Here is a 72,089-nt window from a genome sequence, read left to right as displayed (position 1 = left end):
ATGTTCTTTTATTGTTGATGAAAAGCCTAATATTAATCTGATTCTTCTTCCTTTGTAAATTATGTTTTTTCCTCTCTTTTTCATTGTTGGCTTTTGGAATTTTTTCTTCTTTAAAAAATTTACTTTGTAATAATTCTTCAAGTTACAGAGGTATTGTGGAAACAGTACAAGGAAGTTTCATAGCCCATTTACCCAGATTCTCCATTATTAATATTTATTTTCTATCTTTTGTTATCAAATATTCATTGTCATTATTTTGTCTATATAATTTGAAGCCACTTTACAGACATGATGTTCCATCACACCTAAATATTTAAATGTATATTTACCCAAAACAAATATACTCTTTTACATGATGATAATCCCATAATCCAAAGAAGAAATTGGCACAGAGATTACAGTCTACTGCACAGATTTCATTAAAATTTTGCCAAATGGCCCAACGATGTGTATATGTGTTTGCATTTTTTTTTCCTTTCTTGTCCAGGATTGAATGTATTTAGTTGTCATGTGACTGTAGTCACCTTCAATCTGGAGCAGTTCTTCATTTGTCCCTATCTTTTATCATCTTAAGAATTTTAAAGAATACAGGCCTTTTTGTTCATAGGATATTCTTCTTCATAGGATATTGCCTGACTTCTAGTTTTACTTTGATAAGTTCGTTTACATGTAGGCAATACCAGTTATATCACAGCTTACTCCCAAAGTTTCTTTGGACACAAAGTGTAAAAGAAAAGTATGATTTAGTTAAGGAAATAAGGTGTTTTGTTAAATAGCTAGTATAATGAGTTAGAGAATAGAAACAGAAAGGACATAATAGTCAGAGGGTTCAAAAGAAGCAATTAAATTGGCCTCTGGATTACACAGGTCTCCTCTGGTTGCATGGGAAAGGAACATTAACTTCAAATAGCTTAAGGAAAAGAATATATTGTCTCATGTAGCAGAACATCTAGGGTTTGGTACAGGACTCAAATAACATTTCTCCTTATTTTGCTATCTCCTGTGTTGGCTTCATTCTTAGGCAAGCACTAGGCCTGGCTTCTCCAAAGTTCAAGTACAGAGGAAAAGGGAGAAAGTGTCTTTCTGGCAGTTGCCACACAAATCCTCACAGCCACTGTAATAGGACTAACTTGGGTCATGTGGTTCCTGACCCATTCTCTTGGTTCTGTTGCTCTGACTTGGGCAGGAGCCAGGATGGTGTAAAACACACAGATTGAGAGTTAGGAGGCAGGTGTGGAAATAGTTTGTCAAGGAAAACTGTGCAATTTAATTGAAAAAAGCAGGAGATGAATATTGGGTAATCAAGAAGAACAACAAAATTTCTTACAGATATGGTTGGATATGGGAGACACAGAGAAAACAGGCTAAAAACTACCAAGTGCAGAGAATCTGGAGGTGGCCGTGAGTTTCCATTTGCTTACAGAATTGATCAAATTATAAAGGTTTGTAAAGGCCTCTCTAATTAGTATTCTGTCATCAATCTTACAGAGCATTTCTGTTCTTATGTATAGGCTAAAGAAAAGTTACTTGGGATCAAACTTTTCAAAAAGACATACATAGGAGTAAAATGGAAAAAGTAAATGCTTTCTTAACTGATCCAAGTGTGTGTGCGATTCTTTTTATGTATCTATGGTGACGGCCTGAAATACTTTAATCGCATTGCTCCGCTTGGTTCTGGAGAGTAGACAAACAGCAGTACAAAAAGTCTGTTTGCTAGCAATCTAGGGGTGAAACAAGCTATAGTGTGTGTTGTTCCGCCAAATCCCAGATACAGTGTGCTGCTTCAGGTCAGAACTCAATTATTCTTGTTTACTAACCCATCCAGTTGCAGAAATATATGTAAAATATGATTGTATTCTAGCCTCAAAGCTGATCTATTTCACCTTCCTCTGAGATCTTAACACAGATAAAAATAGAACAGCAGGAACATAAACAGCAACTCCATTTCTTCACCAACAGCCCTCTTCGCCTTTCCCTGTCACTGCCTCCCGCATCCACCCCAGGGAGACCAGATAGACACATGGAGCCGACTCGTCCTCCCCTCTGGTCATAAGATTGCAGTGACGCCCAAGTGTTATCTGGGTTTCGGCTTCACTGAGGCTTTTGCAATACTAAGTATGAGATGTGGTCTATCTACAGAATATTTGCATGATAAGAAGACATTCCTGGGGATTTGAAAGAGGCCCCAGTCGCAGTCACTGGAATTGTGGGAGGAGGGGTTCATTGTGGGTGATGCCCTACCCTCACCTTTTCGGTGGAGCAGCAAATACAAACCAGGTGTTTCTCTCGGTGTTTCTGCTTATAGATGTAACCTGCCCGCCTCACAGTGCACCCACTCCGGGCATGTGTGTGCGAGTGACCTAAAGATACTAGAAACTCTCCCTCTTCCAGTTCTTGAGAGAGGGAAGAAATAAAGACTTGGCAGCCATCTCCCCGAGGCTGCTGACACCTGCTCCGGACAAATCCCAGGGCAACGTGCTTTCCATCTTCATTGCATGTTCTGCACGAAGGACTAAACTTTGTTTATCCTCCACCCAGCAAAAGAGATTATATTTCATGGCCAGCTGGTTCCCTTTGAGGCAGAATTTGGCTCCTTAAATATAATACTTGTTTAGAAAAATGTTTAAGTTGTTTCACAAAGGTCATAAAATTACTTTATTTTGGTGTTCCCACCCTCCTCCCCCTTTCATTAGTCTAATAGGGATCATTCATGTTCGTTGGCATTTTTGTTGTTGTTTTGCTGTGTCCCCCAAGAACCATATGAAAAGACCAAGTATTGTATTACTGTAGAAGGAATTCTTTCTACCTTGTCATTATTCATCGCACTGTTTTCTTGAGGCTTGATATGATCACAATAGATCTTGGCTTTCAATTAATATTAATATTCTCAACTAATTTTCTGGAGAGGCTTTATTCTATTGGTGTATCTCCTTTTGGTATTATGTAGTACTTTCCATACTCACTATAACTTTATGTGCTTAGAATGAAAAACTCCAATCACAATGAAAAATCGTAAGAAGCATATCTAAAGATCCATTAACACTCCCCCAGCCCTGCAGTGAATACCAATAGTATGTATTGCCGTACTTTACACACAATATGTATTGTCTTGCTTGTTATTTGAGTGAATAAGATGTAAATAGTTTTGAATCTGTGCTGCTGTCCTCCAAATCAAAAATGGTTCGTAATGTCAACTCTTTCCCTACGTCTTCTATTATGGGTTATTTCGATGTTTATGCTGCTCATTTTTTACGGAGCCCTAACCTGCCAAGGTGGGCTGGATCCCTATGAATGCAGCGGACTCAGATGTGACAGAGCTTCAGACTGTTTCATTATGGCCAGTTTGCCTGGTTTCACATAAAAAGGAGAGCCTAGAAGTGTCAGTCCCTGAAGATTAGAAAGCAGCCATTATGAACTAAGCTAAATGAGACACCTCTGATTTTTCGGGCATGACTGAGAAACTGATGGTGCCACAGCTGTATAGGGAGAATGCATAGCAGAATGGAGTTGGGCTGTCTAGGTTCAAAATCAGAGCTTCCCAATGACTAACTTCGGAGAAGTTATTTCGTATCTCTAAGCCTCAGTTTCCTTGCATGTAAAAGGGAGATAAGAATAGTATCTAACTCATAGGGTTGATGTGAGGATTAAATGAGATCATGCTACTCAAGCAACATGGGACAGAGCCCGGCACCAAATAAACACAGTGAATGTAAGCTGTTAAGTCCTGTCTGCCACAACTTCTCCTTGACTCTGAACTATTAAAGCTCTTGGAATCTGCAGTGCTCGTACTGGCACACATTCCTGCATTAATTCATCCAGTGCCATCTACTGAGGTGGTTTTAATCCTCCCCGGATTGCTGAATATGGCTCACATAGTGTTCAAGGCAGCAGATTGCTTATTTTAGTGCTGTTCACATGAAACTGACCTCCAATAAATATTTACTCAAAGCTCCAGTTCAATACTAAAAACAGCTAAAGGACTGTTGTGTTCTGTTAATGGAGAAAAAGTGTCTAGCGTAGAGAAGCGATTTTATTTCTCATTGCTAGAATATTGGGCTTAATTATGTGCATCGACACCCTGAGAATGACGCTGATAAGAAGCAAGTGGAGGAGGGTCCAGAAACCTTGTGCTATATGAGAAATGGTTCAGAGGTCTGGGTGGTGCCGTGGATGAGAAGGTCTCTTCCTTTGGTGCTAGGTGCTGTTGGAGAAGTTTGCAGTTTTTATGTTTCTATTTATAGTCAAGCTCTACTAGTAATAGCAGTCCTTCAGCCTGAACCTGGGATACTCACCACTTTGGAAGCCCTTACTCTTGCAGCTGCTATGGCTTGTTTCTAAGTAAGCTTTCTTGTTCTTGCCATCTCTCTCTCTCTCTCTCTCTCTCTCTCTCTCTCTCTCTCTCTCTCTCTCTCTCTCCCCCAAATGGTTCTCCCTATAGCCTCCTCAATCTTTATGAGTTTCTTGAAGGAGTGCCTACCAGTTTCCAAAAAGCTCACAGCATTGTTGAATCCTGAATCAAACTCTCATTATGCCCTGATACCTCTGGCTCAGTAGGTTCTCAACCAGTGGAATAGGAGTAAGTCGGAAATTGGAACTAACCAACTGTAGATAGCCAAGGGTCCAGGGTTCATGGTCAGTAAGCGAGAACTGTGTTGGACAGTGTGGATTCGTAGCTTTCTCTGTCTCAGAGCATGCACTTGGTTTGAAGAAACTCCGCAACTTTGCTTCTATAAGCCCCTCCCCACCGCCCTCAGTTTTAGACTGCCCTATACTTTGAAGCTTTGTCCTCTCTCTCAAGGGATTTTGCTATTGAGTTCATTTAAAATTCCCAGTGCAAAAAGGTGTACGGTTTTTCTACAAAATAAAAAGAATTGCCATATATATAGTATCTTTGGTTGGAAGATACTATATAAATGTGTAGGCCAAAACTATCCATGAAGGCTCCCTGAACTGCTGTCATTCATGATCTGATGTTTGGGATTATTGAAAATTGCACTAGCTTGGCTGGTATGGCTCAGTGGTTGAGTGTCAACCTATGAACCAGGAGGTTATGGTTTGATTCCTCGTCAGGGCACATGCCTGGGTTTCAGGCTTGATCCACAGTAGGGGATGTGCAGGAGGCAGCTGGTCAATGATTCTCCCTCATCATTGATGCTTCTCTCTCTTTTTCCCTCTCCCTTCCTCTCTGACATCAATTAAAATATATATGTATATAAAAGAAAATTTGCACTTAAAAAGCTGTTCATTTTTGTTTCTAAAATTGGAGCTACGTGCAATTGCAGACTGTTATTTGCAAGTGGATTCTCCATGTGGATTCTTCTGCCCTTGAAAGCCTTCTGCTATTCTGACTGCCTGTCACTGTCATGGTGGCTCAGCTGTGTGTTTTGGATGTCTTGCTAACAATTCAAACTTCCCATTTTCCCATCACAATTATATTCTCCATTACTTTTTTGTTCAATGTTTTGTTTAGCAAAAAGTGTATGTCATGTAATTGTAGGACATTGGTTTGAGGTAAACTCAGTCCTACCTGGAAATATTTAAGACACTGTGTTGTTCTCTGGGAGCACATGAAGAATACTATTTTACCCCCTAGCTTTTCTGTTCACGGAGCTCACATTAAGCCAAGGTAATTTTGTTCCATGTCGTGAAATATTCTCACTTGCGATTATTCCTGCAGGTTTCTTGTTTTCTCTCTTCCTTCCTTTCTTTCTTTTAAATCACAGCAACCAAAAGGCAACAAACAGCTGCTGAGTTACGGTTGTCAGACATTTTAGGTCGTTTTCCTCTTTGTATGAACCGGGTCTGTTGAAAATACCAGGCTGTGTATATGTTGAGATTGCCACCCGCTGGTAAGATAGAGAATTTCCATGTTAATTAGTACTTAAAGAAAACATGCGTGTTTTCTATTTCCAGAGTATGAATTTATATGTTTAGTTTCAAAAATATATATATTTCTAACTTCCTTATAAGAATAAAGAATTCAATTATTATGAAATAGTAAAAGCTACACTGAAAAAAATTCTAAATCATTATTATGAAACCCTTGAAAAACCTTTACTCATAGCTCTCGCTGCTTCTATGAAGGGAAGAAGTGATTTTTAAAAAATCTTGAAGTTAAATATGCCAAAGTGTTCTCAGTGGTTGCTGTTGAGTACTAAGAGTTAAGAGGGATTAAAATGATTTTTGTTGCTTCTTTATTTTTCTATTTAGTTACATTTTTTTTTCTATTGAAAGCTTGTATTGCTTTAAAAGAAAACATAAGTCTGAAGAGGAACAATAACTACATGTGTGTATATACAATGAAATGTAAGTCTTCCATAACAGCATTTTATGGAGTGCTAAAAAAAAGCACCATCCCAAATCAATGCCATATTTAACTAAACAGACACAAAAGGAACAAAAGCCCGGAGATTGAACTGCAGCTTTCATCACTCCACTTGCACAAATTTTAAATTCAAATGCATACATAAGAATTTATTATGTGATAAAGATGCCATTTCAAATTCATGTGCAAGGATGCTTGGTTACCTCACATCATTTACCAAATAAAGTCCAGATGTGAAAAATTAAAAATACAAAGTGAAATGAATTAAAAATATATATGTGGATATTTAGGCTAAGCAAAAATGCAAAAGAAAAAGTATATTGAAAACTTCTGTATATGAATATCACCAAACAGCAAATGATAAGCTGGGAAAAATATTTATAGCACAAAGAACTGACAAAATAGATAAAACACTTTTTAAGGAAGTCTATAAGCATTTGAAAAACTAGAAAGGTTTAACCTATAGGTATAACCAAAGGATTATACATTTAAAAGAATGAAAAATTCAGCTATAAAGTTAGCCAAGATTCATAAAATTTTATTATATGCAATGTCAAAAATACTCCATATTATAGAACTATTCTGTTATTTGAAATTATTCCTTTAGAAGAACATGGAAAATGCTCATATCAAAGTTAGATTACAAATAGGATTTAACTAACAATATATTTTGTTTATATTTGTCACTCCAGAAGGATATTCTTCTAAAGGGTTAATCATGATTATCTGTGTAACTAGAATTATTGGTGATAAATTTCCCTCTGCATTCATTTCTGTATTGCTTAACTTTTAGAAAGCAGAAGCTTACAAAAATATAAAATACTCCTTAAAATATTTTAAAATGAGGGCATATAATAATTCATATAGTTGGATTATTATTTTACTATAAATAAAAGCATATGTGTATACACTTATCTATATTTATAATTTATATATGTAGCTTAAAATTATTTTAGAATTTTAATAGTGGTTTTATATGGTTATTTCTATGGTTAAAGGTATTTTCTTCCACATTCATTTTAAAATGATTTTACTAATGATAAGCAAAAATTTACATGATGTATATTAAAAGTATCTTTAGAAAGATAATGCTGTGGAAAATTATTTATGAAAACTAATTAAAAATAGGAAAATATGTGAAGTGCTATGCAGTTTGTTCACAATTTGATCAGAGTGAATGCATATATCTATTTTATTCACACATGATTTTAAAAATTTGGAAGGGCATGCTCAAAAGTTTTCATTGTGATTACCTGTATGGATACAGTTGATATTTTTCTTCTTTATTCATTTCGAAGTTTTTAACTAGAAACAGTGAAGTTCATATATATATATATATCAATCAAATATATTCATCAAGTATGCTTTAAATACAAGCAGCTTATTTTGTGTTGATTATTTCATCAATAAAGCTATTAAAATATCCTATATAATAAAACCCTAATATGCAAATCGACCGAACAGCAGGACGACCAGTCTCTATGACATGCACTGACCACCAAGGGGCATACGCTCAATGCAGGAGCTGCCCCCTGGTTGTCAGTGCACTTCCACCCAGGAAGTGCTGCTCAGCCAGAAGCCAGGCTCACGGCAAGCGCAGGGGCGGTGGCGGGAGCCTCTCCCGCCTCCAGCAGCACTAAGGACCCCTGGGGGATGTCCGCCTGCCGGCTTTTGCCACAGGTGGACATCCCCCGAGGGGTCCTGGACTGTGAGAGGGCCCAGGCTGGGCTGAGGGACCCCCCCTCCACCCCCAGTGCACAAATGTTGTGTACCGGGCCTCTAGTATAGTATAAAAGTGTGCTATCCAATAGACAAACAAAAACAAATCTCATCTTCTCTTTCTAAAAGGAAAAATAAATATTTAAACATGCAGTATGGCCCTGGCCAGTGTGGCTCAGTTGGTTGGGGTATCTTCCTGTGCACAAAAAGATGGCGGGTTTGAGCCTGGTCAGGATACATACCCAGGTTGCAGGTTCGGTTCCTGGTTGGGGTGGGTGCAAGAGGCAACCAATTAATGTTTTTCTCTCTCCCTTCCTCTCTCTAAAAATCAATTAAAAATGCAGTCTGAATTTTTTACTAGCTCAATATTATTTTATTCCATTTGTAGATATGTAGAAAACCCAAGACATTTAAAAATATTTCTTCACTGGCATTTGGCACAGTAATGAATCAGCACTTTAAACCAGTTTATACGAGTTTGGAGTAGGAAGGTGGAAGGAGTGGTGTAGACTATTTCTACTTATGAAGATATTTTAGTTCCTAAAAGGAAATTATCATCATGTACAGTGAGCCTACTTCTTTGTGAAAACATTCAGCTATTTTTTCATCAAAAAAAAAGATGATTTCTTATGATAACAAACATAAACAAACAAGCCAACACAATCCAACTTTTCAGAAGGAAACCGCTTACTCGGATAGTAGAGTCTCTCATTAACACATCCTTGGCTTCAGCAGTAATTTTATTGATCATGTGAACTGTTAAATAGTACATCTGCAATGCAAATGTAACTTTAAAATGAAAAAACCTGACAGCAATTTATTTTCCTCAAGCAACTTTAGAGCTAAATTAAATAAAACCCTTGATTTGAGGCAGCCAGCCTTTCCTGATAAAGCTCTTAAATACCCACTATGTTAAAAGTGTGTTGCTGGCTATGTGAATGATGGTAGCAGACAAAGAATGACACTGTCTTAATCATTTTTAATAAAGAGAAATATATTGTTCTCCTGTGTTGCTTCACATAGCCTGACTGGCAGGCAATGCTAATGCGTATCCAGAGATACGATGATGTATCTGCTAGTCTTGCTGAGCTGGATGTGTTGAGACCTTTTGTGCAAATGCTCCTGTGTGACAGCTGGCTGTGTAGTCTGTTCTGCCTTACTCGCAAGAGTGGCACTCTAAAACCCAAGCAGCTAATTTAAAAATAGTAATGCATGGCACAAGCCTAAAGAATGAATGAATATGCTCATCCCCGAGGCATGTCTTGAGTTGGTTATGATAAAATTTGCTTAATTATTTATTAATAGTTGCTTTATAAATTACTCTGGTTTTGCTGAAGGACATAAACTGTGGGATGGGAGAGAAGCGCTAGAGAGGTGAAATTGTCAGGGGACATTGTGGTTAAGGGTTTCATACACTACACAGATGCCATTCGACTTGATCCTGTCAGTGTTGTGGAAACAGAGATCTTGTAACAGGAGATTGAAAGGCCAGATTTGTATTTTCTCTGTGTGATGGAAGATGGGTTTGAGGGCAATGGGAAAAGAGGCAGAGAGTAGTTAAGGTGAAAGACTGTGAAAGCCCAAAGTGAAAAATTGCAGTAAAGGTGAAAAGGGGGGGGGGGAGGAAGCACAAAAGTATTTAAAAGGTAAAACAGATGTCCCCTTTTCCCCCCCATTGACCTCTTCTAGCCTCCCCACCCCAGGCCTTCACCACCCTATTGTCTGTGTCCATGGGTTATGCATATACCAGTATGCATACAAGTTCTTTGGTTGATCTCTTCCCATCCACCCACCCTCCCCTGCTTCCCTGGGTGTGCGGGGGGTGGGGGTGGGTGGGGAGGGGAAGGGACATATGTAATACTTTCAACTATACAGATTAAAAAATATATATTATTAAAATTCAAAAAAAATAAAATAAAAGGTAAAACACGTAGGAAAAACATCTGGAAGGATTTGATAGTTGAGTGGATTATGGGTGCCAGAGGTAAAGCAGAGGGAAGAGTTGAGTTCTCATTTTTATATAGCTGGGTAGATAGTAGCACCCTTAACTGATATTGAAGTCACAGGTGCTGATGGCCATTGGAAGGGGATACATAAGAGGCTGGTTGACCTACTTTCCTAATGGAGACATGCAGTTACTCAGAATTTTTAAAATTTTTTATTTAATTTATTGGGATGATATTATTAATAGAATTATATAGGTTTCAGGTGTATGTTTCTATAACACATCATCTATATATTGTATAGTATGCTCACCACCCCAAGTCATTTCCCCCCTTTATCCTTTTCTACCTCCCCCTACCCCCTTTCCCTCAGTAATTACCATACTGTTGTTTGTGGCTATGACTTTTGCTTTATTTTATTTATTTTTCTTAATTCCTTCACCTTTTTCACCCAGTTCCCCAACTGCCCCCCCACCAACCCCTCTGACAGCTGTCAGTCTGTTCTCTGTATCTATGAGTCTGTTTCTATTTTGTCATTCAGAAATTTTACAAGAGCAAATTATATGGACAGACACACAACAAACAATGACAAGAAAATTACAGACAAAAGCCCTCCATCTAAATCACAAAAGGCCAGAAAATCCAAGAACCTTTTTAGGAAGATGGAACAATTAGTTGCATTAATTGTATTTGTTATATTGCAATGGGAATGATTTTACTTGCCAAAATAATAAGCTCTGTTAATAATGGGCATTCACCTTGTATCTTACCTATTCATTTATTAGAATGAGGGTCTTTTTTTCCTTTTACAAAGTAACTACACAATAAGATCAAATAAATTTTGATGATTGCCAACAGATGGCGAGGGGCTCAACCTCAGACCATCTGATCTTTTGCTTTTCAGTTCTTTCCGGCTGTTCTTTCTACTTAATTACCTTCCCCTCACTTCCTAATCCCTTCCATGTAATTCTACCCCAAGATTGGGTCTAGCACTTTTTATTAATTTTCCACAGCCTACACTTCTTTCTGATAAGATAGTCTTTCTTTGTAGCTGTGTTGCTAATGGATCTAAACACTCTGGTTTTAGCAGAACCTTTCAGTCCTACTTGAACCATGTCTTTACTCAATTATTAATTCAGTTTAATGCTGAGAATTTAAAAGTTATTCTGACAGTTTTATCTCATATCACATCTGACATAATGGCTCAACCAACAGTAATTTTACATAATCAAAGAACTATTTTAACTGACCTGTCTTTTAAATCCTTCTCATATGAGACATTTCTTTCTTTTTTTTTCAATCACTAAAACAGACTTACTAGAGTGATATGTGTTTCAGTACGAAGTTACCTTTATTGCATGAATATGTCTATGCGTTTTTTTTATGAATGAAACGGAGAAGTATTGCCATAATAGGTGTTTTAATGATATTTTAGGGAAGTGCATACAGTGTAGGAATTCATGGAAGCTCAGAAGCCACCTTCTAAGGCAGTGGTTCTCAACCTTGGCTGCACAATTAGAATCACCTGGGGATCTTTTTAAAATCCTGATTTCTGGGCCTCATCCTCCGGAAATTCTGTTTCTTTGTTACTAATGTTGTGGCCCCACCCCACAACAAAGAAACAGAAATTCCGGAGGATGAGGCCCAGAAATCAGGATTTAAAAAAGATTTCCAGGTGATTCTAATTGTGCAGCCAAGGTTGAGAACCACTGCTATAGACTTAATACACATCTAGGTAGAACCTTATTTTTCCTTCTGACAAGTACTTTTTAATGTTCAGTTCAGTAGAATGAGGCTGTTTCCATGTTCCAGTCCCTAATAGCACTGCTTTAGCAAAGTAGAATAATGGATTATTTCTATGATGCAGGAAGTTGTTTGAAACTTCCTGCATTATAGATATGTTCTAATGTTTCTGTCTTGTTTACCAGTAGTTTAACCAAATACTTATTTTTTAATACAGAAATTGCATACCAAAACTATACATTGTAAGGCATTTGTCATCAAATAAGGCTTCATTTTAAAGATATCTTCTATTGGTATTGTGAATGCCATTTAAAAATAATTGATATTTTTTTCTGTTAATAAAAATAAAAACTTTCATTTAAAAATTTTGAAAAGCACAGAAAGATAAAAACAACAAACAAAGAAACACAACAATATCCATACTCTCATTAGAGATGATGGCTGTGAAAATTTTTGCATACATTCTTTCGGGATGTTTTTAAATGTGTCTTGCATAAAATGAAAAATGTTAAAGAAAATTGGATTTATATTGTATATATAATGGTTTATACAGAAAACCACCGCACACATTTAACCTATGTGAATTTATTCTCTGTGTGTGAGAGAGAGAGACAACAATTTAAATAGATTTTTAAAATTTCCCCTTTAATGTGTTCATGGGGATATAACTCTGTAATAAGCATGAGATGGGGTATAGGAATTTGCTGTTTCCTCAATCAGTCTCCGTTTTGCTCATCTCTTATAGTATCTACATCTTGTTGCAGGGACTATGATTCTAATGGTAAAAGTACATATTTTTCTTACAGCATGATCAAAAACTCAAGCCAATAGCTTTCCTGCTCAATCACACAAACAGCTGTCTATTCTAATACTAAAAAGAAAAACTGTTGAAGTTATGGTATTTGGTATCCAACGTGGAGATTGTCAAGGGTAATGTTAACTACCTGAGATTTTTTTTCATCATGTGCTGATTTTAAAACCTATTTCCTGCATCAGATGCAACCTCACTGAGTTCTACCCGTTTTAGTGTATAGCTTTTAATTTTTCCCATAGCAACTGTTCTTTGTTTTGTTATAAATAAGTCTATGAACAACTGTTGTGCCTGTATTATGATGTGATGGTCAGCCATTATTCTTGAGCATCTACTTACTGCTGTTGTAGTGTCTTTCCTTCAGGTGCTTTTTTTTTTTTTTTTCCTTTACCACTTCCATGCTGATAAGATAGAGGAGGGAGGAGAATTGGTCTGCACAATAACCAACTGAGGGCTGTCTTTAATGAAAGAGGAGGCAATAAAACATCCATTCTAAACACAACCTTTTGGAGTTTTGTGGAGACTTCTTGCCATGACACCTCCTATTCAGAGGGTTGGATCGACATTTATTCACGTGAGCCAGTTCAAAGGGTATATTTGCTGTGGGGTTTTTTGGGGGGAAGTGCACTGTTCTGGTTCTTTCTGTTGGCTTCATTCTGCAAGCAGACATGGCATTTTTCAGTTAGAAGACTTCTATAATTCATGTGCATGTCCTTCCGATCATCACATGCTGTTTCTCCAAGCTTAGGTTGCTCTGGACAGCTGCACTGGGGGATAGCTATGTGTCATTCTGATTTGGGCAGTGGAAAGAAAACCAGGGTTTCACAGCTTTATGAGACACTCCTTATAAAGACTCTCCTTGTTCAAAAGTCTTTAGAAAAACCAAGGATTCATTCCCTAGGATACCATGCTAGTATGGAATATTAAGCGGTCAACATTATAGACATTTTTAAGGTTTTGGTACATACTGATTAATTATTCTCCAGAAATTTTGTACCAACATATACTCAAGTCAACTGTATATGAGGTTGATCTTTTGGCAAAACCACTATTGTTGTTTTTTTAATATATTTTATTGATTTTTTACAGAGAGGAAGGGAGAGGGACAGAGAGTTAGAAACATCGATGAGAGAGAAACATCGATCAGCTGCCTCCTGTACACCTCCCACTGGGGATGTGCCCGCAACCAAGGTACATGCTCTTGACCGGAATCAAACCTGAGACTTTTCAGTCCCCAGGTCGACGCTCTATTCACTGAGCCAAACCAGTTAGGGCAAAACCACTATCGTTTTTAACAGAAGCATAGCCATAGACCAGGTGAGGTTTTACTTTGTATTTATTTAATAACTAGAGAAATCAAACATTATTTGCATGTTTAATGACCTCTTGTCTTTTATGTTTTTATTCATGTTCTTCATCCCCACCTCCCACCATTTTTTTTTGTGTAAGCATTTTTGTTTTAATTTATGTCTGAGAACTCTTTGTATTTTGTGTTCTTATCTAAAGACAAAATACTCAAACTATTTGTAATGAGATGCACATTTTTCAAGAGCAAGTAGGAATAGGGTGATTGTGAGAAGGATAGATAGGCAGCAGACATTCAGGTAAAGATGTTATTCATGGTCTTTCACACCCTTTCCCCCTTTCAAAATTGCCCTACTCATGGCTTGTGGTTTCTAGGTGGCCACCTGTTATACCACATGACTTTAATGATCACAGTTGATGGGATATCTACTCAAAGGTCACCAGTTAATAGCCTGCCAAGGGATTTATGAACTGCACCGGAATCTCTCCCTGAGGAATTAGAATAGTAAGTAGAAAAAAAATTGCCAATTAATATCAGATCTGAAAGGACAAAAATGCAGAATATGGATGAATCAGATTGGTGGTAGAACTATAGAGTGAAAAGCGTCCCAAATTCCTGCTCCTGAGAACTCTAAAACCACCTTCAAGAGGCACATTCCAGCTCCATTTCAGCAAGGCTGTTTACCTTTCCCACTCTTCTTCCTCTATGTATATCCCTGTTTCTTGAGCTCCCTTGAGTGTGTCTCTGTTGTTCACATTTAAAAAGAATGATTCTGAGGAAAAGTACCTATGATTCATATTTAAAACTATCTGAGTTACCACGACTCTATACATTTCCCAACAGTCATATTTATAGTTAATTCGTTCTTTTAGCAATTTCTTCAACATAAAATCATTGAGCGTACAGTCTATATTAGGAATTGGGCTAGGCGGTAAAGGAAATCGGTGATGAATCAGACAATCTCTGTCATCTAGACCCATATAGTTCAAACGCACTTTTCTACATAGCATGGTCTTTCATTACTGCAGATTGTCAGATCAATGGTGACCAACCAGTTGCTAGGCAACTTGAAAGACAAGAATACAGAACGGTTGCAGCTTCATTCTGATATGAATTCTTTGAAATGTTTGTCAAGGACTGTGAAGGGTCTGAAATTTTCTCTACTTTAAAGCTGTTAGCCTGTCAAAATTTAATAGATGCTGGCAGAAGACATGTGACTTCTGAGTCAGAGACAAAGGATTTTATTACTCACAACAAGGCAAGCAACATAAGTTTTATGTTTGCTTCTGGTACTCTTGCCCGTGGTGGCAATGCAGAGCACCCAGGTGGACATGTCACAACAAAGGAACACCAAGCAAAGGGAGCCCAGGTCTTTTACAGTGGGCTCAGGAAAACCTGCCTGACATTTGCCCTGCAGGGAACCTATCTTTATTATACTGGGCAGTAACCTGCCCTCCACTCTGCAGGGACACGTACACATACCCTCTCTCCCAAGGCTTCTCTTCACCATCACTATAAACATCCTCGAAAAGACAGTCCAAAACAAAGGCCTTTGCTTGCAAGACATTTTGCAGAAAGCCAAAGACCCATGGAGAATTGTGTCCCAAGAATATTCTTTCTCTGGATACTTTTTTTTTTTGAACCACTCAAACTTTTGGCTCTTATTTCTACTAACCCTAAGTATCTACTTATTCTAAGGTTTATCCATATTCCTTTATTTTTGCCATATCCTGTTTAAAGATTTATCGTTAAAACCTTTTGTGTGTGTGTGTGTGTGTGTGTGTGTGTGTGTGTGTGTGTGTAACAGAAACCAACTTTCTCTAACTTAAGCAAAAAAGAAAGTTAATGGAAGAATATTGGATTATTTCCTAATTCAAAGAACAACCAAAAACATAGTACTGTCTGGGGATCTTATCAGAAATTGAGAGTAGTTTTAAGAGTATCATTATTAATAGGCTGCAACTTCAGTGGCTTCCAGTCTCTGTCATTCCCCACTCCAAGTTGTAAATTCTCAGAAGAGAGGAGTTGAATGGCATAGCCTGGCTAAGGCTCTGCCTCTAGCTTTTCATGATGCCCAACAGGGAAGGATCATGAATGTACAGACCTCATAAATCTTGGCTGTTCCAAAATTAGGAAAGGTTCTTAGGAGCTTTGGAAACCTTAATTGTTTTCTACTATATCTGGATTTGTTTGATAGGTATTCCACTGCTCATAAAAGAAATACAGTTATTGTTTTCAGCATTACTCCATGTCGTTTAAAAAATCAATTAAATATAGTTTTGCTTTGTGTGTCATGTTTTTGGCCATCTTCTGACATTTATCAATTTTTTTGGAGACATTTTGTGAGCTGATCTAAACCAATTTAGTGAGTCAAGAGTTTTAGGTAAATATAGCTAGCCTCTGGTGGTTGAACATAGATTGGACTATATGTTTCTTACCAGTATAGTCCATTTTGCTATTAAGTGGTAGCTACAGAGTAGAGCAAGGTTTAGGCTAAACTTTGTTAATATTTATTGGCTAGTCATATATTTTCAAGACCATAATTTCAACAATAAAAATTTATTTTTAACATCTTTTATTCTAATTAACATATTCTCTCCTATAGATTTCAATAATGCTATTTAAAATACCAGAGTTGATACCTTTAAGGCATATTTCCAGGATTACTTAATCAGCCCTCAAGTGTGGACTAACGTTATCTTATTACCCACATACACACATGTACACGAGGCTTCCCGTGGAAGTATTTTAAAAGTAAATTACCAGAAAGATAATATAATAGGTTAGAATTTAGGCATTTAGTCATGCACTCATGCTAATTTTCATATTCCTTTGCAATTAACATTCCTCCTGACTGGATTAATTAGGTTTGCAATAAGTAATCACATTTATAATACTGCAACTGTTCCCAAATTAATTGCTTATGTGTTCAATGAGCCATTACATGTTTTCATTTAAGCAGCTTAGAGAACCCAGGGTTTTAGAGCTGTCATCCTAAACATTTTGGGGAGAAGAGCACAGAATCATCCAAGAATATGCCAATAAGATGATCACAGCAGTGAATGAGCAGTTCCCCCACGTTGGGAGTACATGAGAATCATCTCATAGTATTCTTCATCCCTGCAATTCTGGTTAGGTAGATATTGTGTAGGGTCTTGGAAACTTGGAGAAGTATTGTACATTGTCTTTCTAGAAAAAGCACCTATATACATACTTCTAACTTTAAGGGAGGGTTTCATAAACCTATGGCTTTAGCCTAGTACAATTTCATTCAAGACTGACTGCATATTACAATCACAAGGGAGTTCTGAAACAATATTTCAGACCAATTAAACCATAATATGAGTGGTACAGGGTGACTAATCAGTCTGGGTATTATTTTCCCCAACCCAGAATGGAGACTAGAGATTTTTCCCAATCTATCAATCCATTTTCCTGAGTTAGACTCACTTGACAGAAACCTAGCAAAAGTGATAATAAAAAAGAAGTCCAGTTACCCTATAAATCCTTTAAAATACACAGTTTAATTTATGTATTGGTGAGAAGGCACATCATTTTTGGCATTGATTTGTCTTTCTCTATTCAAAGGTTCAAAGGATTTAGTGGACTTTGTACTCTGCTTGCTAGATAGCTCTCCCAAGCTTGAGAGAAGAAAAGCAATGTTCTCTTTATAATTTATGGTGGCAAGGTGAGTGTTTATTATGACATTTTAATTGAAGAAAATATAAGAAAACCTGTGGAGCTTCAAATTGACCATAAGTTCCCTGTATTTTAGTGGCATGCTCAACAATAACTAAAAGTAAATATTCATTATGGATAATCCAGAGAAATGGTTACATGGGCAATTTTATAGATGTTATCTGAGGAGGTTTTTTAAAAAATTCTTTTGATTAGGAACATATATATCCTAATGTGTCAAATAGAAGATGGGAACTTTAATTACATTATATTGATAAAAGTTTTTGAAATTATTTTAGACTTCTGTATTAGAGGGAGAAGGAAGCTGATAATCAGTAACATAAAAACTATGTTGGAAATAACTATAATCAAAACTTCTTCCACGTCTCTTTGAAGTGGATCCATTTATAATATTATTCATATAGACATTCAAAGCACTGCCAATAATAGGTGATTTAATGCTACTTAAAGCCCTCCAGTAAATGTAATAGGCCGAGACACTTCCCCGAGGACATGAATTTAATAATTATGATCATTTCTTGTGCTGATAACTCTTGGGTGAGGATTTCCACTACCAGAGACAAAGTTTTAGAAAATCAAATTGTGAAAATTAAGTGTCAGAAGTTTGGCTAATTTAATATGTATGAGTTACGGTCTATTTGTGTAGAACCGGCTTCCAAATAAGCAAAAGGACCATTTCTAAGCTCAGAAAGCTTTCTCTCCGAAATTGGATGCACCCAATGGCACATGGCAGAAACCAGTTGAATGTAAATTTGTTCTTTTTGGTCAGAAGCTTTACTTTTTTTTTTTTTTTTTACTGTTAAAGTGCAATGGTTAGATATTATGTTTGTAAAAAAAATGAAAAGGTTTTCAAACTTTTAATAAAAGCTCAGAGCCTTTTTATTGGATTATGGAAGACTCACTCAAATTTGGACCTTCACTGGATCCTATTTGTTGTAGGAGAAATTGAAGTATAATGGAATCGAAATGAAATGAAATGGAATGGTAGGCCACTGCTGTCAGAGAATATAGTTCTTGTGGAAAGGTGGATACTTCCCTTAGCTATGGAGTTAATGGCCGTCAGAGGAGATCTCGCCTCGTGGGGGTAATGTTAGCAATGGTGCTGGGTATCTATTCTCCACCCAGTTCTGATCCTGACAATCCTGTGGGTCGTGGCATCATCACCCCCATTTTATAGATGAGGAAACTGTGGAGGCCGGATTCAAATCCAGATATCTCTGCTCCCTAAGCTTCTGTTCTTTCTGTCCCCATCTTCTTGTCTCTGTTTCACATCATCTCTAAAACCCCTTGCTTCAATCCCGAAGGGTAACTCCCAGCATCCTGGGGCAACATTTATAGCATTGGGCAGCTCTGCTCGCCCGAAAGTCCATTCTCCTTTTGAATTAAGTTTGCCTCCTCGTGGCTTCTACTTACTAGAAAGATATCAATGTTAGATTAGAGAGGGTGAGAACAAAAGGGAGCAATGGCGACATGAAGGTAGGCCACCATGGAAGCTGAAGAGAAGGCTGCGTGTCTGGGCAGACAGGCAATAAGCACAGGAAGCTGTTGTTCTATTTTCTCCTCCTAACATTGAACTTTCTCTCTGACGGGGTGCATGTGGCACTTTGGAAGGACTGGGGTGTTCTACTATCCAGTCAGCAGAGGGAGCAGTGAACTTGAAGCGACGTCCCATAAGGAGAGAAAGGCCATCCCTTCAGCACAGTGGTTGATGAGTTGGTGTTCTTATCCTGGCTGGCATTACTAGATTCCATTTAAAAAATTTTTTCTCTCTTTTTTTTTTCATGCTGTTTATGGTTAATTAAGACATTGAACATCAAGAGCAATGCTGCACTCGGAAAAGTTATTCACTTTAGTGGTAAAATGCATTCTGTGTTTTTGAATTTATTTAAATATGTAGTGAATTGCAGTTTTAAGGATACCTTTCTAGAATTTATTAGGATGGTTAATTCTGGCCAAAATTACTCTTATACTTAGGGCTCTGCTTCGGGGCAATCAGATGAGGAGGAGATATTTGGTTCTATGGGGTAGTTTGAGGGTCCCTGAAAAACATGTTCCAATGTTTGTCCTTCAAGCCTTTTATGGTGCCAGGAATTGCAATCCTTTTGGGTTAGGCTTCTTAAAAACTAAACTAAACTAAACTAAAATATGCATATTTTACCTTAAAGGACCAACTCATTAGTCGATCTCCATGATTGTTTTTTCTTATTTGGAAAGGGTCAAAGAACAGGTGCATTTTGATTTTGCGAAGTACAAGGTTGGTTCATAAAGTATCTGCCAAGCCTTGTTAAAGGTTGGGATGGAGGACCCACAGCAGGGATGCGAAAGAATGAAAGACAAACCTCTGCTTTAATTTGAGCCGGTGCCAGCTTGTTCTCTCAGGTCTTAGAGCAGGAGAAACAGCCTGTTCAGATGAGATATGAAAGTCAATAGTTCAGAAAGGTCCAGAGTTTAATGAAGTGAGTGATACTTCTTTAGGTTGTCAGTTCACAACATATTTCAAGAAGAATGCACATAAACACAAACATAGCATTCTATTTCAAGATGCGCCCCCCCCCCCTCGAAGTCCCTCACGAAATCCTGTTTAGAGCAGTAATCTCTAAAATGTGGGGTGGGGAGGTGTATGCACCCCAAGGTGGGTGCAAAATGATCCAATGGAGTATGGAATTTTCTCTTTTTATTTACTTTCTGCCTTGTAAAGTTTTTATTCCGCATAGGTTTTATATTGCACATAGTATATTAGTACCATAGTACACCTATAACACGTATATGTAAATAGTTCAACAAAACTAGTTGTAAGAGCTCACATTTTTACTGATTGGGCAGCACGACTTAAAATTGATAGACTACCAATTTAGAGAGTGATGCTAATTAAATTTAAATGATAGTCTCTTCTCTTCCTAAATTGGTGGGCCAAGGATAGGAGAGTTAATTAAGAGGTGACTCCTGTTGGCGGAGTTTTTGACCTAATGATGAGGTAACATTCAGCCACACTTCACTAGGCTCTTTAACACCTACCCCATTTAACCGCCCCTCCCTCCCCCAAGATACGTGGAGTAGGTATGCTAATGGCAATGGTATGTTAACCAAATTCTCAGATAACTTAAGACACTTTCCCAAGGTTCCTTGGCTAGCCAGGGGTGGAGCTGGTGCTCATAACCTTGGCTGCTGACCACAGATTATGTGCTCGCTCCACTGAACCACAGGGAGAAGTCAATCACCATGGGCTGTCTATGGCCCCTCTGCTGCAGTTCCTGGTGCTCCCCGAGGACACCGAGTTGTTGAATCCCTGGCTGATCCAGGCACAAGGATAGAACATATTTTCGCTACTTGATCAGAGGGCCAGGAAGCTGAGCTAACAATTCAGCATTTACTCCCTGCCGTTGGTACTGTAATACCAAACATATTTCAAAACAGATAGAAAGGTCTGGAAGGGTTTAGATACATCTGTGTACAGAAAAGATTTATAATGGGTTATTAAATGGGAGTTTTGAGGCTGACTTCACGGGAAGTGCCAACCACTACTTTCTCCCAAATTTCCCCTGGTGCCACTGTCAAAGGCGAAGTACTCATCCAGATGGATTGTTGTTCTGACCCAAAACGACATTTCCAACTTTTCTTATATGTAATCCAATTTCTGAACTTCCTTTTCAGTGATATTAAGTGGAATAGCATAAAAAAGACTTTCGGCATTAAAGATAATAAATGTGTTCAGCATTGCTCAGGTGTCTTTGCTCTTTGCCAGTGCATTAGCTATATTGATTTTAGAATTTTAAGTGACCCTTTTACCAGACTTGATTAATATCTCCTCCTTTCATCTCGGCTACCTTGCTCCTTTCCTCTCTCACGTGTGATGTTCTTCCACTTCACACAGGCACTAGCTAGAGAGAGCTGACCTTCACATGACCCAGGGTCAGAAAGATGTGAGGAGGGTCTCTCAGGCTTGGTGATTAGCCTCTACAGAGGCTATGCAAGGGTCAAACCTTCAGTACCTGGCCCAGGCCGTGAGAACACTTACAGTTGACCTCCTGGCTTGGTAAGCACCAGACTTTTACTATATGGCTTCCAGAGGAAAAGCGTTTAGGCAGACAGAGGGCTTGAAGGTGAAATGAGATATCTGGCAAGAACTGGCCAGCTCAATCCAAATATCACTGTTACTGCATGATGCTCAGGTTAATATCCTGAGATTCCCTCTCATTAATTAACAGTGCCCACTGCTATCCTCAGAGGACACTTTGTTTAAAATTGTGTTCACACATTATTTCATTCTCCCTCTGCAACTGAACTGCAAGATCCCTGAGGACGCTGCTGCCCCTGAGGAGGTATGGCTTTGTGCCCCCCTCCCCAGGGTCCCCAGAGTGGCTGGGACATGGTAAATGATGACTCCTAAGCTAGGGTTTTCATTCCCTTTTAGAAAATAGGTGGGTGGGAGGTTGATGAGCCATCACCTGGAGCTGCCACTCCCCAACCAGGATTTTTTTCATTTGTTGACTGCTTATTTCTTTTCATAATATTTTAAGAGTAAGTTTGTTGTAAGTGATCAAAATAATATAACTGGATTATAGCATATTTGGAAAATTTAGGGATAAAAATTATTCTTGTCATTACTAGTTGAATGCACCTACTCCTTGGCATTTTAGATGTATTTTAATGTATTTCTGGAAGTGTACTTGAATATTATATTTTAAAGATTGTAACACTCCATTATAAACATTTTTCTTTTGCTTAATCATCCTCATAAATGTTATTGGGATACCAAAATGCGTTTCTCTATTTTCATATTATCTTTTAGATATATCATTATTTATTCATAATTGGTATATGTATTGGATATACCATCACTTGTTTCCTCTGTGTTATCTATCAGAAATAGCATTGTTTATTTAACTATTTTCTTGAAGTCTTAAACAGTGATTAAATAATTATTAGGTGACTGTTGGCTTAAGAAATCTACCTATTTGGATTCAGTTCAACAAATATCATTATTCTTATCATTTAGCATAGTATTTGGCTCATAGTTGGTCTCAATAAATGTTGGCTTTCTTCCTTCTTATCTTTCTCTACTCTTTATTCTATCCGTATAGTTGTATCTTGTATTGTAAGCTTGGGGGCATAGCATATATTTAATCCAGAGATTTCTAACTGGTTATCATGCAAGTTTGCCTTGACTATTTGCAATTACTAATTTGTGAGGAGTTACTAGTATTGTGACCCCAGAGGTTTAGCTTTCTTTATATTGTCTGTCCAGGTATATCGATTCATTCTTGCTAGACATAAAATATTATAGCTATAAAGGATTTCGGAAATCACCTTAACCAAAGGTTTCCCAGTTGGTGCACACTAGAATTTTGCCAGGTGCTTTCAGAATACTGATTCCTTACAAGTCTTCATTTGGTGGATGGGACTGAGAACCTGCTTTTTACTACACATCCCCATATTTGATTCAGGTAGCAGAAGAACCATAATTTGAAGTTACAATTTGGTTAGTAGACCTTGCTAACTTTTTAGAGTTAATGTTAGATTTCCATCATGTTCAGTTGCTTAAAAAACTAATTGAATCTTGAGATGACTTATAACAGGAGGCAAATATTATAATCACAATTATGTTCTGCAACAGGAAATAAGCTGTAAATGAATTTTAACATTTTACTTGACACATTACTATGTTTAAGTGTATTTAAGATGTCATTGAAAGGTGCAGGGAAGGAAAATGAATTTGATTTGGCAGGTTGGTGTTCATGGTACTATTATCCACAATTGTCTATGCTGATTGACAGCACACATATTGCCTCTTAACAGGCATTGTATTCAGTTGCATCAGATTTAAGTGTATGGCATTTTTTATGAATATTTGAAACTGTTTTAGTTGATAGTATTAATTGTGCATAGAACAACTTTCAGCCACTGTTTCAAAATGCTTAATGGGTAATAACCCAAAAGGGTCTGTGGTCCTCTGCTTAGAATAAACTTAGGTCAACAATGCCATGTTGCTTAGGTATTATGTATTTTGAGTAGGACAAATGTGTAATAGTTCAGAGAAGGAATCTTCCCCATATTATAGATATAGAAACTGAAACTCAAAAAGGCGAAGTGCTCAAGGTCAGTCAGCCAGAATTGGGGCTCAGATATCCTGGGCCCTGTTCTCTGCTCTTTCTACCAAACCAAACTGCCCTTCTGCATAGTTTCTATCCAATAAGAAACACTCGGTCTAATGGCCGGTAGAGATGCCATCATCCATATGTATATTGCAAAGAGCATTGAAGCAAAGAATTTTAGTCAATATTTTCTTTTGGAAAACCAAACATGCTTTATTTCATTTTTCACAATTTATTTAAACATCTCACATATACAAAATAGGTACAATTTAATTTTTCTGCTTGTCTTGAGAAGCAAGGCTTCTTTGGAACCATGGGAGAGGATGAAAATGAGACTGGCAAAGAACAAATGCTGAATTTAAAGAAGAGGACAATGTTGGGCAAATGATCTGCATACTTTTATTCAGGGATAAGATGTAAATTACTGATGCAAAATCAAATGGAAAAAACACAATACAACTCAATACAGAGGAGTATCTTCTGAAATTCTTCTAGCACCATCAACACTTTTCAAGTATCTGAAATACTATTAATTAGCACCTTTGTATTTTGAACAAAACAAAACAAGTACCTCAGCTCATCTCTGTCTGGGCCAGCACCTAATGGTATGGATCACACTCACAGGAAAGTGTTTTGAGGTAGTTTAAACCATTGGAAGTTTGGGTTTTAAACTTCCCTCTGTGGAAGATATTCAAAAGCCACAAGTGGTGCACATGTTCATGGTTTTTATTTTTCAATTTTTATTTTGGTTTTCTTACAAAGGTTGACATTGTCCACAACAGGTGTAAGAGTGTTGAAAAAAAAAATCCAAATCTTTTGGGGAGGGGAGAGGAGAGGGAATTAATGAAATCGTATTGCACAATGCTCTGATCAATCCTCCTTCTCTTTTGCCCGCAATTTAAGCAAATAGATGTGCAGAGGAAATGGAAGGATTCAGCTTTTAGTGAAAAAAGAAGAAAAAGAAATGGCAAAGAGAGAAAGTTGTTATTTTAGATTTCCTTTCTTTTAATTTAGGTTGAGGTCAATTATTTGAAACAGACTGGGCCAATGTCCAAACTGATTTCTTGGTCAGCACCACCGATGTCCAAAATTGCAATATCAAGGAAAGGCAGGCGAGATGGCTTATTTGTTTTGTATTCAATGATTGTCTTTCCCCATTCGTTTGTCTTTTTCTGTTACAAAAAAAGAGAGAGAAGAAAAATATACATAAAGCAGCAATATTTTGGAATCTAACATCATCTGAATCTTAGATATAAGAACTGCATTTTCACTTGTGTCATTCTGAAGACATGTGTCCCAGATCAACACATTCATCTTTGAAACAGAAGCATTGGGGGGGTGTCTTTAGAGGGAGAGGCTTCCTACCAGTCTAATTAAAACAACAACAACATTGCAATACATATTCCTAGTGATTTATGTCTACATCATCATTTTCAGGATGTGTGTGTGTCTGCGGGGTAGAGGGGAGTTGGAGAGTATTGCTATCAGTATATTTAAATTTTTCTTCCATTTATAGTATACTAGAGGCCCAGTGCACAATATTTGTGCACTGGGGGGAGGGTCCCTCAGCCCGGCCTGAACCCTTTCACAGTCCGGGAGCCTGCGGGGGATGTCTGACTGACTAAGCAGGCAGTTGAACATCTTGAGCGCTACCACGGAGGTGGGAGTGGCTCCCGCCATCTTGGCTGTGCTTGCCACAGCTTCTGGCTGAGCAGTGCTCCCCCTGTGGGAATGCACTGACCACCAGGGGGCAGCTCCTGCATGGAGTGTCTCCCTCTGGTGGTCAGTGTGCGTCATAGCAATGGGTTGTTCTGCCATTTAGTCGATTTGCATATTAGCCTTTTATTATATAGGATTATAGGGAAAGCATGAAAAAATTTAAATGTAGGCCATGTTAGCAAGTAAAATAACATACATGTAACTATAAATTATAGCTTGGGTCCTTTAAACCTCAAGTAATTTTAAGTTATGGGCATAAATTATCATTTAAGAAAAGAGAAGAAACTAATACAAAAAAACAACTACTAATATATGGACATAGTATATATTTCAGTATTTCAGAGAATTTCAGAAGGCAAGAAAGATCTGATAAGAATACTCTGGATTTAACATCTGAATTTAAATAAATTCATGTAAAATGATTAAATAAGTTAGGCCACTCATTTATCTGTTTACTTTGCTTACGTTTCTAAATTAGGACCCCCCCCACCCCCCACCCCTCAGGTAAGTCCTATTCACTATTCCCATATTTCACTTTTACTTACAGAGCAGCCGTCTACAAGAACAGTGTAAGTGAACCTGCTGTTGCCCTCGGAAACAAGTTCAACATCATTGGAGCCTTGCAGAATGACAGACTTCTTCAGGTTGCCAGTCTCATCATCCATGTATGCAATGCTATTCTTGCAGTGGTAGGTGATGTTTTGAGAGGCATGGTTGGCCAGCAGGCGCATGAAGGCAAGTTGGGTAGCCATTTCCTTGGTTGTCACTCCTTCAACATTGTATTCAAACTACAGAGAATAAGATGGACATTCCAATTAAGTGGAGAGGGACTCAGATACTAAGAGTCAATTTGGAAAAAAATAGTCTGGTATAGGGGAAAACAATGAAGTCAGATTTGAACCTTAAGAATAAAGAAATTTTGCTTTCTTATTTCAAAAAATATTTATTGTTGAAAGTATTACATATGTCCCCTCTTTTCTCCCACTGGCCATTAAAGGAAACAGAATCCACTTGTCTTTGAAGTATTAGTTACCTAGAAGGGCCTTGGGAACAACCCAGCTGAGGCTAGGTCATCTCAGAAAGGTACCTCTTTCAGAAAAGCCTTTTTGTGTATGTTTCTTATTTATAATAAAAAAGCAGAGATCGAAATTTGGATCTCGTTCTTTTTCTGTGATTCCCACCAGTAGGCATTCAATAAAATCAGTGAAAAGGTTAATTAAAAATTTAAATAAGCACATATGCTCAAAATACACATGCATGGTCAGGACACCTTCATATTAAATGACATTAGTCAGTTTCTCCAGTGATTATCAGTTAAGTTAAATGTGAGTAATAACTTCGAATTGTATGGATATGTTCAATCAATATGTCTTTAATGTGTAACTCAAGATAGAACTGGAATCCCCAAAAGAGCAGGTTCTTTTAATAAGTCTATTCCAGTAAAGGATTAAAAAGCAAACAATCCTAACAAAATATTGTTTAGCAAGGGAAGGAATGTTTGTGGGATTCCTCACCTGGGTTCCACCATTGATAGTTTCTCCTAACCAGATGTGCTTCTTGGTCTTGGAACTTCTGTACCCGTTCTTGACTGGGATGTTCTCAGGTTGAGCCCGGATGCAGGTTTCACCAGTAGAGAAATCGCAGTATACTTTGATAGCATCCATAGTGCATCCTTGGTTAGGGTCAATCCAGTAGTAACCTTTAAGAAAAAAAACAAGACCCGGACCATAAAACCTCACGCTGAGGTTTTACTTTTCATTCTAATTATCAGTGGGAACTGATTTTGAAAAGCCCAACTTGTGAGAAGGATCATTCTGGCTCATTCAGGGTCATCTTGACCTACCACTGCTCCACTCTGGGTGGCTGAGTCTCAAGTCACGGCATGTGCGAGCTGGGTTCTTCCTAGAGCCTTCGGGAGTAAGAAGGGTCTCAATCTGGTTGTTGAGAGATTTCAGAGTGGCATCAACTTCATAATCCTTGGGTCTGAGAGAAGGTGGTGAACGAGGCTGGTCAGCCCTGTAGAAGTCTCCATCAAAACCAAAGTCATAACCACCACCACTTATGCCAGGAGGCCCGGGAGGGCCAGGGGGACCAGGAGGACCCTGCAAAGGTGAAAGTGAGAAAGAGGAGGCTCACTGAGAGACATCAATGGCAGCAGGTTTTCAGGTGGGCATCACATAAGAAGCATGTTTTAAAAAGTAAAAAAAGAATCAGATTTATGTAAATAAACAACTTGCTCCCAGGCATACATGCAGGGATGGACTTAAGCAACTCATTATATACAGACCACTTTTAGATATTTTAGAAAACATGGAACTGGGAGACTAATGTGTTGACATAATTATCTTGGTTTAGTCTTTAGGCCAGTGATGCTCTTTATTCTTTCCCCAAATAATACTTACAGCAGGACCTTGGCTACCCTGAGTGCCACGAATGCCAGCAGGTCCGACCACACCAGGATGTCCATTGCGACCATCTTTGCCAGGAGGGCCAGAAGGACCAGCAGGGCCCTAGGGAAGAAGGACTTTGTGAGCCAGTGAAACCCCCCTAAGAGAGCAAAGGCCTGGGGCTCACTACCTTCTATGCAGTGGTTCTTAACCTTCTGGCCCTTTAAATACAGTTCCTCATGTTGTGACCCAACCATAAAATTATTTTCGTTGCTACTTCATAACTGTAATGTTGCTACTGTTATGAATCGTAATGTAAATATCTGATATGCAGGATGGTCTTAGGCGACCCCTGTGAAAGGGTCGTTCGACCTCCAAAGGGGTCATGACCCACAGGTTGAGAACTGCTGTATAGGCTCTATTTCAGAGATAGATGTCTCTTAGAGTTACCTACCCTGGGGCCAGCAGGACCCACAGTGCCAGGAGCACCTTGATCACCATGATGACCCTTTAAAGAGAGAACAGGAAAATCACATTTTCAGAACACATGTCAATAAATAGATTTTTAAAAACTGAATGGAAAACTTTAGTTCCAATGAACTCTGGATTGAGAAAATTGAAAATGTAAAATGGGGCTCTTTTCTCCCATTATGTCTATTATATTCAATTTTTTTTTCTGCAAGCTATTTCAGCAGTGCAATATTAGTCATTCCTCTAATTACATTTACTTTAAGTGAGGCTGAAGGACATTGTTGCCAGGAGATTTTAATATATGTGTATTTTTATCTCCCTTAACCCTCACCTTTTCACAGTGGGATGAAACAGTATTATCTCCAAGAGATGAAGTTAGCCAGAGAATGGTAAATGAATATGAGGCAGGACATTTTAGAATAATACCAGTGAAAATCTAAGGAAGATCATTTTGGGTTGAAGGCCTTTAAGATCTGCATAGATGCTGGATGTCCTCATTTTACTTACAGCAAGACCAGGAAGACCTTGCAATCCATTGTGCCCCTTTAAGCCAGGAAGACCTCTGGGCCCCTTCTCACCAGGCTCTCCCTTATCACCTCGAATACCTTGTGCGCCCTGCAGAGAAAGAGTAGGGCATATAGGACATTTACCTTTTTAGAAAAATGACACTCACTTCTCAACAAATACTGTTGAATCTCTTTACAAAGGAAACTCAAGACATGCAAAGGTCTAAAAGCCATGTGTATGCTACTCCCATCTCAATCTGCTTTAGTTGAGCTGTCTGTAATGTTGGCTATATCTTCATGATTATTTAGTACAAACAAGCAGAAGAGATTTGAAATTGTGATTTAAAAGCTATTTGTAACAATTCTCAACAGGGACTAAGTTAAAAAAAAAGTCTAGCCTATATATTATTTTTTTTTAATGGACAGTCTAGATTTCTCTTAAATGTTCATTTGTAAAGAAATCCTCACTATGTACATACACTAGGACCTCTTGGACCAACGGCACCGGTGGGACCAACAGAACCAGCAGGACCCTGTGAATTGGAAAAGAAAAACACAAGTTATAAGCATGCCCAAGATTGTCCTCCCCGGCCCCTCTCAGGTTCCCAAGTGTGGGGCAGTCAGAAGTAAAGCCTATGAGGATGACAGCATTAAGGAACTGGTATTTACAACTTACAGGTTCACCACGGTTTCCATGTTTTCCAGTGGGACCCACAGGGCCATGAGGACCAGGTGCACCCACAGTGCCAACAGGACCAGCATTGCCAGGGTAACCACGGTCTCCCTACCAAAGGCAAAATGAAGCTTAGCATCTTGCCTGTAGTTTAGTCACTTTTAAATGAGGGGAAGATGAAGAGGTATACCAACCTTGTGTCCAGGTTGACCATCACGGCCTGGGGGACCATCACTCCCAGGGTTGCCCTGTGAAGACACCACACCAACCAAGGCACTTAATGAGCTCTGTAGCCCACCAGCCCCTTTAGTTCAGCTATTCTGCCTTCATCACTCCCAGAACTCAATAGTGAAAACCCTTTCAGACTGTTAAAAATAGGAACAACACCGTGCCAACCTAGATTTTTTTAGAAGTGTTTTCTTAATATTTTGGCCAGCTTTGAAGTATTGTATACTATTTAAAGACCTACCCTGCATCCCAAGTAATTTTTTTTTTATTTTCAATACTAGGAGTGGACAGTATATGTAGATATTACTGACACCATGTTTGGAAACTTGGAACAAGTGGGCCTCAGGGCAGGATATAAAGCTGCACACAAGGAAATATTGCCAGGTTTTATTTTACAAACCAAGTGTTGGACTCACATCACGGCCGGCTTCACCAGGAGCACCGTTAACTCCAGGACTACCCACAGCACCAGGGGGACCACGGGCCCCAGGTGGACCGGCAATGCCAAGAGGACCAGGCTCACCCTAAAAAGGCAGAGAAGACAAAATAGCATTTCTCTCATTGAACAGAGTGCCAATCCTACCTTCCCAGAACTACCCTAGCCAGGAGTTTTCAGCTTGAAGAGAGAATGAAAATGAATAGGCTATAAAATGGCAAGGACTGTCGCCCTGACCGTTCTCCTACACACGTAAGCTGCCCGGCTCTGTGTAGTTTTGGAATGTCCTCTATATTCAGTGAGCCCAGTTTCATCTGCTAGCCCAAATGAAATGAATCCATAAAGTTGAGAGAGTTTATGGAGATGAGATGGTTCCTAGTTGCTGTCACGTCTAAGGTTTAATGGGATGATTCAGAACTTTCAGAGTTTCATTCTTCCCACTGGATAAATGATGCTAGCATTTCACATTGCAGAGGAGTAAATGCAATTAGAGCTTATGTCATTCTTAAGCATGTAAAAAGAACAAAAATCATTCTGCATAATGTTAAGCTGTGTCTTTATTGCATGTGTCTAAGTAAGGTGGTATTAAAGCTTCTTGGAGAAGTGACATGTGATCTGAATAAAGGAAATGCCATGAATAAAATATCTTAAGTGGAGTTATTCAGTGATCAATCTGTCACATTTGAAGTGGCAGCTTTTAAAATCTTTTATTATGTTAATGAGAATAAGAATCGTGTCAAACACTCACCACAGATCCGGAAACACCTGGTAGACCACGTTCACCTCTAGAGCCTGGGAGACCCAGAATACCAGGAGCACCAAGAAGACCCTGAGGACCTGGGGTGCCAGGAGGTCCCTGAACAAGATGAAGAAGACTGAGTGTTACTGTAAAGACCATAGCTGATAACAGGTTGGCTTGAGGGTTATGAGAATGAGCTATCCTCAGTTTAGAAACAGTCTGGTTAGCAGGACATATCCTTAGATGTCTTTTCTTTAGTGAGGACAATGGGTTTCCTTCTTGGCATGCATATTTTTGTTCCTGGTCCCTTCTTGAAACCAGTGGAACAACATTAAAAATATGTGGTTGAAACTAATGAATTTAGCCCTCTGGGTTATGAAGTAGAGTTTTTATAGAATCTATGCCAGCAAGCAGATTTTGACCTTGGCCTCTAACTGAACCAGGTCTAACAAAAGCACATTTCAGAGTAGGAATAATATTGGACAATGCACGTTTAAGGAACTGGTAGCTTACTGAGATCAACTAATAGATGGTAGGGTGACCACTGTGCTGGGATTCTGTTCTAATCCCAGTATCCTAAGGTGCCCTCAGGAACTTAAAGGGCTGTTTTGGTAAAACCTTGAGTTTTCTCTTTTATCATTATTCCCATCTAGTGCCTTCTGAGCATCCACTGAAGCGATGACCCTCAATATCTGTTAGACAGATTTCCTGGCTTAACTGAGCTCTACTCAAGAGCCTGCAATGCTCATCAACAAATACACACCATTTGAAGATGTGTGCAAGGGTTTTATTTTGATTCAATGTAAGGTATTAGGAAAGAGGAGTTTAAAATCACTTACAGCAGCACCAGGCTCTCCAGAAGGACCCTTTTCACCAACAAAGCCAGGAGGCCCAGTTGCACCTGTTTCTCCCGTTCGGCCAACTGGACCTTGGTCACCACGAGGCCCACGGATTCCTTCTTTACCAGAAGCACCAGGGGGACCAGGAGGGCCAGTGATACCCTGTGGGCAAATGTACAAGGTCATTTACTTTCTGTTAATCATCATGGGCCTGGAAGAGAGCAGCTGGGATTTTTGATATTAAGATGCAGGGGAAACAACAAAATAGTATCCTGGCCATTTGGCAGAAATGTTTAGATTTTTAAACATTCTTTCTTACAGAAAGAAGCAACTCCCATCTTCCTTCTCTGGAGGCTGTAATAAAGTGAACGGAGGTAGAAGCTAAGGCAAATGTCTGTGAGGGGAAGCAGTGCTATAGTACGAGCAACCTGGCATATTGGAACTAAGCAAAGTTACCAAGTTGGTTGTAAACGAGTGAGTTTTGGAGAACTCTAGTCATTTATTTTTTGAAGAAAGCCAATACTGGCATTTTGGTCATAAATGAGGAATCACATATGCTCTCAACTAGCTTTAATTAAATGCCTACAGGGAATGAAGATTTTTCTGTTATGAACCTGTAAAAGGATTCCAAGAAATCAACATCTTTGCTATTTTTCCCCCCTGAAACCTTAACCGGAAGACTTAATCCTTGGTAATTAATTAAATTCTCTTGAGTCCTGACAGAAGAGTCTGATTCAGAATTAAATTAGAGGCCAAACCAACTTTAAACTCAGGAACAATTATACCTTAACAACGGGATAGAATGTTGGCTATAAAGGGTAATTAGATATAGAAATATCTGATATGTGACTAAAACTGTTCTGTTTTTTATTTTTAACAAAAAGACTATGCCCCTAAAAGGGAACTTGTGTTCACATGAATAAAATCCTCTTAAATTGATATTATAAGATATAATTTGTGATGAATTTGCCTTAACGGTTCAGAAAAACTGATTTTAGACTAAGAAAGTGATAGCTAAATATTAGGAGCATATTTTTACACAGTTTCTTACCAGTTTCCCACCAGAGGCCAGGTCTTTTGGCTAGAGTGTATGAAGATATATTTTGTAGAGATTTACTTACACTGGGTCCAGGAGGACCAGTACGTCCAGCAGCACCAGGGAAACCAGTCATGCCCTAGAACCAAGCACATTAAAATTCCATATTAACATTCTACAGTCAGCACCAACTTCAGAGATTCAGGTAAAATGGAAAATTCTGACAAATCCTCAATACTCTGTGACAAAGGGATGGACCAAGGAATAGGTAGTGGCAGCCTCATATAGAGTATTATTAAATCAGGACTCCAAGACCCTCCATTTCTACCATCTTCCTCACCAGCATTCCTCCACTTGTGACCCCCATATTTTGCATTAAATCTCTGATGGTCCTTTTCTAAATGTTAATATATTACTGGAGGTTGTAAGAAGAAGAAGATAAAGACACTATGCCATTATTACACCTTGCTGTGTATACCTTAATAACTATCTTAACTATCTGGCTGGGTGCTAAGGGAATGGACAATGAATAAGTAATTTTGTTTACAGAGGAAGATACGACAAAAGAATAAGTTTTAATTGTTGTCCAATGAAAGAAGGAAGGAGCCTTAGGAAGCTCAGGGTCTCTAGGGAGTTGGTGTGATAACACTGGATGTCAAAGGAAAGGACTTGGTCAGGCAGAAGAAGTGAAGCATCAGCAAGAAGATAAAGGGTATCAAAGAAATGTTTTACCCATTCCACAATTAAACCACCAGGAATTTTAATTTGGGTTATTACCTCAAGTGAGGTGGTAGCAACATACATGACACTGAGTCATACCTGGGATTATGTTAATATCCTATGAAGCTGACCTTCAATATGAGAATTTCTTTGATCAGAGTTAACTTGAATCTCAAGTGTCTCCTTATAGTAGTATAAATTTACCCCAAATATCCAAACTTTCAAGTTGTACTTATTCAATTTAAAAAAAAATTATTGTTGAAAGTATTACAGATGTCCCTCTTTTTTTTCCCCCCATTGACTTCCTCTACCCTGCACCTGCCACCACCCCCCACATCTACCACACTATTGTCTGTGTCCATGGGTTATGCATATAAGTTCTTTGGTTACTCTCTTCCCTTTTCCTCTAAGATTTGTCAGTCTGTTCCATGCTTCCATGTCTTTGGATCTCTTTTGTTGATCAGTTTAGTTTGTTCATTAGATTCCACACATAAGGGAGATCCTGTGATACTTGTCTTTCTCTGACTGGCTTATTTCGCTTAGCATAATACTTTCCCTGTCCCTTCATGCAGTCTCAAAGTGTAAGAGTTCCTTCTTTTTTGCAGCTGCATAGTATTCTATTTTGTAAATATGTCCCTCTTAGATTTTAAAGAAAGAAAAGCCATGAATCCATTTTAAATACTCACAGGGGGGCCACCATCACCACGAGTTCCAGCAGGACCTGGGGGGCCATTTGGACCCTAAATGGAAACAAAAGAAGATGGGATCAAATCACAAAACAATTCTTACAATTGTTGTTCTTTAATTAAAAGAAATCATTCTCATGTCTCTTAGAAGCAAATATAGAAATTAAAAATAATTATCTGTGTCATATAAAATAAAATAAGTGTTCTTACTTCAATATTACCACCTATGGGATTATCAAAAAATAAGGTAATATAAATGAGACTTTTACAAATATAAAACAGGATGCAAATGTTAATTCTTATTTTAAAAATAATCTCCTATCTGGCATATTCTCTGCTGTGTGTAGTAGGAATTTAATTGATGTATGTGCAATTCTAATATTTCATAGGTAGCTGTTGAGCACCAGTGAATTCAACTTACAGATGGTCCAGCAGCTCCTACAGGGCCTGTGGGACCCACAACACCATTTTCACCCTTGGGCCCTTTGGTTCCTCTCTCTCCTTTAGCACCAGGTTGACCAGCAGCGCCCTGTTGGAAAGGAACAGTTTTATGGTTCAGGTAGTCCAAACTCACTCACTTACCAACGTGGGATGTTTTCAGATTAACCTTTATTACATGATACTCACGGCAGGACCAGCAAATCCATTGGGGCCAGCAGGACCAACTTCACCACGTTCACCCTAAGTGAGAGAAGGCATTTTTATGTCTTAGCATCTTAGGTTCATCAATGTCTAAAAGTTATGAGTGTCCGCAATGACCCAGGTTTCTACTTACAGGGCTACCACGAGGGCCAGCGGGACCAGCGGGACCAGCAGCACCAGCTTCACCCTATGATGGGGCCAAAGATGAGCTTGTTAATGTGCCAAACACAAATGCTCACAGAGTTGGAAGGAGAGGTAACCATGCTAGACAGTTGTCCCCTGTCAGAGTTTGCAGATGCATTGGGGAAGATAACTAATGCACATCTACAGAGTAAAATGAAGTGGTTCTGACTCTGCTTAATGTTTGTATTCAATTTGTGGGCTGAAGTGGTATTGGTCATACACTTGCAAAAACTCTATAAATCAGTGCTTACAATACCAGGAAGAGGACATTCTATTTTTTAGATGAACACAGGGCTGATCTATTTGCTGCAATCTGTGCAGTACAATAAATAAGGCCTATTTTAAGTGTTCAATGGGAAATGAGCACACTATGTATTTTATTGATTTCTTTTCTTTCTTTTTCTTTTTTTTACAATTGCAGGCTTTGAGAAGGCTCAGTGCATTAGGATGTTTTTAATGAGCAACAGAGTAGGATTTTAAAACAAATGACAAGGAGTAAAGTGTTAGATCACATAGCTGGCATATATGTAGAAAGGGGAAGAGAACTTTAAACACACAGTGTTTCCTGCTGCCCCATCATAAAACATAGGTTTTTAAATAAGTGGGTTTAAAACCAAGCCATAAAAATGAATTACTGTGACTTTTGGGAGTTAAGGCAGGCAGGAAATTTTAGCTACTGCAATTGCCTTGGAGAGTTGCAACTCAGAGAAAATGCATGCTTACCCGGTCACCAGAGGCTCCAGAAGGACCAGGGGCACCCATGGCACCAGGAGCGCCCTAGGACCAAAAAGGAAACAGATCTTATAATAACCTCCCGTACCATCAACAGTGACCCCTGCTATTCCCCCCTGCTGTGCTTATTCAGGGACAGGCCACTTTCATGGCGCACTCTAGGTGGACATCAAAAAAACCTTTGATGCGTTTCAGTTCTAATTATCAATACTACTAGAAGCCACTCTCAGAAGGAGAGTGCTCCCGTGGTAAAGGTTATGGAAATGTGTAAGGCAAGGGCAGGTTAGGAATTGGGGAGATCTGAACTCTCTGCTCTTATCAAATTCCCTTGAGAGCAGCAAATGTGTGGCCTTGTTTGGAACTGTTAGGACTTTGTGATTCAGAGAAAGGACTACTATGAATGTGCCATAGTGAGATATCAGCTCCAAGGGAGAGATGAGAAGAAGAAACCAAGGTAGCTTATGGCTTTTAAGAGCTGTGGTACGGTTATTATGAGATTATCTTTGGCATCTCCATGGCATTAACAGGATCTGGTTAGGAGGGTCTGGCTTCTTAAAATGTAGGAGTTAGTGTTTTTTTCTAAAGCCCTCTAGTGACTTCAGCAATCCTTTAAAGTTCCAGTAACCCCAGAGGTTTTGGTTTGTACTTTTTACTTTTGTTCAGTTAACAATGAGGAAGGTAGAAAATTCAGGCTGTGATTTTCAAAGTGGTAAGCCCTCTTGACTTTTGCTTTTGGAACATGTAAAATGGTATCATTAGTCGTAGACCCAGGAAGGGATAGGAGGCTCTTTGACTAAACTCAAATCCTTATTTGTCAGTTCTGTTTTGGAAAGCTTCTCAACTCAGATTGAGTGGGGGTACAAAAACATAATCTAAGCACAAACAACAAACAAAATTTTACTCACACGAGCACCATCTCTGCCTGTGGTACCCACTTCACCTCTGAGGCCAGGTTCACCCTGAAATATAAAGCAGGAGCCATGTTTTGTCTTCCGACCAAAGTTTTTAATCAAAATTACTCTGGAGTGTTCTTACAGAACATACTACAATATCTCAGTCACTGAAAATCTTAGTAATGCCTTGATTCCCTACCATTCTACATGTGTGAAAGGAGGAATTAAAAAAAAAAAAAAAGGAAAGTAATCAAGGACCTTTTCAGATGATCGTTAAATATTCTTTTCTAATTTCCATGACCCTCCTGAAGCATAATCAAGCATAATTCATGTGGACAGAATTATAAGGTAACGTCACAGCGGGCTTCAGCCCCCAATCCCTCCTATGGCATAACTAATGCAGCAGCACGGTTGACAGCTGTTCAATATAGCTTTTTGCCATTAATTAGGGCAGGATGAGGCATTATTGTTCGTGGCATTAAAATGAGCCTCATGTATTACTCAACACCATCTGTTTGTGTGAAATTCCATGGTAGCAAGGAATTTTGCCAGATTAGTGAATTTAGAAATGCGTAGGTGCTAGGTGGCAGGGGGAAACATACATGCGTAGATATCAAAATGCTACTAGACCACCTGCCAAGAATTGTAAAAAACTGGGCAACCTCGTGCAGCCTTCTCGCTGAAGTTCATCAACAACATGTATTCAAGTCCAGACACTAAAAGGTACCTTGTCTCCCTTGCCTCCAGGGATGCCAGCAGCACCCCTCTCTCCGGGGAGTCCACCAGGACCAGAGGCACCAGCACTGCCCGGAGCACCCACGGATCCAGGTTCACCCTTGAATCAAACATACGTGAAATCAATTATTTCAGTGGCAAAAGAAAAAAAAAAGAAAACTCAAACTCTTGAAGGATTCCAATTGAAACATTTAATAGATAGCATCATTGCCTACTTAGAGACACAAAGGAGGGCTGTGAAAGGAGGGAGAATGTAATGGAGGAAGATGCTATGATGACAGTGACTGAAGAGAAGCTGGGAGTGGGAATTGGTGCTGTGATTTTTCTATAACCTGCTCCCAATCCTCCTAAGGGAGGCAGGCAGGGAAAGAAAAGGATAGGATTGGATGATAGGAGACAGAGAGTGAAAAATACTTGTCAACCAACGTTTCTCGAGAATAAGACTCTTAGCTCAGACAGGAACAGAAAGAGACCTTACCGATCAAGGAAATGTTTACATTTTAATCTCCTTAGGAGCGGGGATTATAGCTTCCATTTCTATATCAAGCTCCACAGTCCTACATCCTTAAAGCCTGTCTACTAGCTCTGAGGTGAACCTTATTTACTTTCTGATTTCCACGTTTTCTCTTACCTTGTTTTTATCACTCCCCCCAATATTCTTCTACATACTAGAATAGCTTTCTGCAGCTAATCTTTACATTTTTCCCCTTAAAGAATCAAAAATAGTATCAGCTGTCTTCTCTTTATTCTGATTAAAGTGATCTGTTTTTCAGAAATGTATAATTTCACTTATTTTAAAATCGAAGCCCCAGATTCCATTTTGAAACAAGATTTTCAGGCTTATGTTTTTGGGGTGAAGGTACTGTTCATTTAATTTTTTTATCATTAAAAACTCTCTTATTAAAATTTAGACTACTTTGTGAAATTTTACTCTATGAAAGAGGATACTGAGAAGGTAAAAGCTTGTTCTCTAAATATAGTATCTAAATGTATCTGGAGATTAAAGCAGATTCTCAGTCCAGACAGGAACAGAAAGAGACCTTACAAACAGTCTGATGAGACAATAGTGAAAACCCATACTAAATTTTTTATGTGTGTAGAAGACTGGGATTTCCCGTTTTTGGAAATAAATCAGGTTTACTGGTATTGGATTATTATTTACTTCGATGACCATCATCATAGAACTGGAAATAAGTAAATAATCTGAAAAACAAGGAATTCACTATTGTAAAGGATCTACATATTCTAGAGCATAGTGGGCCAAATCAGCAATATATAACATGAAATTTTACCTTGTTCCCATCAGGCCCTGGGGGTCCAGAAGGACCTCGGCTTCCAATAGGACCAGAAGGACCAACAGCACCACTTTCACCTGGGGGACCACGTTCCCCCTGTAAAAAAAGGGATTGGAAGAAGTGTTGCAGGGTTCATGATTACAGAGATACTGTTTTACACATCAGAGTTCATATTTGTTAAGCTTTCAGAATCCTGGTTCTGCTACTGATTAGAAAATTATAATTATTTCTTCTTAATTTCACTACCAGTAAATGAAGGGATGGGATGAGATGATCTCTAAAATCTCATTCAGCTCTAATATTCTATGGCTACAACTCCAAAATTAATTCTCCTAGATTATAATATTCAGATTTGGAATTAATTTCCTTTTTTCTGCTTATTTCCTTTTTTTTTTTTTTTGGTGATAGATCCATAGGTAAAAAGAGATGCCAGTTATATATAATATTGAAAGGGAAATATTGTGTCATTTTAGGTGGACAGCAATGCTAGGTGATAATAAGATTAGATATTAACATATCTATGTTCCCATTTTATAATTGCATGCAATAATTATGCAACAGTGACAATATTTACCAGAGGAGACATACATATGTATACGCTATATGTATTTTTGTATTTATCTATTAAAATATCTCCCAATTTGCATGTAAATATCATTATGCCATAACATTCTATGGCCCAGAATATTTAACAAGTAAGTCCACATTGCTACTGTTTCAAAGTCCCTTGTTCTAACTTGGTCCTATGATACTGCAGTTTTATGATACTAAATTTGCTTGGGCATCCTAGATATATGTTAACTAGCCACAGAGTAGGACACTTTAGGGGTAAGCTAATCACTCCAGCTATTCTAATGACTACAGACAAACTAAATATATATATTCATTTATTTTTTGTAAGAGTAGACTCACGATTTTGGCTTTAGACTTTAAACATCAGCATACCTTGCAAAAATTAACCTTAAAACTTAGTAAGATATTAATTTTTCTTGACTAAGGTTGAGCCACTGTCATAAATATATCATGCTTGTCTATATAAATCATGAATATAATAAAAATATTAGTCATTTATGTTTCTTATAACCATATGGTTTTTGAATAATAAATTTGAGCACATAAGTAAAAAAGTCTACTATCAATTAAAAATTCAAGTGCTCTCTACAGATTATGTTTGACTACAGAAGAATATCAGGAACTTGTCGCAAGGTCATCAAGAGTTTTTAGGAGAGGCTGGCCAGCATGGCTCAGTGGTTGAGGGTCAACCTATGAACCAGGTGGTCATGGTTCGATTCTCAGTCAGGGCGCATGCCTTGGTTGCAGGCTCGATCCCCTATACGGGGTGTGCAGGAGGCAGCCAATCAATGATTCTCTCTCATCATTGATGTTTCTATCGCTCTCTCCATCTCCCTTCCTCTCTGAAATCAATAAAAATCTATTTAAAAAACAAAGAGTTTTTAGGAGAAACAGTCCTTGTTTTAAAAATACACGCACAGAAGTTTATGAAAGTTAGTTAAGTAATACTTACTCTTGGACCAGCAGGACCAGGGAGACCAAATTCACCAGGGAGACCCTAGGCAAAACACGAAATAAATGAAGCATGAAATTTATGTAGGTTCTCAAAATCTACGTACGAATTGATATTAGAAATGTTTTAAGAGAGTTAAATAAAGTCAGATAGGCCTTGCCTACATGGGATATTAGGAACAAGAGAATTTTTAATGGTGTATGGAAAGATACAAAAAGTGAGAATCCTTTTGATCCAAGCTTTATCTATCCTAGAACCTGGTATCAGGAAATTTAAGTTTCCTATTATTTAGTGTATTGTTTTTTGAAAAGTGACGACAGACTATGTCCTTTGATAATATGATAAATAATGATGAACACTATTGGACGTTACTTATTTTTAGTTACATTAACAGACTGCTTTTTTAATAGAAATGATCATATTATGCACATTACCTAGTTAAAATGTATACCCAAGTATATCTCCTTTATTACTGACCAGCTGTCTCCTCAATATGCCTGACTGTTGACAGAGGAGACCAGGCCACATAATGTAACTGAATTGAGAAACATTCATCACAATTACAGAGAAAATGACTCAGAACTCGTGTTCTGATTGTGGACCACAGTATCATGTATGAATGCCAAGAAAAACATTAAAACCAATTTTTCATGGTCTAGTTTGATGAAAAATCAGTGCATTAACTTTTTTCACTACGAAGAAGGACATGATTTATGTTTTAACATTACCAAGAGCAATGCAAAAAATAAGGCTAAGTGGAAAGCTCATTGATTTATTTTATTTCCATGGTGTGATGTTTCATTCAATCCTCAAAACAAAGTAATTCAAACAAAATTGGGTAACTTGGCTCATTCTCTCCATCAGTACCAACATATATAGAACACTATCATTCACATATTAAATATGAAGTTTCCTTTTTCATGTTATAATTACACTGCAGTAGAGTATTAAACAGGGAAAGTCCCAAGTTTAGGTGAATTTACTATAAACTTGTTTTACTCACCCTCTCTCCTGGTTTGCCAGCTTCACCAGCTGTACCTGCAGGGCCAGGCAGTCCCTAGATGAAAGAAACACCAATCTCAATCTTATGGCTATACTCAGGCAGTTTGCTAATAATTGGGTTTTGGGGGGAACTCTCTAATATCAACATGATCACTAACTGTTGTGTGTTAGTGAAGCATTACACAAAAGTTTGCCTTGAAAAAATGCACCTTCTTTGCTTCAGTTCTGACAGCCTGTGCTCTATGGTGGTGGAGAGTGGTATGGTGATTTGCAGATGGATAGTCTGACCAAAAGCACTATTCTGTATGTTTTACATGACTTACCTGGAAGCCTGGAGGACCAGCGGGACCCTGTTCACCTTTTCCACCTTGGACACCCTGAGAGTGATAGGAAAGACAGCATAAATAATGGTAGATGGCACCATTACTATCTCGTGACATCACTTTTGGACTGAAAAAAGGAGATGGCCATTTTGCAGGACTATATTTATTTTAGGGCAGAAAAGAGCACGAGTGGGAGAAATACTCACCTGTGGTCCAGGAGGCCCCTGAGCACCATTGTTTCCATCAGGACCTGGGGCACCCTAAAATGTTTAACAGAAAAACTTAGGGTCACCAAGAGTCAGGCAGTTTAAGATGCCTCAAAGCCTCAGGCATTACTTGCTCAAAACAAAGCTTGTCATTTTAGTATGAATTAAACTCATTCTGGGTTTCCTGCTAAGGCCCAAATAGCATCTGCCAACTTTTGATATGGTTCACTGGAAGTCCATCGATAGAGGGCAATTAATGAAGGTCAGAGAATGAATTAAATAAAATCCGAGCGCATCCATATATAATTCTGACTTGACATATATTCTGTTTTGTTACAGCTCACTTCCTTATAAGTGTGGTTTACAAACAAAACATTTTTAATGGTAAAAGAACCCCAGGGGATGCCATCTTGGAAAGAACATGATGGAATGATGTCAGGTGGCCTCACAGGAAGTGTGTCCTAGGTGAATGCCATGTGGATAGATCTACACAGAACTTAGCACCTACCCGGACACCAGCAAGACCAGCATGACCTTTTTCTCCAGGTTTGCCAGCATCACCCTATAATAAACATTAAAAAGATTTTACACATTAAATGGCAAAGTAACCATAACAATTTTGAAATCTTCATTTCTTGCTTTTGTTTTTTAGATTCCTAGTCCTTGAATTCTGTTGTCCAAGGTATGATCCATCGCCCTGCAGCTCCATATACAACAAGGGACACCTGTGTCTGCAGAAGCATGACTCAGGAGATGGATTTTCAGCAGGTGTACAGTGAGTGATACACTGGACTCTGACTTTTAATATGGTAAGTGGCTTGCAATTTTCCCATGTTGAGAGGAACCCCTTTGAAATAGAGTAAACTGAGGCAAGAGAGAAATACCAGAGTTTTGGTGAAATGTGGCCCAAAAATAAAAGTGCCAAGGGAGAGGAGGTTGTGGTGATTCTTACAGTGGGACCCTTGGGCCCAGGGAATCCGATGTTGCCAGGCTCTCCTCTTGCTCCAGCTGGGCCAATGGGTCCAGGCCTGCCGTCTATCCCAGGGAGACCCTGAAACCAGAGTTGATTGAAACTTTACCCAGCATCAACAGGGTCTCACGACCTCAGGCTTGTGATCCAGCATCTTCATTATCAATTATGAATCCATTTCCCTTTTCTAAGTAGGATGTTGTTACACACATAGCCAGTCAATTTCATAGGTACACAATTCCCTCTTTCCCTCTCTTTTCATACCCTTGTCACCCTCTCCAATTTTCCCTGTCATGTTTTTTCTTTTTCCTTCTCTCCTTTCAGTCCCGTATTCGTTTGGACTCCGTAATTACAACCCATTATTTTGCATTCCCAGATGATGTACATGGCTGATATTTATTTCCAACGTGTTCATGTATAAATAAGCCACAAAATAGACTTGATAAGGGTGCAATAAGTGTTCTTGAAAATATAATGGAAAAGGAACAATACTTACCACGGGACCTTCTTTACCAGCTGGGCCAACATTTCCAGGGGAACCGGGAAAACCCTACAAAGCAAGTGAGGATGCTTTCATACTGGCACTTTCATGCACATACTACAATTAGTATTTCATGAGGCACCAATTAATTGAAATCTAACAAAAGCACTTTCCCCTACTTTTTTTGTTCATCGCCTGGGGTAAATTAGGAGTATTAGCCACAAGCTGGGAAATATGAAAAGAATCCTGAAATCTTTTATTTTCTATTTATTTTGTGCCTTTCCTTTTACAACCGATCTGTTTATAGATATCTCAAGAAACTGTTGAGCAACATACTATATGGGCAAAATATATCATGTTTACTCATCATAGGAAAACAAATACTTTTAGCAAGCAATTTTCCAGAGTGGATTTTTTATTGCTATGTTTGATGTCTTTATCAGTTGTTTATGGTATGGTTACAGTTGATATTCATCCATAAGAGATAACAGAGGCAAAAAAATTACTCTATTGCTATGGAATAGGGTGTCTATGGGTCTCAAGGTCGTTTCTCCATAGAAAGTGTGATGCTGAATACATTACAGCACTTTGTGATTGCTGGAAAAATGATTTCACTATGAATCTAATAAACTGATAATGTATAGACCTAATACATTTCACAAATACCTTATATAAAACTCACCAATTGAGATAAAAGATTCATGCTGATAGAACTAACCTAATTTGGGTATATGAAAATAAATCCATTCTTCCCCAAACCTCATAGCTATTGTATCAAGTCATAAATAGGAAATTTATGAACTACCCAAATGGGTAAAAAATCTCTACTAGGCTTTGATGAAGTTAAATTTAAAAAGGCAACCATCATCAAACCTGCTAACACATTTACTAGTACTTTTCATTTCTTTTTTTGTCGCCTTCAAATAATATTCATATCTTCAAAAAAGGAAGCAGTGACATGTGTTACTTGCTCAGAATCAATGGAAACTTACTCGGGGTCCCATGAGACCAGGCTCTCCAGGGCGACCAGCATCTCCATTGGGACCTCGAGCACCAGCAGGACCAGTTGCACCACGTGGACCAGCAGGGCCCTGTTAAAGAGAAGGGGAGGGGCAGGGCTCCAGTGAATGACACACCAACCACCAGAAGCCTCAAGCTCTTTCCCAGGAAATGAGTAATAGACAACCTACCATGACACCAGCTCTGCCATCAGCTCCAGGAAGACCACGAGAGCCAGGATTTCCCTGTAAGAACGTACATGAAACAGAAGAGCATTGAAGACGATCCTTGAGCCAAGCGGGGCAGAGTTTATTGAAACATGGCCAGATGCAAGAAATCTCGATTCCCTTAAGTGGGAGATACGAACACAAACCATGTCGAAAATTTTTACCCGACACCAAAGGAATGTCTGGAGGAAGCATTTTGCAAAAGTGGGTCATCATTGTTTCCAGATCTATTTTATGACATGCCGAAACGAGTGACTGATTTAATAAAGCAGATGGAAAGCAGATGCTTCCTCCGTCTAGAAAATGCACTCAATAATTCTGACCAATTCCCAGGGAAAGGGTGTTATCATCTGCCTCTCGTGTGTCTGGTCAAGAGCATTTGGAACCTACTCTGAGCCCAGCAGGTCCTGGGGGGCCAGCGGGGCCAGCTTCACCAGCGGTGCCTCTCTTTCCTTCTTCCCCACTGGGACCAGGAGGACCTTGAGCTCCAGCAGAGCCCTGTTTAATAAAAAAAAAAAGAGGAGGGAATAGGAAAAATCATTTTGATGTCATAATCGGGTGGAGAAAAGTTAAAGTATTACTTTTGGGATTAAAAAAGTAATAACTTCATAAAATTATGATGATAGAACTACTTACGGGCTCGCCCTTGTTACCAGTCTCTCCTTTGGAACCAGCCGGACCAGGCTCACCCTAGGGTTGAATACACAACACTGGTCAAATGACAGACATTTGTCACAACTTTCTTGCAGACAAACACCTTGGAATGTTTATAGATCAAGGTAAAGAGAAACTCAAGTTCTCTAAGCAATGTGCCCAGTTCACATTGAAATGTCTCACAGGGGAATAGTCTTGGTGGAAAGACAAGACTGATAGTGTTGAAATATGCCTCGCTGACCTTTGGGTGACAGTCTAGGATAGCAGGAGGGAGAGACTGTACGTACATGTACATGCACTTATAGAAGAAATACCAGTTAAAAATGCTAAGGAAGAAAAAAGTGAGAATCATGAAACTACCAGAGGAAGTCTAGATGGTAATGAAAGGGGGGTACAGGTGGGATTTCAGGATGATGAAAGCTACAGCCCTGACACTCACAACGAGTCCTCTGGGACCAGCGGCACCAGCAGCACCAGGAGGGCCAGGAATACCTCGGGGTCCAGGGAGGCCAGGGGCCCCAGCAACACCAGGCAGGCCCTGAGAAGGAAAATGCAGTGTGGCCAATCATGAAGCCACGAACGGGAGAGGCAGCACTCATTTAGGGCCATTAAAATCACAGCAGCAAATCTGAGCTCTTGCCCCCTTCCGACATCCTCCCTGCCTCCATCCCCATATACTCACAGCAGCACCCTTAGCACCAGCAAGGCCATTGGCTCCGGGGTTTCCCTACAGGAAGAAAAAAAAAGGAAGGGAGAAAAATATCAGTTAATAGAAATATTTGTCTTCTTCTTTGACCTCAGCTTCACTCTTTCCCCCTTCCACAAAATGAGGTTATGACAGTGGCTACTTACAGGAGGTCCAACGGGGCCAGAGAGACCTGGAAGACCTACTTCACCACGGGGACCGGCAGGACCAGAAGGACCAGGGTTACCAACAGGTCCAATTTCACCCTAAAAGAAGGAAAGACACCGGGGCATTAGCCAGCAAGTAATGAAACAGCATAGCTCCATTTGGAGGACACCAATTTTATGAAATTTCTTCAGAATTGCAGTCATTTCCCTTATCTAGTCTAGTACCACAAGATTTGGGTTAGGGATCTTATTTTCCTGACTACCATCCTGATTCTACCATCCTGGCTACCACTGCTAGATTCATCTCTCTCTGTCCCTATGGTAGAGACTCTGGTTCTCAGCTAGTCGATCCCCACTAGTTTGGAAGTATAGCCCAGAGGAGCCCCACAGGATCATGTCTATGTCGCCTTCTCTATCTATGCTCATAGTGCTCGAGTGCAGAGAGGTGATGTATTTCAAAGTTGGAGAGAGAAAACTGGACATTCTGTGTCCATTAAGGTACCTGTTCTGAAATTCTCTATCTGCAAACACGGTCTCTATGTTTCTCATCCCTATAGAAGTTTATCAATATAATGACAGTTGTCACCATGTTTTTACCTTGGGGCCAGGAGCACCTGGGAAGCCTGGAGGGCCAGCAGACCCAAGGGGACCCTGAAATCAAAGTAGAATGTGGTAAGAAATTTCCTCCCAGTAAATTAGCAACACAACAACAACAGAATATTGAAAGGCTTAGAGGGGCTTGATCTTATTTAATATTGGCAGAGAAGAAACTGACAGCTGGTCTGTTGCCATTAGTATCTTAGCAAAGGGAAGACATTCAAGGTATCCAAGGTAGAGTAGATTTTACTTAATATATCATTCAACAGCCCCAGGGATAGTATGTATAATTAGAACCTTCAAAAGACCCCATTGATATCTAAAATGGTGTTATTTCGTAAGCAATTAATAAAGGAGATAGCTCCCATCACACACTCTTCAGTGTCAAAACTTACAGCAGGACCCACGGGACCCACACTTCCATCACTTCCACGGGCACCCTATGGAGAACATAAAGAGGAAAAGTCAAGTGGAAAGTTAAATAGCAGTTATTAGAAGATCGTCAAAAAGGCTGAAAAACTAAACGGAAGCACTCACAGCTGGGCCAGGGGCCCCAACTCGTCCTCGCTCACCAGGCAGCCCACGGGCTCCCTAAAAGCAGAAATAGTTTCAGTGAAATCCAGGTGCCAACTTTAAAAAAGTCACAGGCATCATTTACTTTGTCCATTTTCTAACAGGCGCAAAAATCCACTAGAAGTAAATACGTCTTATTTGAATTCCAACTAAAAGGTAATAGATTTCAATTAAGTATGCAAGAAGGCTATTAGAAAAATATCAAAGAATATAATGCTGAAGGAAATATTAATTAGCAAAAACATTAAAGAAGTTCCAGCTTGCAAGGAGTGTACACATTTAGGTTTACAATAAAGTAATTATTACTTACTGTTTGACCAGGAGTTCCATTTTCACCAGGGGCACCAGGTTCACCCTACATGAAAAACAATTGAGGTTTTGTTAGTCACACACACACACACACACACACACACACTTTTTTCTGATTGGGTAATTTTTGCCCTGTTATTTCCATTTGAACCATTCATATATTTTGTAACATTTCTTACACATATAGACTGTTAATTATGACAAACACATACATTTAAAAATGTTCTAAAATATGGGTTTTTATTTGGATAATACCAACTATCACAGCACTAGGGAGATGTGGTTGAGTGTTGCCCTCACTCCAATTCCCCCCTTTTATTTTGGCTATCATTTAGACTAGGCTTATATATTAGAAATGATAACATAAAAAGAAAGAACAGAAGATGAATTTGCTTTTAATATTACCATATTTACCTTCTTTATTTTAACAGTAGTTTTATTTTTGTAAAGTATACATGAAAATGTGAACTTTGCAATAATTTTTGGAGCTGTCATTTATTTCCAATCTATATGCTTGAGTAAAAAACATGCTGGTGAGGGTAGTGGTGGTTTAATTTGATACATGGCACAGGTGAAAAGAACTTTCCTTCAAGATAATCTGACTTAGAGATAGAAGAAACAGGATTTGAGAGATCAGTTAAGGAGCCTTCATTTGTAGGATTCTATATGACATGTATTCTTTGGGAACAGGCACTAGAATGGCAGTCAGGAATTCTAGCCTGTGTGCTTCTAACCACTAAATGTGACTTTGGACAAGTCACTCATTCTCTTTAAGCCTCAGTTTCCCTCATATGCAAAAAGAGGAAGTTCCCAGAGCTTCTTGCAAGCTTTACCATTTCATGATGCTTTGATTAGTAGTCTGAGCTATTATATGAGTCTCTGGAGAGAATGAGTTTGACCTTATCCATTTGTGTGGCAGCTGGAAAGTTAGGACAGATTCTCCATATTCATGTTCATTTCTGGTCCCACTAGTATTCGTTACTCATTAATTTGTAATTACGTTGGTATTCACTTTAATATCACATTATCTCCTTAATAGAAGAGAGAACATTTTATAGTTGAAAATGCTGTCAGAGAAGAGCCTAGCCAAGAGATAACACACTTCTGAGACTTTAATTACCTAATTAAAAATTTTTTGAGTGTGAATAGATAAATCACAGCAAAGAGGCTGAAAAGTGTATTGTGACATGAATGTATCTATCTAATTAGTGCAAAGCAAGGGAGAATTTACAGTTTAAAGTAACATATAGTGTCCTAATAACTGACTCTATGTTTATTTACTTTTATTTTGGCTGCAGAGATCAACTAAAATTATAGGAAGAAAGTAGATGAAGGAAAAAATTATTGACATTGAATCTCAAATGTATAACTGATATTGAATTAAATAAATATTATTAGGGATTGGCCTTTTGTCACAGAATCCCATGGGTCCCACCGTTGAGGGATTTGAAGTATGGAAGAGAGAATAAGATACTCTTTAGACTATGAGTAGCTTTTGGTCAAAATACACTTTCTGGTGGTGATGGGAAATTATAATCAGTTGTTTTAAAAAGAACGTTTCTGATTTAGTGTTTTACCTTAATACCTGGAGCACCGGGTTGTCCCTTCAATCCATCCAGACCATTGTGTCCCTGAAAGGCAAATCCTTATTATTAAAATGCTGTTCCATGGCAGCGCTCGGTCAAGTCAAACATCTTCTTTCTCTGCCGTTACTATCTCCTGGCTAACTCCTGTGACCGCTTCGGTAGAATGCAGTCCTGGGGCTCTGGCACCTTCTTTTCCCTAGGAAAGCTCCCTGAAGGGGAAACAGAAGGATATAGGACTAGCTGCTCTCTTTAGTCCCTTCCATTTTTAATCATCTTCCTATCTTTAGATGCTGTAAATACCTCTTAAGCCATTTTATGCAATTTTCTCTGTAGAGATCCCTGCTCCTTGGCAACTATGAACAGATGGAAAGAAACTACTTCCCAGTGATCCTTCACTCTTTGACTCTCTTCACTCTGGCAAACTCCAGGACTTTGGATGCAAATATGTGTCACCCAGAATTTTAAATATAGTTGAGGTTTTTCCTAAAAATAATCAATGTTTTCTCTCACAGGGGAAATAATGTGCTCACCCTAATGCCCTTGAAGCCAGGAAGTCCAGGAGTCCCAGGGAAACCACGAGCACCCTTAAAAAAACACACACACAAGAAGACACATGAAGTTTTTGTTCCAAATAAAAAGATAATTATTTCTTCCCTCCGAAAGATTTTTTTCTTATCAAAATTCGAGCTTGGAATCAAAGACTAATATATATTTTAAGCACAGAGTAGTAAATTAACTTGCTCTATTTGAGTAACTAATACTGTGGTGTTTGTAGAAAATACTGTGTTTAGCTGTTCATAGTGTGTTTGCTGTAATTGATATTACATTATTTGCATTAATTAAAAACTGTCCACATTCTTATTTGTCAGATGCCTTCAATAAGTGTTATAAGTATGCAGACCTCTAGGTTGTTATTTAGACTGAAGTTAGTTTTAGCAGCAATCTTATATGCGAGATGCCTCTGATGTTTGGACTGTATACTGTTGTAAAAAGTCTTACCTGTGGCCCAACAACTCCTCTCTCGCCAGGTCGGCCAGGTTTCCCAGGGTGACCCTAAAACACATAATTAAGCATTAGAGGGTTAACCTTTCCTTGGTAAACTCTCAGATGAAAGTGGGGGATCTTGGTTTTCACAATAGGGAAAAATGGCATCCCATAAAAATGTGGACCCAAATATATATTTAATTAAGAATTATATTTTCTTAAATACAATCCAATTAATTAATATTTCACTAACATACTATTTTCCATATGGGGTCGGTTATATCGGGCATATTTGGCTCTTGGCAGAATACTTCGTTTGAAGCTAGAAACTCTCCTTGAGGCAGGAGGATTTAAATGGCACTTGGAAATGCTTAGGAGTAAATACTTACGTCCTCACCAGCCTTGCCAGGAGGGCCAGCTGGACCACGAGAACCCGCAGGACCCTAGAGAATGGGAGACCCATCATTGTGTTAGGAGATATTAATACATTTCTTTAAAAAAAGTATTTATCACAAAGGGGATGAATGTACTTACAGTTTGACCAGGTTCACCAGGCTCACCAGCAGGTCCTTGGAAACCTTGAGGGCCCTAGGAGACAGCAGTACGCCATACTTCAAGCCTTTATTCAATTCTATCGTTTTACATAAGAGCTTTTTACATAAAGGCTTTTTTTTTTCTTTTTCCACAGGCTTTTTGTACTTACAGGGGCTCCAGCTGCGCCAGGAGGGCCTCTGGGTCCCATCAGACCCTGGAAACAGGACAGACAGAGTTAGCACTGACAGTGGTCATGGCCTTGGTTAGGGTTACAGCCATCACCATAGACATTTATTAATGAACAGCTGAACAGAATGGTCCTGGTTTTATTTCATAGTTTTTGCCCTTTGCCAAAGAAGCATTTAAGGACCCAAGTTTCCTCCACTATTACTCTGCTTTTGCCTTTCCTTTTTATTAACCCAAATCAGTAGAACTCAAATTAGAAGGGGAGGCCACAGGGTCCATCCTTAAAATTGTGCACAGCGGACATAGTGAGATTGTTCAAATGCAATGAAGTGAATCAGTCTTGCATAGTTCAGAATATGTGACTACCTTCTATGCAGCTGACGAAGCATTTCCATTTGGATTCCCTTGATCATACGTCATTTCCCATGTCATCCTTAGCTACAAAATGGATATTTTTATTGCCCCAAGGACATAAATTGAAAAGAATAAAAGAATCCTTCTTAATGATTAGAGGGAGGTTTGTTATAACCTTATAGCTCCTTTAAGGGCTGTCGGTGACTGATGAAAATGTCAAACAAAATTGGATGTAATGAGGGGTAAAGGAAAAGTAAAATGTTATTGAAACTTTGGACTGGAAGGGTCTATTGTATAATATTATTATTGAAAGTATGGCCTGAATGGAAGCCAATGGTTCTCCCCTTTGTTCTTTATTCTGTAGCACATAAGTAGAGTAAAACACAGTGTTACTAGTTTGCAAGGCAAATATCCATTCTTGATTCCCCTTTGCAGTAATCAATGCCCGTGCAAGCTCTTCTGTAGGGGCCGTTCCTCTACTGCTGAAAACATCACACAGACAAGTCTCCAGTAATTTGTTCATGACACACAGGGACTCTGCTGTCAAGCCTGCCCCACTGTGTTAATGCCAAGAGTGAAATGATATGAATTTTATGAAAAGGCACATCATCTTAATTATAAGAATTATTTATTTGGTCTTGGAAATTGCCTCGACATTCAAAGAAACTGTCACTTTTCAATCCAAATATCTTTTTAGGTATACATTAAAAAATAATTTCCTTTGACAGCATGAATTTTTAATTATATTTATTCATTTTTCCGTGTATTTGCCACAAGCTCATTTACATAAAAAGGAGTTTATTTTGTGGAGGCTGTGAGACAGACAATGAGTATTCATTAATTCAGGGAAGAACCCTCTAGGGTTTTATAGTTATTGATTTTTGAACATGGAAAATTATTTTAATGCTTTATTGCTGCCTATATTTCCTATTTGTGAAACACATATCTGTTGATTACATATGACTGTGAATGTGTATAGATGTGCAGGTTTAAATAATATTTTATTGATATTTAAAAGTAAAACACTCTGCTCTATGCCCCCCAGAGAGGTGTTCCAAAGTCAGGGGAATCTGAAATCCATATTAATTTTCTGGGCTTATGTAGTCTTTTTTTTTTTATTAGTGCTTTGTTTTTCCCCCTTTAGCTTCTTCTTAAAATATAGGTATTGCTTACTTGAAATTAGCCATTTCAACTAAGGTCCAGCATTAGTTGAAATGGCTAATTTCAAATATCCAATGTAAACAAAGCCAGAAGGAAATCTCTAATTCTTAATTTCCTACATGAATGTTTTAAATTACCAGGAAAAGTCAGGAAATTGCAAATCATCAATTAAAGGCACATAACTTTCAAGTGAGAGTTTTAATTTACAAAAAATATTATCTTGCCCTTATAGTGTATTAGTTTATTGTGGACCATTAACTCCAGCCAAACATCTTCTTTTGAAGATAGAGTACTGAATACATTATTCAGGTGAAATTTATTTTTCAAGGACCTTGTTAGCTTTGGGCAGATAAATACCTTTGTTTGGAAACAATTAATTAAAACCCCTAAATTTTATGTGTGCATTAAACTGTAGTGTTTAATCAACTTAATGTCTTAACTTCAACATATTTTCCCTCTATTTTATACATAATATATACTATTGCATGCTCATATTGTTTCTTTTTCTTAATAGCTCTCACTAATGCTTGTTAAAAGGTTCACTTGTTAAAGATAGATCATCATTGTCATAATCATATAGGAAACTTTTCTAAATGTCACTCAAATTATAGCATATATTGATGAACATTTGTGCTGAGAGATATAAGTGCTAAATTTTACTCACATTCTCTCCTATTAATTTGTAATTAATAGACTAAAAAAGAATTTTAATCAAAACGAATAAAAAGAAACATTTCCTACATTTCCAACTCCTTGAGGGAGGGTGAGAATCTATCGTATTTGCTATTATACTCCCAATGCATATTACAGTTTGGGGTTCATTGAAGGCCTGAGAAATACTTGTTGAATAAAATTAGTATTTTATTCAAGCACTAGATGCATGATGCCATCCAGTATCAGACATCTTGTCTGGTGGTTAGTCCTAGTTTGTCATTAGCCACCTGCATGACCTCAGGAAAGGGCTTAAACTCTCTAGTTATGCAGTGAATGGTCTGGACTAGAACTTGCCGATCCTTTCCAACAAGTTTATAAAACATAATACTTCTGTGTCTCTAATGATGCTTAAAATTTGAAACAATATCAAATGATGTAAAAAATTTAATCAGAGTGGTCACTGTTTTGAATTAAATTGATTTATCTAAGTTATGATTACTGTGTCCAGAGATTATTTCTTTGATATAAATATCTGATTTATTCTAAGAGGCATGTTTGTAGAGAAAATTGAACTCCCTTAAACTAGGCTTAGATTTTTTAATATATTTGAATACCAAAAAAAGTTGCTGCTTTTATCTGATCTAAGTATTGAATGCTATCTAGGTAGCTAAATAAATGGCAATGTGAAATTTAACATAAAAGAAATTCTCTATTCAGTAATTTTTTGGCTAAGGTAAAAAGAGATAAGCATACCATTGGTCCAGGGCCACCTCCAACTCCTTTCCCATCGAACTGGGCAGCAAAGTTCTAGAGGAGGATAACATAAACAAACATGTGTATATATTAAACTTAAGGATAATAATTACCAGCCATATAGTTCATTTTCTTATTCTACTTGTAAAGATATTTCTGTTGTTCTTTAAAAGGGAGCAATGCTTTTGATATAATTATTACTTTAGAATTCCATATCAAGCTAAATTCCTAAAAAGTCAGGGAAGTAACAAATTTTAAATTTAATCCATACCTAGTTTGAAGTGGGGAGCTTCCCTGCTTTATTTTCCAAGCCCTTTCGTGCTATGTTCATCCTGTCTCTCCACTCCCATCTCCAACCCCTCCTTTGAGGAAGGGGAGTTTTCTAAACTTTCAAAGTAACTGAAGGCCTCTGATAATTAAGCTGAGATCAACTCTGCATTTCCACCTGTTGCCTCACTCCTCCAGAACTATACAAAATGACTAAGAGATCTTTTTCTTGCTGGAGTTTCAAAAAAGATATAAGGAGTTTTCAAGTTTAGAGGGAAATTAAATTAAAATGCCCCTTAGAAGATTAAACTTTTTAAAAATAGTTCACAGTAATAACTTTACTGTTAAAGATCTCTCTTATAGTGGTAGATCTATTAAAGAAGGCTCCTTTTAATGCACCCAATAGATAAGCAATCATAATAAGATCTTTGGGGGAGAAAGGTCTTATTTTACTGGCATACAGTTGAGTATTGGAATCAGGCTTCTGATTCATAGTGCTAACCAATTAAGCAAATATGTTTTCCTTCCTGCAGTGAGGCCATTTGGCACTCATACCATTGTTAAAGACATAAAGCTAAAAGAAGATATTAATGAAAAAGGGAAATGTACTTTTCTCAAATTAGTTTCAGGCAAATTAAAACTAAACTGCCTGAATGTTGGTTCAGCAGACTTCAAGCCAAGGAGAACAAAAAGAGTAGAATGTTTGCGAAATTGCTTAAGAGCAAGGATTTCAGTTATAATTCAACCTAATCAAACTCTTTAATAATGCAACACCTCTTATTTGTGCCCTACTGATGAAAGATATTAAATTCTCAAATTAAATAATGGTCGTGAGGGCTGCCGCTCCCTTCAGTGCACACAAAGACCAGTCCTGTCATTGGCAAGAGCTCATAAAGAGACGGGCAAAGCAGAATCTTGAATGAAGAAACCAAAGAAATGAAATAAAATATACTAATATCCACATAGCAAACTTAACTGCTAAAAATAAATTCTACAATGAGCCTTCTTCCCATAGAGGTATAAGAAACTGAAGATAGATAAAAGTTAAAAATACGTAAGACACTTACCCCGCCAAGACCAGGGGGGCCAGGAGGACCAGGTGGGCCAGGAGGGCCTGGGATACCATCATCACCATCTTTGCCTGGTGGGCCTGGTGGACCCTGTATGTAAAAAGCAAATTAGGTCAGGATTAGACAGATCCCATAGGAATTTATACGTGGAAAAGGATACCTACGAATACATGTGGTAAAATTAGTTGTTCAGACCTTTCAATGTGCAAGTGGTGTGGAAATTTAATATGCCATATTTGTCTCTGATTAAAACGGACTTATGACATGAGTCTATTTTAGAAGGAGGTTTAGTAACTGATATATGAAGAAGACACAAGACAAGGTAGTTTCTCCGTGAGCAGGAATATTTCAGCCATTGAATATTAATTCATAATGGAACTCCAGCATTCAAATAAAGGTAGAAATTATAGCTAAAATGTATGATTCTATAAACTTTATGTGGGTAACAGTGCACAGGGATGAGCTATGCATGTTGATTGTCAGTTTCTGACTGCGATGAACTTATTCCATTGTTCTGGTATGTTATGTATGAATAGCGGATTAATTAATGTGATAATTAATAAAGCAGTTTTATCACAGGGTAGAAAATCCTACAGATTTCCTACCATTAACACTACTTATGTCGTTAAGTAATTTACCGTCATAATGCTACCTCTAATGGTTCGTTTGAGCAGAATACGTTTAAGTCTGCATTTTCCAAAAGATATAAGATACAGGTATTTATGTATTGGCAAAAGCATCATATAATGCAAAACCACATATGCCAAATAAACACAGCAGAGATCTAAGCATATTATGAATAAAATGTAAGCCTAATTTGCACATTTATGACAGGTTGACTGATATTTCACTATTATTCCCAGCTACATAAGACATCTCAATTGAAAAGGAAACAAATGTATTAAAAAGATAAGGACTATGTGGTGGTAGGTAGATACATTTTCATTACGTATGTGTTGGACAGGTCATCCAAAAACAAAGAAAGAAAGATCATGCAAAGAATATGGCTGTCTGTAATAGTTTTGCTTTTTTTGAAGGATAATCTTAACTTGAAAAGAATATTGATTATATATAATAATGCTCATTTGCTTCTTCTGTAGTGGGCATTATCTGCTTAAAAGGTGGTACAATTACCTGGATATATAATATTCCTATAAATTGTCAGTCTTCTGTAGTTTCTAGTGTGTAATTATTCAATTACGGGCCAAAGCCCTTTAATAGTTCAAAAATTACATACCCTTTCTCCACGTGGTCCTCTATCTCCATTTGGGCCCTATGAGGAAGACACAAATAGCACAATTCTAAATGTCTAAGCAATTTCCAGTGAACAAGCAAAGCATTCTTAATAGAAATTAGTTGGTGAGACTGATCTAACTACAATGTTATTAGATAATAGCTATAAAAATAGCAGAGTACAATAGAGTAGATTGTTTTTATTATAATTATATGTAATATTTTTAAACTGGGAAGTTGGAGACTCTAGTCCCCAGTCATTAGGCCAATATTCTAACTACTATATTTAGAAAGATGGTGCCTGTGGGTAAAATTACCATTTTGTTACATCGTTAATATCATATTTATATAGTCAAAGCCCTTTAAAATAAACTTTCATCTATTACCTATAATTAACATAATAGTCATTTCATCTTCAGAATAAAAACGAGTCTTTCTTTTTGTCTTTACTAGGTAGATCACCACTTTTTATAAGTATAATTAGAGATGATTCTGGAAGATAAAACTTTATCTTAAACATCAAAGCTACTTTATCTTATGGTGTAGCTAATGCATAGTTATGTGGGCAAGTCTTGGCAAAGTCTTTTTCTTCTATAGTCTACTATAAATTTATTAGAATTAAAAGTTATCACTGATCATTTCAGATACTATAGAGAAGTATTGGACTCTTACCTTTCTTGCAGTTTCCTAGAAAAGAAAAAGTGAAAGATTATTATGAGGAAAATTGTATACATGTATTTTAAAATGAATCTCATTTTCATGTAGTATACAAATATAGTTATACCGTGCATTAATATTACCTTTAAATTTCAAAGTACAACTTTAATTTGTATAAATAAATAAAATATGTATAGAACCAAAATATATACTTATCTGTAATTATGCCGCAAATTCAATTCATGAACTAAGTATTTGTTCATAATACTTGCAAATGATTCCAGGGGAATGACAAGATTCTCTAGCTGTGAGGTCTTCTGCTCTATGGTAGCTGATGCTTAAACCCGAACTTCCACTGGATTATTTACTGTCTATTTCTTATGGGTGTTCTTATGAGATTGGTCTTATTCAGTAGCCCCGCCCACTTTAGAAGTGGGGGTGGGTACTTTCTAAGGCAGCCAGAAAAGTTTGAGGACATAACTCTTGAGGATTTTCTTGGGAATCCAGTTTGGTCAAAACCAAGGTAGCCTCCCCTTCTTTCCCCAAAGAGGACATTACTGTGGCCAAGGCAATCAAAGTGTATAAAAAATTATCAAAATAATTGTACTTACCTCTTTTAAAGCTGTAGGAAAAATGGGAAAATAGGGAATAGTTATTAGTATTATTTCACTGGCCAATATCAATGATCACCAAGTAGATATATTAGTCTATAAATTAACTTACCTGATTAAAGAACCAATTGCTTTTTTTTTTATTAAGGATATTCTAATGACTTGGAGATTATGCAGGTCAATAGTATGGCAGGGATCAGCAAGGTGATTTGCATGAAATATTAACATGAAACTATTTTGAATTGAATAGTTAATTATTTACCATTTTATAAATCTGTGAAATATTAATTTGTCTGAAGGACATTTCTAATGCTTAGAAATTAAGCTGGTAAAGTACACAGGTATCAAGACCAGTAGGTTGATGAAGAAATAATTTATGGTTTAGATAATTTTTAATATAAATATAAAAAAGGGAAAATTTAGGAAAGTATGCTACCTAAGGTAGACTTTGTTTTTTATAAAACCTTAAGGTTACTTAGTACTTCACTGAGTTTGTACCAATCTTAATGTTATTTTTTTCAAAAAGAGTCTGACAAATTAGTCACCATGAACATGGATTCATTTAGACATCTTTAATTTTGCTTTAAATTGGTTCACTTAAATAAGTTCATTTTACCAATATGCATTACTGTTTCCCCTTAGAAGGAATTGCTCTGTATAAATGGAAAAACTGGATTAAAAATCTTGAAAAATAATGGGGAAAATACACTAAAGTAATATCCCCTCCTTTGTCATAATTGCTTTAAGTTCTTAAGACTGAATTCCTCTCCTATGATATAAAAATTATAGGTTAACACAGGATGTAAGTGTGGCCAAGCTGGCAATAAGATGAATCTCCCCCCCAAATTGCTTTAATTAGGTGGCCAAGAAGTGTGTCATTTGGAGTGAGAACATCTGTTGCAATAGTCACAATTCAGGAGGGTGGACCACATTCAGCACTGACATTTAAGGGCAATTTATGAAAATTACTTTTAAATTAAGAAAATGATATGTTTACTTCATTTTGTCCATCAGCAGGAAGAATAATTATGCATGGACTTGATTAACGGAAGTCCTTACGATTTTGGATATTTGACTCTTAGTTACTCAGACTGAGCCATTTTAAAGAATATGTACTTGGTAACATTCATACCAGATGGTAATTGGCTGTGGATCAGAAGGTGAGTTAGTTGCCTTCAAACTTCCTTAGGTCTGTTTTCATCTTTTCTCTAGGAGCCAGTTCTTTCCTCCCAACCTCTGATCTCATAAAGAAAGAACTTGGTAATGTGAATTTGTTCAATGCCGTTACTCCTTAGTATCCACAGTACGTATAATAAAAGTGGATGAAGGAAGAAACACAAAAAAACTGCAGTGGTAATGATGCAATTGTACACACTGGGGCATGTGGGCGGAGCAAACTTTTTGGCGTGTTGGGTGTGGCCAGACACAGCTCAAACTCCATCAAGTCACTATCTTTGTCTGGTAATTAGGCAGCCATTTTCAAGACAAAAAAAATGGCCTGATTTTCTTCACGCTATCTTGATGTGGACGTCTGGTCATAAAACCTACAGCTGGGAAGTGGCCCTGGGGACCATCTCATCTCTATCCTGCATTTTAGGAAAGGCTCAGTTTGATTTGCCCAAGGTCACATGGTAAATTAGTGGCAAAGCCATGAGAAAAAAACCAATCTCTGGGGTCTCAGATCAGCGTTGCTATTTCCTAACTTGTTGTGTCCGGAATATCTGCTTGTCGTTGGAAACATGTTGAACTCTCAGGCTCAACAAAAGGCAGAGAAGATTTCGGTTAAATAATGTTACCATTTCCATGACCAGGTAATGAATTGAGAAGCTAATATTACTTTTCATAATGTGTCCATTCCAAGTAGCATCCATTTTCCTCCCCAGAATACACTGACTAGCTACTGGGAGTGGCTTTAATCAGAAAGGCAGACAACCTCTCTGTGTAAACCTCAAGAGTCTTCCATTAGCTTAAGGCCTGGTCCCCTGCACTTTCATGGTCCTTCCTGCAGAGGGCGCATCATTATTATTATCATCAGCAGCAGCAGCATCATCATCCAGACAAGTCTTAAAACACCCAGAAGAGAAAAGCCCTCAGGGCGTTAGTTTTATATGACAAAATCAGAGGGGTTTCCAAAGCAGGTCTCAAGTTCCACACGGTGGGCGTCAGTGCAGTGATGGGGCCTGTTAGGACCCTCATCACCTCAGTTGTTCTATCCCATCAGAGGGAAAAGACCTGTTCCCTTTGAGCTCCGCTAACCTGAACAGACCAAGTTAACAGTCTCACTCCGGAGTTCAGAGAAAAGTTCCCTAACTTTTGGCGAGTCGGGGCTTTTATGGTTTCATTTCTCAGACACGTTACATGTTTCTTATTTACATGCCAGAGAGCCTTCCCTCCAAGCTGCACCTCGAACTTAGTTGAGGCTTTCCTTTTCCTTCTTGCCCAACCGTCCAAACTCTCTCTCCCCGCTGCCCCAAACAAGCTGAAGGCACTTACATTGGCATGTTGCTAGGCACGACGTTACTGCGAGCAGCAACAAAGTCCGCGTATCCACAAAGCTGAGCATGTCTACCACTCAGACATGCAGACTCCTTGTGTCGCAGAGCCCTGGGTCACCGGCGGAGGTATCACCTGGCGGGCGCAGGCATGCAGTCGTGGCCTGTACCTCCAACTTAGCCGAAACCTCCTGCCGCCTTGGTGCTAAAATAATAAAGCCCGGATCTGCCCTATTTATACGGCCAAAGTTTCCCTGGCCCGAGGGTGCCTCCAGAAGCGCTTCCACCAATGGGAAGGCTGGGGCTGGGGGCCCGGGCAGCCACAGCTGGGAGGAGACTGCGGGGGCGCAGAGGAGGGAGCGAAGGGGGGAGGGACGTGGCCAAGGGGCTGGCTTCTTAAATTGGTTCCATTCTTTTTGAGGACGTGGACACTTTTGAGGCTTTCAAGGGGAAACTCTGACTCGCTGTCTGCATACCTCCGCCCTCCCCATCCCCCCGCCCTCCCCCGCCCTTTCCAAGTTTGGAAACACTTGTGGACACGTCGGAGCGCTCAGCAGACACCGACGTGGGCAGTGTTTGCAGAGCTCGGGGCAGCGGGGTAGCTGTGGAGGGGACGGGAGCCGGGAGATCAAAGCAGGAGCTGTCCAGCCGGGCCTCACCTGGTGCCCTGCGGGCCACCGGCAGAGTGGAGAGGGCCCCGCGGGCGCGGAGGGGGCAGGGGAGGAGGGAGTCAGGACTCGAAGACGTGGCGCAGCCCTGGCTATCCTCCCCCGCCCCCTCCAGCCCGCCCCCCGCCCCTCCCCAGCCCCCGCCTAGCTTTTCTCCAGTCTTTTCCCCTCTTTGGAGAGTGTGTGTGCCCACATTTTCAGCAGTCTCTCTCTCTCTCTCTCTCTCTCTCTCTCTCTCTCTCTCTCTCTCTCTCTCTTTTTCCTCCCCCCCCCCCCCCGCCTCTTTCCTGGCTGCAGGAGAGGAGGAGAGGGTGGTGATAGGGGATTCTGTCTGTGGAGGGTTAGGCAGGAATCCCAGGACGCTCACTGTTGGAGGGTGGGGAGCAGGTTAGGGCGGCGTGGCACCCAGCACCCGGGAGGATATGCTTTGTGCACATGCTTTGCGCACACCAGGCTAGACCAAGTCTTTGGGGAGTCCTTCCCCGCTGGCTTCCCTCTGCTGAGGCTAATTTTAAACGGACTTTAGGGAGTCTGGGCTGCACATAACTGCCCCAGATGGACCTGGCCACCTCTCTCATGCGGTATAGAACCCCCACCTCCTCTGCTTCACAGACTCCTTGTCTGCATTTACTAGCCTCATCCTGAGCCTGGACTCAGATAACCCTCTAGTGAGCGCCCCCCCCCCCCCAATCCCTCTTGACCTCTGCCCATGCACTGACCCTACGCATCTTCCTGCCTTCGACCCAGCTCCTTCCACAGATCGGGGAAACCGCCTAGCCTGTCTTGAAGGGCTTCTAATTCGCATTTGGGATATGGGCAGTCTTCTCTGGTAACACCCTAAGCAGCGTCCAGTCAACATGGATGTTAACTCTCTTCCCATCCCACTCTACGTTCTCCACCAGGGAGAGGAGGAGCTGGGGCCTTGACCTTGAGATACTCGGGGTTGGGGTGATGGGGGGGTGGGGGGGAGGCCGGAGCTCCTGAGAACTGTGAAATGCTGAGTGCAGTCAACTTCAGTGGCTGTCCCCTTTCCCAGCCTCTTGACGTGTCATTTCTGGCCCAGAGGACAGGCCATAGGTCTGGGGCTGTGCCTCTGCTTGCCCAGCACCCCTATGAGGCAGCCCTGGATTACTTAAAGTAGCCCCCTCCCCCCCAGGAGTCAACGCTAAAGGGGCATCTTTAGGTCAATTCCATCTCTATCAAAGAGAAATTATAATTCTTTATTAATCTTTCTTCCTTTCTTCCCCTCCCCATCTCTTCCCTCTCCCCACATTTTTTTGGGGGGGGGAGGAGGGAGGGACCGTACTTTAAGAAAGAATTTCTGTTTAACTCATCAGCTGCTACTATAAAACAAGGGACTGAATATTCTTAAACTCTTTGCTTCCTCTAAACTTAAAAACTAACAAACAAAAAGAGAATAACCAAATAAAAGAGGACAACCAAAAACCATAATACATTCTTCCTTTATTCTAAGGAAGGGCAGTGACTTGGGGGACGACTTTGGAAGACTTTTTGAAATAACTTGAGTAAAGGAATTTGAAAGGGTGTTAGGTCCTTTCTATGAAGGTGATTATAAAGTAGAATGAATCCACACTCAATCTGATCATTTAAATTTTAGAACAGCTTTGGTAAGTGGAATTGTGATTTCTCATTTAGCATAAAATTCTCAGTTTTTGAGAACTGGAGATCTATGGATTCAAGCACACAAGTATAAACTTAAAGGAAAAACATTTCTGCACAGTAAACGGAGAACTTGAAACGCATTCCTGGAAACTGATGCAAACACCAAACGCTGCTTGGCTCCCTCCCTGCTGATGTGGCAGGGTTTGAAGCAGGCAGTCCTCAGTGATTGGTGGGAGGTGCTTGCTCTAAACGGAACAATGAAAATGGAGAAAACTGAAGGGGAATTTTTCTTTTTAAAGTGGGAGACAGATTCCAGTTCTAGCAGTTTGTACACATTATGTTGCCCCTTTCTTTCTCTTCCTCATCAATCAATGGAAAAGATAGTTAATCAAGTGTTTGTGCTATAGGAGGAATTCTTTAACACTTACCTTCAGATCCCTTTAATGTTTTGTGTCTCCAAACAGCCAGTGGCTTTTGGGTGACGAGGGGTGGGTCTGGGAAGAGAGCTGACCCAAGGCCTAAAGTGAGTGTCCTGGTAATGGCTGTGATGGTGTGTGTGACTGTAGGGGAAGCTTGGTGACTCGGGGCAGGGGTGAGAGTGTTGGGAAGGGGGATTGAGACTGAGTAGGAGGAGCAAGCAGTAAGGAAAGCGGATGGAGGATGGTAGAGATTGAGAGTGGGGGATGGAAGAAGGGAAGCAGAGATCAAAGGCTTCTACATTTTGCTGCTAGACAGCACCTGGGTTCCTATTGCTAGATCATTCTCTGTTGCAAAAAAGATGATCTCTTCAGCTCTCTATGACCTAAGATGACAAGCTGGGGCACACTTTAAAGTATGGCAAGAGAATGGCTGGGAACTTGACTGCTAAAGGAATGCAGAACAGCCTGCAAAAGCCATATTGTTTTATACTTCTATTCCTTTCTTTGATCAAAGTACGCATCTGACTGACGTCTCCTTTCAAACACTTATTAAGGATCCACTCTGTGGAAAGCATTATTACCACACTATCTCATTCTAGTTCTAGCTTTTAGCTAATTTGGTTGTCAAACAATTGCTAAGTAGATATTAGCAATTAAGATGGTATCTGAAAAGTTTTGAGGGCTGTGTGATATTTCTTTGAAAGACATGGAAATTCCTGCCCTACATCATATCAGTTGGGTTATTCAGTTCTTGCTGAATAACATATATACATATATGTAATATGGTCTCATTTAAATAATATTTAGTGTGCCAATTACTATATTATTTGGTGGGTGTATGACTGCAAAACAGAAAGATGTGGTCATTGCCCTCAGGGGGCTCCTAATCTGTTGGAGGATAGAGAAAACCGTTGGGAGTACTGTGACGGGGAGTATAGGGAGCTTATGTGTTTATGAGAGGATTTAAGATGAACAACTAACCTAGACTTAGGTGGCTGGAATCAAGGAGGGCTTCCTGGAGGATGCAACAAGCTCAAGCCTTACATGTGAACAGGATTTAGCAGAGATGGGGACAAATCCAGGAACAGAGGCATGAAAATATTTGGCAGGTCTGAGGAATGGAAGTCTCAGCATGTGAGATTGTGGAGGGAAGGGGGAGAACAGAGGAAGGGACTAGAAATGAGCTTGGTGGGTTTAGCGGGGATCAAATCAAACAGCATCTTTTAAACTATATTCTGGGGCTTGTGTTTTCTTAACTATGTTATGGGAGTGTTTGGATGATTTTAAGCACAGAAATTATGTAATGAGAGAGTGCTTTTAAAAAGACGACTGTGGCTTCAGTGTAGAGAAATAATTAGAAGGGGAACACAGCGGAGACAGAAACCAGTTAGGAGCAGTAATTCTGAAGGAAAACAATGATGGCATGGTGGTCTGAACCAGGGTAGTGTTGGTGGAGTTGGAGAGAAGTTGGTGGGCTTTAGAAATATTTCAGAAGTAGAAGAAAAAGACTCTGAAGTTTGTTTGTGGCGATTGAGGGAGAAAGAAGACGAGAGGAGCATCACCAGGTTGCTGGCCATAGCACTGGCTGCCTGCAGGTGTTATTGTCCATCCAGCTGGGAAACATGTGAGGAGGAGATTTGGGGTAAAGGAGAGGAGGAAAATGAAGGCAAATCTGGGTGTGTTGAGTTTTAGGTGTTTGTAGACCGTTAAATGGAGGGGTCTAGCAGATGATTAGATATTTAAGCTTGAAGCCCAAAACGTATACTTGGCCTAGATTTATGGATAAGAAGTCATCGGATTACAGAAGTCCTTGGAGTGGAGGAAATATTTCAGGTTGTATGTGTGTATGGAAAAGGACAATACTGAAACCCAGGATAAAACCCTGAAATGATCCATCAAGTCATCAATGAACAGAAAAAGAAAATATAAAGGTGCCCAAGAAGCACCAGCGACGTGAGGATGGAAGAAAACCACAGTGTCTCCATTACTGAGGGCAAGATAAAGGTTGTTTGGGGGAGGAGAGCATAGTTTTTTGGTTGCTGAAAAGTTTGTGTTTCCGAGAAAGCTAAAAAGGTTACATAAATTAGCAATGTGGAGGTCACTGGTGACACTAATGAGGACGGTTTCAATGGAATTGAATTCAGCTGAGAGAAAGTGGAAAAGTGAGGTAATAAACACATCTGAGAAATGCGTTAGGTGATTTCATGGTTGTGTGAACATCATAGAGTGCACTTATGCAAATCTCTTAGGAGATGGTACAGCCCACTACTGTAATTGCTAAACTATTATACAACTGGCAGCACAATAGGTTTGTTTACACCAGCATCACCATAAATATGCTAAGTAATGCACTGCACTACAGTGTTGCAACAGCTACATCACTAGGTGATGGGAATTTTTAGCTCCATTATAATATTTTTATAAAAAAATAAAACTTATTCAGGTAACATTGGTTGATATATAAATTTCAAGTGTTTACCAATATAATTCGATATCAATATACTCTGTTGTGTGCTCACCACCCCAAATCTAGTTTTCGTTGTAATCTTATTGGGCCACCGTTGTGCATACCATCAGTGGTGAGCCAACACATTGGTTTCTGGCGCATGACTGGATAATAGAAGTCAATAAAAACCTGGGGTATAGTGTAAGGATGATGTTGAGATTAATATGGAAGAGAATTTTGCATGTTAGGATGAGATCATCGAAAGCAGATGTTTAATCTTACCCCATTTTAAAGACTTCCATTGAAATGTTCGCTTGAGGTTTCCATCAATATCCCCCTCCTCATCTGCTTTTTAAGTGTTGAAACAAGGAACACTTAAGGCTCACAACTTTTTTTTTTAACTTGGTAGTGAATGATCAATTTGTTTGGAGGTCCTATAAAATGTGTAGACAGAATCTATTTATATAATAGTTATAAATCCCAGCTGAATCTGGGAGAATTAATGTGGGATTTAGTGCCCCATTTTTCAAGTTTAGAAATATGAAATAACCACTTGAGTATTCTTGTGCTCATACTGAATATATGGATATAATTGTTTTGTGGTACCTTTTTATTGACTATTCCATAGTCAATGGTCCATAATTCAGAGGGAATCTATTAGGATACACAAATTTCAGCTTTAAATTAAGTGCACCTTGTTATTATGGGAAGATGCTGATTACATTTCTTCAGCTTGTTCCAAAGCCATCCTTAAATTTTCGAGCACCGGAATGCTGATGCATTCCAAAGTTCACTCTGACTTATTAGAAGGTTGGTTGGCTTGGTTTCCAGGCTCATATTTTTTCAATTCTTTTCAAGTGACTTGAAGACATAAGGAGATTTTACCTCAGTTGCAAAAAAGGTTCTGGGTGATGGTCATTGATCGACTCACCCATTAAGTTGAATCAAGATACATTCTTTTTGGTTCCTACATTACTATAGAGAAGAATTATAAAGATCTAATTGTATGTGATACTATATTTAGAATTATATAATTTATATTTCATCTTTTAAAAAACCTAGAAAATTAAGTTAGTGGTATTACTGATGAATTCTTTAGAATTTAAAATTTGATTTTGACCTTTGGCATTCTCTACTTGCATGAACAATCCTTTAGTTAGTTAATGTGACATCATAACTACCTATTATATAGTATACTAAGCACCGTGCCAGGAATTTTACATGAATTACCTCAAACCTCCAACAATTAGACTTTAGTGGGGTGTATTTTATTATTCCCAATTTTACAAGCAAAAACCTGAGGCTTTGAGAGATGAAGTGATTTGTCTGAGGCTTCCTCGGTTTCCTAGAATGGGTCAAGTTCACCTATTGTACATTTTCAAAATGCCTTGTACTCCTAATATCTAGTATCTATCACAATGATAATTGATGAATTAATTAAAGGAGTTAATTGCTCATTGACTGACTTCAATTGAATGTGAAGTCTTTAATAGCAGAGACGATGCCTATGTTATTCACACTTCCAACCCTAGATCTGGGCATAGTGCCTGCTGAATAATAGATATTTAACAAGTATTTACTCAATAATTGAATACTGATTTGGCATGACATAACTGGAGACTGTAGAACTTAAGTGTAAATTCTGGTTATTTTTTTCAGTGATGGTTTACCATTTAACCCACAGACTTAAAATTTTCTTTTGATTGATAGGAAGAGTGGCAATTAACATATGAAGTTTACTTAAATAATATGTGAACATATTTTAGCTAACTCACCGAATATAGCATAATTATTCTTTGATATCTCATAAAGATTTTATTTAATTGGGTCAGAGATATGAAGAACAAAGTGACTGAAGAATAAGAAAATGCTAATTTTATTAATTATAAAATCACAAAATTTAGAGTTAGAAGACCATTTAGATGTCATCCAAATCATAATTATAAATGTGTGGAATCAGAGTTTGTTTCCTATCATATTTCTGAATTCTGGCCAGCGTCAGGTACACAGCTGGTATTCAGTAAGTTTTAGTTGTGTGAAATAATACATTTCATAAATGAGTAAACATGTCTAGAGAGGTATGTAATAAAGTAGCTTATGGTAGACCTGGCAACTCCTGATTCCCAGTCTCTTCCTCTTTTCTTTAAATTAAAATAGCATCAAGCATTTGTCTGGAATATTTTGCAATATTTAGCCTTTATAACAGTCTGAATATTAGTTACTATTTTACAGAGGAGAAAACTGAGACTCAGGAAAGTTAAAGGTTTCCTCGAGGTGAGTGGTTCTCAATGTGTGGTCCCTGGACCAGTGATACTAGCATCACCTTTGAACCTGTTAAAAATACAAATCACACGCCCCATCTCAGATCTACTAAACCAGAAACTCTGTGGGTGAGTAGCAATCTGTGCTTTAACAGTCTTCCAGGTGATTTAGTAGTGAGAAACGGTTAAACTTGAGATCTATCTAAATTTAACATCATGGAGAAGAGATGTGAGCCAGACAAGATGAAAAAGTGGCAGAGGCCAGTTAAGAAAATATTAACTTCTTTTCTTTATTCTTCTTCTCTCCAAAAAATCCCCTTCAAATCCATTTTTTGCTCTCTCTCTAATATGCATGTTAACTTTTTGCTTCTTTTCTTGATTCTCCTTGGTTCAAGGGGGATAGGTAGCTAAACATTCTGAAAGACTATTAATTGTTCTTTATTTACAGTATTTGTAACAGCAAAGAAAGACAGTTTTTAATTCCTTTTTGTTGATTCAAACTCTGTTTAAGCTTACAGTGGAAAATGTGTTCTGAAGGATATACATGAACTCTTCGAGAAAGCTAAGTGCTACTGGCCCAATGGTTACAACTCAGGGCTGATGAAGCCTGGATTATAGTCTTAGCTCCTCTATGGGCCAATTAACCTCTCCCTGTTACAGTGCTTTGGAATTCACCACTCTGAGGACCTGGTATGGACCTCCCTAGGTAATGAAATAATTCAGGTGAGACAGGAAAGATTCAGGGTTAACTGTAAATCCATTCATTACTCATTCTAGAAAATGCCCCTCTACCCCCAAACCTCAGAGGATATTTTCAAACATTTTGTTTACATATTGACATCACAGATATATGCTTCTATTCCCTGTAGTTCCCATGTCATGATTGGATACTGGAATAAAAATGGCACCCCGGAGCCTTAAAAAATGGACTTTCCTTCCGAAGCACCCAAGAGGCTTAGTAAGAAAATAGACTTTCCCATTTCAGGATGTGCCAGATGCTGGACTACAACTTCAAAGAAGTCATTGTTTCTGCCTGTGAGTCCCTGCTGGGCTTTCTAGTAGAGTCCTGGTTTTACAATGGCCCCTCAGGCACACCTGCAGATCCAGGCCTGCACAGACTGGAAATGGGTCCTGTCCTTGTGTGCGATGAATTTAAGGAGCTCCGATTGTAGCATTTTCTAACTGTCACTCACTGGGTTTTACTCTGTGGCCCTGTTCTTTTGTTGGGCTTCATCTATCTGAAATCCAATCTAAATGGTATGCCCATTCTTAGAGTATATCTTCCATCTTCTTGCACTTGAATTCCTCTTTTGATAATGGGCTTGTTTCCCCTATGATTGGCTTTCTTCATTTTATTCCCTTATTCATTCATTTATTCACTCAACAAATCTGTCTATGCAAGATGCGATGTTGAAAACTAGGCCTGAAACATAATCTTGGCAACCTTCCCTTTATCGCCCTTTCCTGACACCATGGAGACCAGAGTCCTGCCCCTACACTTCAGCACCCTGCCTCGATGTGCATGTCCGTTACTGTTGCCTGGGTCTGCAATAGTGTTTCCCTGGGGCTCTATATTCCAGCACCTGATGCAACACCTGCATTCCTTCTTGCACTATCTCACTGATGGCCATCCTGGCTTGGCCCAACACATACTGGTTATCTACATGCTTTCCCTGCTTCTGACTTCCTATTGTTGCCTGCGGCTGAGTCCATTTCTGTGGTCCCGCTCTCCACTTTTTTCTCAGAATCTCCATCTGAAAGAAGAGGATGAGTTTTGCCAGTTCCTCTAGCCATATCCAGTTTTGGATTGCATGCTCCATGAACCATGATGGTGTTCCAATGATGTCCCAGGTGCAAATGCAGAGGCAGATACAGGGAAAAGAGATAGATTCCAAGCTCAGAAAATGTCACAAATATAGTAGCTCCTTCCCAATTGTGGGGATAAGTAGATATTTCAGTTTAAGGTACTTAAAATTTTATGGGGAAAATAAGGTAATAGAGGGCCTGGATGCAAACCCTTATAAATCTCTGTATAATCTCTAAAGTAGAACCCTCAAGACAGCATGCTAAATAAGGAGAGCATCAGTGACATTTTTCATGTCTTAAATTACTAATAATGGTTATGGTACAATTGCTTTCCATTTACCTTTTGCTCAATAGAAATTTCTCAGGGTCTCTCTCCCCTGCCACTTCAATGAAATGCCCATAAATTTGCTTTGCTTTGCTGAAGGTAATATACATATGAAAGGATTTTTCCCCTGTAGCTGGTTCTCTATCCAAATTCACAATGCCTTTCTGATTTCACGATTTGGAATAGTTGACTCCGGCACCCTTATTCTCAGACATAACTCCCCAGAGCACATACCATCAGGCCCCTCTTACACAAATATCACTTGCCTCCTTCCTAGCAGCTGCGGGAGTGCCATTTTAAGGTCCTGGTTTATGTCTCTTCCAATTCCCTTGTTTCTTAAAGCCTCAGGGCAAAACCCTCGGTTACTGCCATGCCATCTGCTTTGCTTTACTTTTATTCCTAACACCTATTCTTTTATCCTAATTATTCCCAATAGGAGTGAATAATTCTTATATACTGAAATTAAGATTCTTGAGGTTGGAAAAAAATATACAAAACCAAATCTGTATATACTGGAATCTCTTGTTCACTAAAATTTGAAGTAGGGGCCATTCACTAGTGGGGAGGAGTTACTTTACCTAACAGGAGAAAATGGTGCATTAGTTCATGAAAATAAAGGTATATTGATCTCTGTTTCTACGAGTCTATTTTTGTTTTGGTTGTTTGTTTTTTAGATTTCACATTTAAGTGAAACCCAGAAGGGTGGGGGTGGGGAGACAGGTGAAAAAGGGAAGATGAATATAGTCAAAAATATTGTGGTAAGTTTACACAGTGGCAGATGATTACTAGAATTTGTGAGGTGATCACATTGTACTAGTAAGGTATAAAGATGTCAGATTACTATATTGTACATCTGAAATGAGTATAACCAATATAAGATCATATACCAACTGCACCTAAATTAAAAAGGTAATAAATTATTAATATGAAATCATATAATGCTTTAAAGAATTTTACCTAATAATAGACAAACATATAAATTGACCATCCCTCTACTACGCTCACCAGCCAATCAGGAGAGTATGCAAATTAACCCAACAAAGATGGTGGTTAATTTGCATACATAGTCACGAAGTGGTGGAGTGAAGACTGAAGTCTCTGGCTGGAGCATTGAAGGCCTGGGTCTCGGGTGTTGGAGGAAAACCTGTGCCAACAGCCAGGGGAAGGGAAGCCATATTGCACGAATCTCTTCGTGCTATGGGCCTCTAGTATAGAGATAATTCCCCAGCGTCTTTGAGATACGCATTACAAACAAGCAACAGGTTTTGGGTTGATGGATAAGTAAAGAGACAGAACAAAGATATTTGATCTCAAAATAAAACAAAGATATTTTGTATTTGTTCAGTGAACAATGTATTAAGAAAGTCTAATGGAGTCCACGAGGAGGATCAAAGAGCAAGGGGTAGATTTTTCTTGGAAAATTTGAGTGGGGGAAGGGACATTGTAACTGAATCTTGGAAGAACTTACCAGCCAGAAAGAAAAGGAAACCCCTTCCTCTGGAGATGGTACAACTTGTGAAGAGGCAGGTGACATTTACCAGGATTTCAAATTGAAAATAATTTCTGTTATAATTCCCTCTAAAATAGTGGTTCTCAACCCAGAGTGATTTTGCCCCTAGGAGACATTTGGCAATGTCAGGAAAGAGTGTTTTGCTGTCACAACAGAAGGGTGGGTGGTGTACTATTGGATAGAGGTCAGGGATGCTGCTAACTATCCCACATACACAGGACAGATTCTGTAACAGTAATTATCCACCTCAAACGCCAAGAGTGTCATGCTCTCTAAGGTATGTCCCATGAGGGCTGGGACCTCACCTGTTTTATTTGCCTCAGTGTCAATAGCACCTAGTGTGGTTGGAGACAGAGTTGGTACTCATTAACATGAAAGAGAAGAAGGAATGTTTGAGGAGGGGAAATACATCAGGTCCTTGAAGAATGTCTTTTCTTTTGATGTCATTTTATTATAGTGTTAATGAGAAAATAATGCATTCCTGGCCATTACAGCTGTCTGTATGGAGTTCGCTGTTGTCCTCATGACTATGTGGAATTTCTCCAAAGATGTGCATGTGAGATGAACAGGTGCGTCTCAATTATCCCAGTCTGAATGAGTGTATGTGTGTATGTGTCTGTGCACAAGCGTGTGTGTGTTTCCATTACTCTTTCCCTCTCCCTTCCTCTCTGAAATCAATAAAAATATTTTTTTAAAAATAATATGGCAAATCATTGTGAGCCATCTATAATTGTCCCAAATAATACAAAATGTTCTTCAAGCTGGATAAAGCCGAGGCAGCTATGAAAGCCCATAGCGGGAGCGGGGAGCAAGAAGGGACTTAAGAGACCATTTGGTATGTTTTTACAGCCTTGATTGCTATACTCCATGTGAGGCCTAATGGAGTCGTTCCAGAGACACAAAGTGGTTCCATCAATGCCTTGTGACCAGTCAATGACAAAGCTCTGAAATAGTACAATTCACTGATTCTGGGAACTTTAATCTTTTCCTTCTATAAACTTCATCTCCAAAAGATTTGTACAAAGTACAGTCAGAACATGATACTGGTAGTTCAAAGAAATAAAAATAGAAAAATAATCGTGAAAGAATAGTGGAAACTTATGATACAACTTAAAATTGTATGGTCTTTAATGTTTTCGATGGATTTTCCTAAAGAGCATTAAGAAATGTGCACGACTTAAAAATTATTTTTAAAAATAAAAAGCAGGCTAAA

General features: G+C 38.8%; 1 protein-coding gene across 1 annotated transcript; it reads right to left on the bottom strand.

Annotated features, from left to right (window-relative positions):
* Positions 1-23,817: 23,817 nt before the first annotated feature.
* On the bottom strand, positions 23,818-59,889 carry COL1A2 (collagen type I alpha 2 chain; the record flags this gene model as incomplete). Its single annotated transcript, XM_081102245.1, has 50 exons — positions 23,818-24,810; positions 25,903-26,145; positions 26,872-27,056; positions 27,201-27,459; positions 27,760-27,867; positions 28,199-28,252; positions 28,723-28,830; positions 29,201-29,254; positions 29,398-29,505; positions 29,589-29,642; positions 30,039-30,146; positions 30,807-30,914; positions 31,637-31,798; positions 32,758-32,811; positions 34,079-34,132; positions 34,500-34,607; positions 34,706-34,759; positions 34,854-34,907; positions 35,627-35,680; positions 36,541-36,594; positions 37,256-37,363; positions 38,556-38,654; positions 40,084-40,128; positions 41,087-41,140; positions 41,409-41,462; positions 41,615-41,668; positions 42,123-42,176; positions 42,567-42,665; positions 43,081-43,134; positions 44,058-44,156; positions 44,256-44,309; positions 44,682-44,789; positions 44,928-44,981; positions 45,385-45,483; positions 45,628-45,672; positions 45,798-45,896; positions 46,395-46,448; positions 46,790-46,834; positions 46,932-46,985; positions 47,278-47,322; positions 48,854-48,907; positions 49,393-49,446; positions 49,862-49,915; positions 50,236-50,289; positions 50,381-50,434; positions 50,550-50,594; positions 53,489-53,542; positions 54,823-54,915; positions 56,063-56,098; positions 59,803-59,889. The coding sequence occupies 50 exons, from the start codon at positions 59,887-59,889 to the stop codon at positions 24,664-24,666; spliced, it is 4,092 nt and encodes a 1,363-aa protein (XP_080958371.1). The 3' UTR covers positions 23,818-24,663.
* Positions 59,890-72,089: the final 12,200 nt, after the last annotated feature.

This window comes from Myotis nattereri, assembly GCF_964212035.1.
Source record: "Myotis nattereri genome assembly, chromosome: 11".
Taxonomy (NCBI): domain Eukaryota; kingdom Metazoa; phylum Chordata; class Mammalia; order Chiroptera; family Vespertilionidae; genus Myotis; species Myotis nattereri.
Note: the sequence above shows the minus strand (reverse complement) of the source record. Positions and strands in the feature narration are given on the sequence as shown.